The sequence below is a fragment of the Olea europaea genome, chromosome 13 (genome assembly GCF_002742605.1).
Source record: "Olea europaea var. sylvestris chromosome 13, O_europaea_v1, whole genome shotgun sequence".
In the NCBI taxonomy this organism is placed as follows: Eukaryota; Viridiplantae; Streptophyta; class Magnoliopsida; order Lamiales; family Oleaceae; genus Olea; species Olea europaea.
The window spans coordinates 19,243,855-19,300,171 of record NC_036249.1 but is presented as its reverse complement, the minus strand read 5'-3'; the positions used below and the strand labels follow the sequence as shown (position 1 = coordinate 19,300,171).

Sequence of the window (56,317 nt, the reverse complement as noted above, 5' to 3'; positions counted from 1 at the left end):
GAATTTTAAAACCTTACATCCTTGCACCGAATGGAGTGAGCCATTGTAGGGCTCAGGTTTGACTAATCAAATAGTCATTCCTTGTTAAAAAAATGAAAAATACCATATTAAAACTAACATGATTTGTTGTAGTCGCTAAATAATAATCTTCTAATAAATCTAATAATGAACCATTTGAGTACTGGGGGAAAAATCACATGGTCAAATGCTTTGGCCATTTAAACAAATCCCCAATAAATATATAATTACTCCATTCGAATGTCTTAAAATGGACTCACGATTGTTAAGGCTAAAATTTCACACCAATTAAGAGTATGTCCGGGAAAGAATTTTTTTTTTAATTTTTTTTCTTAAATAAATTTTCAACCACACATTCTATGAAATTCATAAATTTTAGTTATTTTTTGACCATACGACCCAAAAATCTCTCCTAAAAAATGCTAAATATGAAAATATTAACAAAGCTTGTGCCACTCCTTTTAATAATTTTGAACTTTTTATCAAAACCCATTAAATTCAAACAAATAAGCGAATTAATATAAAACTCAAAGGTGTTAGCGTCAACTTTCTGTTTTATCCAAAGGTGCCCCTACCTTCTAAACAAGTCAAGTGACCATCCTTTTGTTAGGATTTTCTACTTGGCCTTCTTTACCTACAATACCTAAGCTGCCCAATTCTTGCATATCATATATTCAGAACCATTGACAATTTTTGACCCCACAAGATATCTGCTCGAGAAAGAAATGACAAATAGTTAATGTTGTTCCATGATGGTCATGTCGCGATGTTAAAAGCTGTTAGGGATAAGTAGAGGAACATGTCAAGGTCGTTAAACGGCCTAACTTAGATTTTTGTAGTTTAGGAAGTTTAGGGTGAATTTGATTTTCCATTTTTAAGTTGTTTTCAGTCTTCAATTTTGTAAGATACCCAAAACTTGTTTGATCTGATATTTACATTTTATGTCACGATGTTAAAAGTTGTTAGGGATAAGTAGAGGAACATGTCAAGGTCGTTAAACGGCCTAACTTAGATTTTTGTAGTTTAGGAAGTTTAGGGTGAATTTGATTTTCCATTTTTAATTTGTTTTCAGTTTTCAATTTTGTAAAATACCCAAAACTTGTTTGATCTGATATTTACATTTTTGAAAACAAGGTTAAAATTATAACATAAAATTCAAAATATAGGAAATAAGTGTTTAAATAAAATTTTTTATTTACATATTCTAAAAATAAATATTTAAGATTCTAAAAGTAAAACTCAAAATTTTTTTTGATAATGAATTTTAAAAAAAAAAAAATTTGACATAATTAAATATAGAATTCTTAAAAAAATAAAATTCCAAAAAATTCTTAAAGAATAAAATTTAAAAAAAAAAAGGAAAAAATAAAAATAGTTCAATATCTTAATGGTTATTTACGTAATTTTTTTAAAAATATATTTTGAACATCACTATATTTATGTGATTATGTGGTAGAGTTTAATTCAATCCTCGTATATAGGTGTAAAATTTCACCTGTACAGTCCATGGTTGATCCTAAATTCGCCAAAATTATAAATGTAAAAAATTCATTTGTATTCTCTAACCATTCACCCCCACCCCACCCCACCCCACCCCAAAAAAATAAAAAAATAACCAAATTATATTTCAAAAAGTAATCATTAATCTTGTTATAGTTTCATTTTTGTTTTATTTTAATTGCACTATTCCGTCCGTACCGTTATCGAACCTAACATAATTTGTCATCTGATTAGTGAAATATTTTACCAAAATTCACATATTCACGTGGTTTTTCACTTTGAGAAATCATTCTTTTAAAGAAAAATAAATAAATAAAACATGAGAAAAGAAAATTTTTAGCAAATTGAGTCTATATGTCAAAATAAACCTAACGTCACAGATTCCGCCAATTTTTGTAACAGCTATAAATGAGTAGGTCATAAGTGACGTAAATTTTGCATAAGAAAAACTCGGATTAGAAAAATCAAACATCGGTTTGATTTTTATGTAAACAACTTAAAAGATTGCAAGCCGGTAAAATAAAGAAAACCCGGTTGATTCACCTCAAACTATTTTTCGAGCTTTATGTTTTTCGAATAAATAGTAGACCTGATTTTTATAACATAAAAAATAGAATAGAGAAAATTGCACCCCATGTCGCTTTGTGGTTTTGTATTTTCAAAAATGAAACTTTTAATAATCTTTGCAAAACTATTATTTTCGGACTTTTTATTCCTTGACAATTTTTATCTCATATATGTCTATAATTAATGATGTGATTAAGGAGGGAAAAAAATTGTACAAAATAATATATAAACATCCCATCAAACCTACCTAAACAACACGGCATCCTCCACTTTCTAAACCTAACCCAAAAAACAACATTTGTTTGAGCCACATTATATTTTTAAAAATTCATTTTTAAATAGTGTATTAATAGGAAATGTGTAATTAAAAAATAAAGAAAAGTTTTGAATTTGCGTGTAATATAATAATTGAAAAATGTGTCGTTGAAATAATTTCAAATCACCGTTTAAAAATGTATTTATTTGAAAAAATGTGGCTCAAACATAGCCTCAAACTAATTCCATACGATTGAAAGAAACCTCTCGAACCCTCCCCAAGAATTTGTAAGAGAAATCCCACTTTCAACATTTTTTGGAGATCTTTTTCTTCCCAACAATCAAGATTTTCATTTTTCTAGGTTTTGGTTCTCTCTATGATTCCTCCATCTATGATTTTTTTTTCTTTTGTTTTTCTTTTTTTTTTTTTTGCTCGGAAAAAAATATTTTTTGTTGTTTATGGATTTTCTTGGAATGTTTGGTTACTAGAAAATGTGATGTACAAGAAATGAATAAATAAATTCAATATTTAAGAATTCTTTGTCAAATTTTAGGATGATCAGAGATATATGGATAGTTTTAAAAAAAATTTATTTGCCATTCTCTTTTTCTTTGGGCGTCTGAGAAAATTCAAAAATTTTGTGTCGGGAATTGATTTTGAAATTTGTATTTCGATAATTTATTTGTATTCAACAAGAATAGAAGATTGTTTTAAAAAAAAAAAAAAAAATGATTGAAGCTGCCAACTATTTTTTTGTCCGTTAGTCCATTTTTCGCTTCCTATGTGAAATTTAATTTTGTTTATTTTTTGATTTCGTGAGTGTGAAGTGGGTTTAATGTAATGCAAAATACATTCTATGTTAATGTAAAAATACTATCTTATTGAGTGTGAAGTAGGTTTATTTTTCGCCGCCATTCTATGTTAATGTAAAATACTTGGATTTTGTTGCAGGTCCGAGTTTGGGTCCTTATTAGTGGAGATTCATCTTTCTAGAGATTTGAGCTTAAAGTTCGTAATTATTCTTTCTTTATTTTTGAATTTATATTAGTTTGCATGCTAAAATTTATAACTTCTTAACGACGCAAAGATTTAGATATTGAATATGTAAATGGAACATTGCTTAAATTCACACATTGAGACTATTAATTTGTTTCATGAACTTTAATTGTTGATTTCATGTGATTGCCAATAATGTCCTTGAATTTATATTTACCATGGAAAGCCAATATGAATGTGAAATGTAGATGTCAATTCAGATAGTTATGGAACAATCTGTCGAGATAAACTGTCATTCTCGACAATTGGTCTCTAAAATTCTCGATAATTGACTTACTCATATTCATAGTTGATATTGTAGGTCAAATTTTGTTCAGATTCTCTACTACGTGTGATTTTAGGATATCTTAACCTTATGATTTGAAACTTGGTTGTTTCGTATGCAAGTGTCAACCCAGAAGGTACATGTCCAGACAGTCACAAAGTTCCCTATGCTAGTGGTGTAATAGAGGCTGATGGTAAGTTTCATAATGGAAAAGTTATATATTATCAAATTCTTATGTTATACGTTAAACATGTTTAGTTGAAAACTAATGTTTATTTTTTGATGTTATACTTTAATCCCTTGTTTGAGCCTCATTTTTTGTTATAAAACTATATTTTCAAATAGTATATTGATGTGAAATGTGTGAAAATAAATAAGAAAAAGTTTTGAATTTGTGTGATAGTATTTTATTGAAAATGTGTGACTAAAATAATGTCAAAACACTGTTTAAGAATGCACTTTCTCAAATAATGGGGCTCAAACAAGAGCTAAATGTTGGTAGAATTTGTCATTTTCTTCCATTATAAAATTTTGGTAACTAATACGATTCAAACCATTTTTGCATAGTAGTACAGACTGAAGTACCATTGGTATCGAATGAACTCATTCCAAGTGATGATGTCGTTAACACAAAGAAGTGATCGACACCCGTTTGGGTGCCTATTGCATCGATCGGAACTCCATTCACAAGGGGGAGTAGAAAGAGAGACAATAAATATTAAATCAAACAACATATTGGATATGTTCCATGAGTTAATTAGGAGAAAGTCACATATTCTCAAGAAAGGTATGACTATTGTTTTAAGCAGTTAATGACGTGATATTACTTTTGACTGTGTTTCTTACACAACGGAAAATTATAGTGATAGTATTTTTGTGTAGTTTTCTACTTCATATTTGTTTCACAAGTCCTAGTAGTGATGCGCTTTCTTTTATTTTGATATAACATTCACTTAATATTTGTGTGCTTCTAGGGAAAATTTGATGGTAGCAAAGCTACATTTGTTAATTTTGCAACTAATTTATGCTTGAGTTATCGGCTATATTTATTTTCTCTACTTTTTGCCAAAAATTCACGTGGTAACGTATGTACATAGTGGTGCATCCGATTATCCGTTACGCTAGAATTTTTAGTCTAACTTACTATTTTGTATCAACTGTCGAGAATCACTCAAACAATTTGTCAAAATTGACAGTTAAATCGTCGACAAGTAACGAAATATTTTGTTTAACAAACTACTTTGCCTATAATATTATTTCTACACGACTAATGCATATAACTATTTATATCTAATTAATTGCTTGCTCATACTCATTCCTGACAAATAATTAAAAAAAGCATACTTTTATGAAGGAGCAATACTAAGATACTTTAAGATTCATATTTTCTGTAAACATCTTCATGTTAAGGGGATAAAGATACACCTAGACCTTAAACTATCACCCCAAATGTCACTCAAGCAATTAATTAAGTTGTGTATTGGTTGTTGTATACTAAATGATCAAAGTTGCTTCCCTTCCATACATTGCTTATAAATAACATGGCATGGCTTACTTTCATTTCTACTTAAATACTGCCTCCAGCTTTGTAACACTTTAATGTTCAAACAAATACAATTTCTTCCGCTCAATAAATTATTTTTAAGTACATGGGTTCATCCACAGGAAGTAGTGGACCATTAGACATCAATAAATCTCCTCCAACGAACAAAGAAATTGATGGTGTGTTCGACTACGTGATTTAGTATACAGATGACTCCGAGACGATGAGTTGTTGCCCAACGTTCCATCACCTGAGATTATTGTCATAAACTTGGGCGATTCGGAAGAATATAGTGGGTATGAATATTCAAGTGTCAACGACGATTGAAGTGTGACCTCAATATTTAGGTTATCGACCATATTTATGTTTTCTATTTTCTGCCATGGATTCACATGTTAATGTATATACTTAATGTTGTGCATTCGATTATCCGTCATATTCAATTTTTTTGTGTAATTCACTACTTTGCATTGAACTGTCAAGAGTTATTGAGACAATCTATCGGGATCGACATTGAACTGTCGGCAGCTAGTGAAATATTTTTTCTAGCTAACTACCTTGCCCATAATGGTGTTTCTACATAACTAATACCTAAAACGATAATGACACAAAACTGATAATATAATACAAAATGTTTAACGTCATCATTCTGTGATGTAAAATATAACTTCAACCTTGGAACATCATTCTTATTTACGTGCTTTATGTTCGAACAAGGTTCGAATATGTGGCTCGATTATGGCCAACTCTCTCTCTCACCGATTGCATTTCTTGATGCATAGGCTAAACTCGTATTATTACTTATGCTTGAAAAATTGAGATAGAAATGATAAGCATTCTGTGCAATAAATATGTCGGCATTTAATACCATGATAGTGGCACCTTCGAATATTTAAATCCAAACAATAGCAAACAAGTGAAATTGACAGTTAAAATGTGAATCCCGACATTTCGAAATGTTGAATTCCACTTATTGTTTCAACTATTTAACAGCTAGAATTGATGGGAAGCATTTAATGAATGTGGTTGGAAGACATTCTTCATAACATTTAGTATTGATACCTTTATTCAAAAACATTTCAATAACCAAACCGAAATGAGAAACAATAATTTGAAATTTTCAAATACATATGATCATATTATATTTAACAATTCAAAAATAATAAGTTATAAAATAAAAACATAAACAATGTGTAAATATTAACCTCTCAAAATGGAAGATGACTCCACTAATAATTTCTTCTTGTTGTTGGAATGGAGAAAATGTGAAGAAAATTAGGATTTTTTGTATATGGGAATTGATTTATACATTCACATGAATTTGTTATTGTTGTTGCTTTTTCTTAACAATTGATATTACTCTATATAATAAACTTATATTCAATGGTTTCTAACATATAATTCAAAACATCACACCATGACATTAATGAACATTAAACGTTCCGAAAAAAGGAATATCTAAGGATGATTTGGATATTTCAAACCCAAAAAGCATTCCAACCGTCCCGTTTAAATAGGATGAGTTTCTTTATCTTTGTCTCAAATCTATAGTCCTGTTTCTTTATTTTGAATGTTTTATTTTATTTGCTTACTAATATACCACTATTTAATATGCTTAGTTATAATCAATTTTACCACTTTAATCTTGAAAGTGTACAAAAATAAGGATGCATATTTCTTAAAACAATAAAAAATACATTTCCCACTTCTTGAAAACATGGATATAAAAAACATTCACATACAACTCTCGTTTCTTCTTCTTTTAATTGTGGTTCTCCAACTTCTTCACTTTCTTCAGTGCCTGACTCCACAAAATATGCTTTTAAGTTCTTCACACACAGACACTGACCCCCTAATTATTTGCATATGTGATTCTCTGCAAATGTAATTCTCTAAAATCTGTCTAAACCATGAGTACAAAATCTAAAAATCATCCACATTCTATCGAAAATACTAGCACAGCAATTTTCGGAAATGATCTTGACTCGAAAAAAACAGTGAGGCCATTACTTGATTTGAATGCTTAGCCGACTAAAGATGGTTATATTTTTGCTTCTCAAGAGTATCAATGTGTTGTCTCTCGGATGATAAAAATCTATCTACCCAAACTCTACGAAGACCAAATTGATGCTCATGCTGATAAAGTCGATGTTGATACCAAGAGACGATCGAGGCTCATTGCATAACGTTGTGATGTCACAAATTTTTTTTTAACAATTTAGTGACAAGGATTAATTTGGTTCAATGCCAATGTTTACAGCAATTTAATCTAGGTGTTATTGCCATGAATCTAGATTATATTTAAAGCATCTTAACCTGGTTCCCATTTTTTATAGTAAATTGATTTCTGTTTTGGAGTAAGTTTTTTACATCAATTTGCAACAAGTTTTTTACACATGGATGGTCTTGACAACATGGTCTAGAATAAAACATATAATTCTCTCTCTTGTATATTGATTTATGAATGGGAAACTATTAACACAGATCTGCAAAGTTACCCGATTGAATTAAGAGCTGCCTACTACAACTTCGGACTTAAACTAAAAGGAATTCGGTAGTTGCCCATTTCTAATCAATTATTGTTTGTTCATATGTGGAATCTTATAATTGTTACCCCTAAATTTTTCATCACCTCAATCATGCATGATTGCAATATCAAAAACACATTGTTCAAATCTTCAAGTGGAAAGTTCTCAAAAGCATTCTCCACTGCTGAAACAAAATCTTCAATTGTAGTTGGAGCCTCTTGATGTTGGAGTGAATCAATGGCTCTAAAGAAAAAACCCAAGGTCTAAGATATTCATATCGTGACTGTTTGGAGGTTGACAACATAAACAAATATCAAATCCATCCTTTCTCGCTGCTTATATGAAATTAATATCATTAACATCCAAATGTGGCTTTGCATTATCTTGTTTAATGAAGATGGTCATAGAACTTGAACATGGCCATTTTTGTTTGATTGCGGGCAAAAAATTTTCAATTATACATGATTGGATGACATCTTTAGTTACCGACACAGTAGGCTATGACTCCAAAGTCTAGGTTACACGATTTCTACTATTTCGTTTCGCTGGTTCCTTAGACACAAATGGCCAATTCCAATTTTTCCGTTGAATTCTTCATTTGTAGTAGCATCAAATCGTGGACGAGCAGCGGCAACCAAAAAAATTATCTTTGTAACAAATCTTTTCCTTTTACATGTGTGAAAGGGCTCCGTTTCATCCAGATGGAGATAATGCTTTTGTGATGTCTTAGACATATAAAACCATTTTTCATCAATATGAACTTGATTATGCATGTTAACAAAAGTAGGTGTAGATGTTAAGCTACCTTCATCTACCATTGATAGGCAAATTTTTTACCTTGCTCTCTTGTTCTCGTCCGACAAATATGGTTTCACCGAATTTGAATGTGGCCAAATATGTCCTTCTTTAGCTCTCCTATGTATGGTTGATTTTGACATATCCAAAGCCTTCAATAAAGATCTTATATTTGTTTGAAGACAGAAAGGGATATCCTTCATTTGTTCGAAATCTATTTCAACTCTCTTTTGACATCTCCTAATGAATAGCTTAGAAGAAAAATCTGGTACATCACTATTTGTACTACTAAAATATTTTCCTTCATGCCAAATTCTAGAAACTGATCTAGTAGATATAAAAAAGGAGTTGGCTACTTTCGAAATTGTTCCTTTTGCTAACTTTCCATCTTTTCTTTCATGGAGTAGCATATCAAAAATAGCTCTCTTTTTTATCTCATAAGAAGTTTTTCTTCTTATTTGGATGATACATATTGTTAGCCACTATGTCGGTAGTGCATAGAGAGTTAACGTCTTCTGGGAATTGATGCAAATCAAACTAAAAATTTTGTGGAAAATGTGAATATTTATCATTTGGTAAAGGTACGTTTTCTGGTGAAAAATTCAAATCAATGGAAATAGTTCTTGATGTGCTACTCATTTTTTACTTGTGATTAAATCCATCTACTTATCTCTATGTATAATGCGCAATCAAAAAATTTGAAAAACAAAATTGGTGTTTTCAGTATAAAATTTTTGTGGATAAATTGGCGGACTTGCAAAATGAAAATTTGTTTTGATCAAAATTTTAAATTCTGGATTTGGTGGCTAGTAAAGATTTGATCGGAATTATGGTTTATGTGGCGGTAAGCATTAAATTTTTTTATCTAAAGTTTAAATTCTGGTTTTAATTTAATTTAATTCAAAAGTTCATAATGAATCTCATCAAAATAACTTACTATTTTCAACAATAATTTACTACTGGTTGTTAAAAATTAAATAGGAGCATACTAGAAAAGTTTTTGGCAAAAATTAATTTTTCAATAATAATAAATAAGATTTCTCGATCCGTGTGAAAAATAAAACCAGCCTATATAATTGAGACGGATGGAGTAACGTTTTTTAACATCATTTGCTAAAATAATAACTTTTGGCGTATATATAAGGGTTGTTTGAGCCCTTTTTTTATTAAAAATTTATTTAGAAATAATGTTATGATAAAGGATGTGTGACTAAAAAATAAGAAATTTTTTTGAATTTGTATGTAATATTATTTTATTAAAAATATATATGATTAAAATAGTGTTAAAATATTGTTGAAAAAAATATTTTGATGAAACAAATGAGTTTCAAACAATACTTAAATTTCATGACATCTATAAAAATGTACCTAAAAAATATAACCCCATCATAGAGACGTGCTAGATGTCCAGGCGCCTCAAACGACCCCCCAATAGGAGGGCGCCAAAGAGGCGCCTGGACGTCCAGTTTTATTCTCATATCTCTTCCTTTCGACAGGCCAGTCTGCCATTGTCTTTTGACAGCCAAATTCTAGCAAGCATTTTTGTCAACTCTGACACCAATTCATTCTATTATTAATTTTCAAAATCATCAAGATTCTTCTACGTGTCCCCATTTGTATAAACTTCTTTGAAATATAAATCAGATAGTGACACCCCATTACCCAAGTATAGTTGCCGTTTCAAATCTATAGTAATTGGCTTTTATTTCTTTTTCTTTTTCATTTCTTTGCTTATTTCCTCTGGGCCCAGTTTGTGGAAACCAATTCGTCCTTCTAATTTGAATTTTGAATTTTCACACACCCATTTTTTCAATCCCATCTCTCTTTTACGGTAAGCAATGCAAACCCATTTAATTTTTGTGCATGAATTTCATTTTTTTTTGGATTTTTTTTTCTTTGTTGGGATGTTGATATATAGATCTGAATTATTTGGATCTGATATTTTCCCCCCTCTTTTTTGGAATTTGATTGTGGGTCTTTTTTTGTAGGTGTGTGAGGGAGAAGAAAAAATTTTTATTTCTTTTTCTTTTTCATTTCTTTGCTTATTTCCTCTGGGCCCAGTTTGTGGAAACCAATTCGTCCTTCTAATTTGAATTTTGAATTTTCACACACCCATTTTTTCAATCCCATCTCTCTTTTACGGTAAGCAATGCAAACCCATTTAATTTTTGTGTATGAATTTCATTTTTTTTTTGGATTTTTTTTTTCTTTGTTGGGATGTTGATATATAGATCTGAATTATTTGGATCTGATATTTTCCCCCCTCTTTTTTGGAATTTGATTGTGGGTCTTTTTTTGTAGGTGTGTGAGGGAGAAGAAAAAATAGAAATAAAATAATTGTAGAGGGAAATGGCGAATAGAATTGATCAAGAGTATGATTATCTTTTCAAGATCGTGTTGATTGGGGATTCGGGTGTTGGGAAATCCAATATTTTGTCCAGATTTACCAGAAATGAGTTCTGTTTGGAGTCTAAATCCACCATTGGAGTTGAGTTTGCCACCAAAACTCTTCAGGTCTATTTTAATTTTTCGCTTATTTTCTGTTTAATCTTCTCGATAACACACATGGATTTGAGATATTTGAGTGGGTAAGTATTTTGTGGATTAACCCGTTAAGTGATTACTTTGATTTTGACATTTTATTGTTTTATTTTTTTTGTAAGTTGAGTGATGTATTGATGAAGAATTTTAGATTCTTGATTAGTTTCAGATTGTGAATGAATTGACTAATTATGATTATGGCTAATGATAAATAATTTGATGTAGTTATTCTTCTAATGATTATAAAACAGTGATCATTAGCTTATTTCACTGAGATCATTAAGCCCATGTTTAGTGTTGTTAAAAACCATATTTTTAGTAGATTTTGGTAAAAGTCGATGAAATTTGTCCTTGAAAAGTCGTGGGTCCCATATAATACATTGCTAAAATCAACTGTTGACTTTGACTTAAATTTAATCCACGCCAATCAATTCTTAATTTGGTTATGTGATTCACAATGAAGCCAGCCAAACGTTTCAACATGTATTATGGATTAACTTTGTCTATGCTTCGTTTTATGCTATACCTGTAATATCCTCGGCCATGTTCTTCCTAATGTTCTTGTGTGAAAAAAGAGAGAAAAAAGTCTTGGAGATGTGGTTATTAAAGTTGCATTGCTTGCCGCTTAAGCGTTTCATATACTGTTTAGCAAACAATAGTCCATCATTTATAATTTACGACAACTCGAACTCGTTTCAGATTTTGAATCTTCATCACTCAATTATTTATTTCTGTTTTGGAAAAATGCTTGTAAAACTATTTGATGTGTTCCATCTAGTGATTTTGGATATAGTATATTGTGTAGTAACTTACCAATTTACATGGCGCAGATAGAAGGAAAGACGGTGAAGGCCCAAATATGGGACACGGCAGGGCAGGAGAGGTACCGAGCCATTACAAGTGCCTACTACAGAGGGGCTGTTGGGGCACTCCTTGTTTATGACATAACCAAGAGACAAACCTTTGACAACATCCAAAGGTGGCTCCGGGAATTGAGAGAGCACGCAGACTCTAACATTGTCATCATGATGGCCGGAAACAAATCCGATCTTAACCATCTAAGAGCCGTTGCAGATCATGATGGTCAAACTTTGGCTGAGACGGAAGGACTCTCGTTCCTTGAAACGTCGGCACTTGAAGCATATAATGTCGATAAAGCTTTCCAGTCTATTTTGACAGAAATATACCAAATCATCAGCAAGAAGGCACTGGCAGCCCAGGAAGCAGCGGCTGCTACTGCACTCCCCGGTCAGGGTACCACAATCAACGTCGGCGAGTATGGAAATACCAAGAGGGGTGGCTGCTGTTCAACTTGAATTTAGTTCTCCAAGAAGGATCTCAAAATTGGTAGCAAATTTCATTTTCTTCTAATTATTATTATTTTTTTTCCGTCTTCTGGGGCAAGAGAGTCTTGTGAATACTTTCTTACTACATTGCGACAGGAAAAGGATATGTTTACTGGTTTAGGAAGTGTAGTATCTATTTTGGATTGTGATTTCTGGTTTTATCATTTTTCTTGTAATAAAAAGACACATTACATTTTTTTTTCTTGCCTTAACTCAGATTTAATTAATTCTTGCCTTTTCTTGTTAATTTCAAAATTAGGATTGTCAAATTCGAATTTGTGGTGAGTGGCATTTTCTTTTATGCTATGCTATTCTTGAGTATTGTTGATTTGTTATTATCATGAAGTGATAAGTAGCGTATAGCTGATTCCAAATTTATCGACAAATGTTAATTTGGTGATATTTATAGTATCAATTCCAACTTTCTATTGGGTCTTTAGAAGTTTTTGGCTTTTTAAAAACCCATAATAATCGAACATTTTTTCTCATTATTATCTCTCCTTATAATTCGAGACTGGATGGTTTTAAGTGCTGCTTAATGATTACTATATGTTGAATATAATCATACTCGTTTAATGATTGAGAATTCATACACTTTATTTGTGAGAGTTTGAGACTTATGTACATGCTTGGTATGAATTTGCGCCTTGAGGGTGGAAGAAGAGAATTTCTCGCGTGCAATGAATCGCCTAAGGCATTCATAGACTCGGCAAATTTTTATCCACTTGTATTTAATCTTAGACTGTGTTTGATAACTCCCTTTTCCATGGAAAAGGGAATGTAAATTCTATTTTCCTTTCATTTGCCTTGTTTGAGAGGTAACATTTTCTAGGCAATAGAATTTCCATTTTTCATGACACGTGACTTGTTTTCCATCAAATTGGGAAATTCATTTTCTTGTTGTGCCACAAAAATTGACAATTTCTAGACAATTCAATTATCTGAAATTCGTTTTCTTTCTACCCAAATTCCATTTTTACAATCAAACAGGCTCTTAGATATTTCATGGATTCAAATCCGTGTGTGTGTATGTATCCACACACAAGAAATTCTAAAAATACATTTCAAAACAATTAAAAATATAGAAAATTCAAGAAAAATAAAAATACTTCAAACTCTTAGAGTGTGCATGATTGACAATTTTTCCAAGAAAAATATTTTTCAACTTTTGGTCACAATCATATTTTTATCAAGTACAAAGAAAATATTTTTTCAGATGAAGTATTTTTTATTTTCTAAGTAATTTATTCACTCTTTTTCTCTCTTATCTACCTACCAATAAAAAATAAATAAGTCTAATATTTTCTAGATTGAAAAGTAAATCAATCAAATACATTTAATTAATAATTTTATTTATAAAAATGAGTTCTAGACAATTGAATTGTATAAAATTTATTTTCTTTAAATGCAAATTTCATACTCGTAATCAAACGCACCCTTAATGATTATTACATAGTCAAATTTTAAAAAAATATATTTAAAAGAATACAAATAAAAATTCTCAATCCAACTCATTAATTTTATTTTTTATTTCATATCTTTTGCAGGCTAAATTTATTATTATTTTTATTTTACTTATGTAAAAAAAAATATATATATATATATTGTTAAATTTACCAACTTTAAAATGTATATATTAGTTGATAATATATTAATATAGAATTATTCTTTTTTATGGAATAATCATATTTTATAGAATAAAATGTCATAAAATAATTTTTCAAAATTTCAAACAAAATGTGCTTTCTAGTTTTCTATTTTGAAAAATAATTTTTCAAAATGATAAACTAAACGCATTTTTAATAATCTTTAAATAGATCCTCAAAACAGGAAATTGAAAATGAACTCAAAACTAAAAATTAAAATACAAACCAAACAAGCCCTAAACGGGACCTTGACTTTTCCTGTACTAAGAGTTCTCAAATAGTTGTAAGCCTTATGTTTGTATTTCATTTCCATTTACTTGAATTTTTCTTTTCAAAGTCCATTTTAACCAATCATTTTGTAAAATTCAAGAGTACTCCAAAGTAACTTTTTACCGATGGACCCCATTTAAGCATTTGTTCCCAACCCTAAGAATAGTGTCCCTATGGGGTTACCGTGCAAATGGTTCCTAACCTTTAAATATTTGATGCAAAGATTACTAAGCCCGTCAATTGCATTCTATTTTTCTTTCTTCTATTTTCAACTATACAATCTTTCATAAAATAATATTATACGTAAATCGAAAATTTTTCTTTCCTTTTCAACTACTCAATTTTTAAAAAAACACTATTCCACCAATTTTTATTTCCAAAAAATGGAGCCCAAATGGGGATAGTACCTTTCACTTCATAAGCAAAATTGGCCATTTTAGATGGTTTCCATTCAATTAACTGTTAAAAAGGTCAAACTTTTGATAAAAATAATAAAATATCCTTACTTTTTTAGTTAAATAAATATAATAAACGAAAAGAGAAAATTAAAAAAAAAATGTGACAATTAAAAAAGACAACTTTAAAAATATGCGAAAGTCCAGTGTAATGCTTTAAAAATAGCGTTAGAAACAACTAAAAAATACCTCTCCACAGTAGGAAAAACGACAAATGGATTCAAGATTCAAGTAAGCACCACACTATTAGACAGTTTAAAAAATAACAAATAAACAATTTTTTCACCAATCAAATCTTGCCAACTCGAATGATGTCAAAGATGATGTACACTTTTAATGTACAAATGACTTTTCCCTAGATTCTGCATAGGTAATATATTTCACAGGAAACTATCTTTCATCCATGCATTAATCTATTTAGTAATCAGCCAAATTACTCTACTTGCACGTACTTTTTGATACCGATAAAAAAAAAAAAGAAAAAAAAAAAGAGAGAGAGACATTCTCTTCATCCCAAAATCGATGGAGAAAAAATTGCACCTAGTCAAAGCTGATTATTTGGTTTACCCTTTCCAAAGGAAACTACAAATGGACTAGTTGGAAAATCTTCAGCAGAACATTCGACGATAAGAGTGATGGGCTATTGGTTTCAGTAAATTAAAAGGCAGATGAACAATCCGGTAAGTGCTAATACCACAAGATTAACTGCGCAGAGACGACTGAGTGTGCACTCACTGTAATTCCATACTGAAATAGAAAAAAGCAAGAGAGAAAATAACCTAATTTTGAGTAACCTTCATAGCACTAATATTTTTGTGATCAAAGCACCACAAGTTAAAAGAGTGTTTATAATAATGATTTAGAAAAAAAAAATTACAAATTTAGGAAGGCGAGATGTGACCTGACATCCAACTTATGAAAGTTGAACGAAACATTGCCCTTGTTTGATCCCCATTCTTTGGTAAAAATGCATTTTTCAACAGTATTTTGACATCATTTCAACCTCATATTTTTCAATAAAATACTATTACACCCAAATATAAAACTTTTACTTATTTTTTAGCCACACATTTCACATCAATACACCATTCAAAAATTCATTCTATCCCCTCAAAATGGGACTCAAACAAGGGCATTAACCAGTAATAGCAATTACTTCTTTTTCTTTTGATTTTTGGGAGGCCGGAGAACACTCCAATCCATCTTCTCACGCTTGTGTTGATTTTGTGAACTACCATTTCCACTTGGAGATGATTGTTGGTCACCTTGAAAAATTTTCGGAGATTTATTCGGATATGGCGCTTCAGAGGAAACAGGTCGTTCCCTCTTAAGATCTTCACTTGCAACACCACCCAAGCTATCTGGCTCCAAGATGGGTGAGCCACCTCGCAAGTTCCCGTTTTCTCTGTCATAATGGAAAATCAAATTTATTCAAGAACATGTCAACGAAACTTGGTTCGATCCGAAGTTAGCAATAATGAGCATGTTTAACTAAGTTTAAAAGATTTATAAGTTAGAATAATGGTTTATGTGCATCAACCATAACAACTTGATTAATGCTCTCCCCTATGTGCAGGAAATCAGTGCCGTGGTGTGATTGATGAGTTCAAAATCAAGACTGTAGATGTTGCCAGGTGGAAGAATGAAAAGACAAGTGTAAGGGAAAGTGTAAGTGGAGCAAGGTTTTATAGGTTATAATTAAACAAGTCTTATAACGAATATTTTTTATTCATCAAAATTGGATGTACATTTGATTATTTTGACACTAAGAAGAGAGTTAAATTCAAAATAAGTAAATTCTTTCACTTAAAATAAAGATAAGCAATTTGATTGTAAGATTTATTTTATTGATCGAAATTGGAAATATTTTTGATCAATTGACACTAAGATGGGAGTTACATTCAAAATAAATAGTTTCTTTTCATTTTAAATAAAGAAAAAAGTAACTTATCAAAACATGTTTAAAATAATAATAATAATAATAATTAAAAATGACGTTTACTCATTTTTGAGCTTAGCCACACATGTTCCAATTCATTCTCTCAAGACAAGCTTAATATGCAATAATGGTCTAGCACTAGTTGTAATAATCCATAAATAATTTCAGTGCACTATATGAAGTTCGAAAAGGAAGTCTCAAAAGTAGGTGGTTATGAAACTCCCGAACAAAGACATTCAGTTATTCGAGCAAAATATAATGAAACAAAAAACCGGGCTACTTTAGCAACCGAGATTCATGAGCATCAATTCATTAAAAATATGAGGTCACTGTTAATGGGAAAGCTAAAGCATATGAAAATATATTTTTGCTAAATTTCCACCGAAGATAAAGATCATGTGCTAAATTGAGGGAACCAAGAATTGTCAGTAAACTAAAATGACAATTTATAGGGTCGGAACGCAAACCTGGTCAACTCTGTTTCTCTTTGTCTTACAGAACATGTAGCAGAGGTTTCTGGTTGAGTGGGGTCAACTGCTTCCTCGTTGAGTTTCTATCAAAATAAGTTTCGATGTGAGATAACTAAATTCAAAAGATCATGTGATATGAAAAGACTTTCAAGAACTGCAGGTCATTCAAAACCCTTATACTCACATCAATGGAAGGATTAAAACTTAAAAATGACATGCGATATCTTGTTGCGGAGGGAAGGGGATCACCTTCGAATATAACAACGCTGCATGTCAAAACAATTGAAATAAATACAGAAAATCTCAAGGGGAAAAAACCTATTATAATTATTTTATTTTTCAGCAGATAAGATGTTCAACAACTGACAAAATTGCAGCAGCATATCAAACATGATAATAAGGGTCCTCTGAAAAAAAAAAAAAAAAAAAAAAAAAAAAAAACATACATAAGATATAACATAAAATTGCATCAAAATTCATAATCATGAGCAGGACAAAGGATTAACATATCGATATCGTACATACCTTCAGGTTCTTCAAAGTACTAGAAATCTCCCGCTTGGCCATTATGAATTCCGAAAGTTAATTCAATCAACTTAATGTTCCAAACAGTCTATCTCCGCCATACCGGAATGAAGGGCGGAGCTCTGCTTAGGGTTTTTAAAAGATGGCTACACAAAAAAAAAAAAAAAAAAAAAAAAACATACATAAGATATAACATAAAATTGCATCAAAATTCATAATCATGAGCAGGACAAAGGATTAACATATCGATATCGTACATACCTTCAGGTTCTTCAAAGTACTAGAAATCTCCCGCTTGGCCATTATGAATTCCGAAAGTTAATTCAATCAACTTAATGTTCCAAACAGTCTATCTCCGCCATACCGGAATGAAGGGCGGAGCTCTGCTTAGGGTTTTTAAAAGATGGCTACAGTGGCCAATTTGGAATGAGGGCAAAATATCCCCAATTCATACATTTCATTCAACTTTACTTTTATTTTTGAACAGTAGATTTTTAAAAGTAAAATGACTATTATACCTTTATAATACAATTAATAAAAATATGCCTAAAAATAAAAAAAAAAGAAACCACACATCATAAAAAATTGAATAATGCTATTTGCAGTCACTCACTGCGACAGTCGCTCTATGTGACATACACATAACAGGTGATTATTTGATGCATTAATGAATAAAAAACTACCACATTAATACATCAAATAATCATTGTCATGTGTATGACACGTAGGACGACTACCGCAGTGAACTATTGCAAATAGCATTACTCTAAAAAAATTGGAAGCTCAACCATAATTTTTCCTTTTTAAAATATATATATATATGTCATAAATAATAAGTTATTAGTCAATAACAATTATATCCATGCAATCCTTATTTTTATTATCATTGTATTCCTAATTTTTTTTTTTTTATAAATATTTGACTTTAGTTCTCAATATAATACACACAAATTTATTGACCTATCTTTTTTTTTCCTCATTTTTTCTCTTTTCATAACACATTAGCAGCTCAATTTTTCAAAGTCTAGTGAATGTAGTAATTTTTTTATAAGTATAATTATCTCTCATGTGTATCAAAATTAATTAAATAACATGTGAATTGTTTATATATACATATTATGTTATTAGTTTCTATCAATTTTGCGGAATTTTACAACCTTTTGTATCAATTTGTGTCAATTATTACATTTGCCAGCCAATCATTATGTTTAGCGAAATCAATTCTTAAATATCAAATCTAGAGAATTCAATTTAGACTGTAAATCCTTCATTTACAAGCTTGTGTTTTGTTTGTACAAATTTTTTGTCACAATTTACATTAATTTTCAATTTTTTTATAAGCATGTGAATTGATTTCTGCCCTAGCAATCATGATGTCAAAATTGCTTATATCAACGTAAGAGTATGTATATGATAATGAATTAGGAACTTTTTATTACTACTTCACGTCTGTGTAGAGTCAAATTTGTGGTTACTATTACACGTCCACGTTTCATCAATTCAAGTTTGTTTTAATTTTTTTCTTCTCTAAGTTTACAAAACATATTCGTTTATAATGGTTTGAATCCTCTTTTTTGTCTTTAGCTTGATTAAATATTTTTAGATATTCTTTTAAAATAGCACAACATTATAATTAATATTCTAAAAGAATATCAATCGTATATCTGTCTATTATAAATAATTTGTTGTTGTTCCTAATTAATACAATATTATAATTAATTTTTCAACAAAATATCACTTGCTCCCGAAAAGTATAAATTATAATTTTCAATATTCAAAAGAATATTGATATATTACTCTTGAAAAAGCAATTATTAAAATACAAGTTTCGAATAGTATATAATTTTGAATTAGAATTTATCCTTGTAGGATAACACATAACTCATGTCATGTCGATATTGATTAATTTGACTCTTGACTAATTATTATGTGAGTATACAATGTTTAATCATATTCTTTGAAAATTAATTGTATTCTCTTTATATTATTATGCAGTTACTCAAATGGTAAGTATAGGAATTTTGAGATGAATTATCAAGATATCTGTTTAGTTGATAAGGCAATTATATATACTATTATTCAAGACCCAAAAAAAAAAACTCTGCCGAGATTACCAGTGCAAGGACGTTGCCATAGTTTATACAGGAGCATGATTGGCAGCTTATTGTATTTGATTGCAAGATATCCTAACATAGGCTTCAATTTTGACGTCTGTGCAAGATATCAAGCCAAGCAAATTGAGTCTTAGTTGACAGCTTGTAAACAAGTGATTAGATATGTCAATAGCATTTCCATCTTTAGCTTATGGTACACTAAAGAGATAAATCCTCATCTTGCAGGATATACAGATGTCGATTGGATTAGAAACATAAATGGTAGAAAAGCATAGAGGTTGTTTCTACATAAGTAATAACCTTATACATTGGCTAAGTTCAAAAAAAAAACCAAAAAAAAAAAAAAAAAAAAAAAACACCCTATACACTCCCATATGGCATATATTATACATTATAAAAATGTTTTAATCAAATATTATCACGAATCCAAAAAAAAATTTGGCCCAAAAAGTTTTAAATTCTAGCATGATTGACTTGAAAATTCAGGAGCCATAATGATACACCGAATAATTAACAATTTGCATGGACATCCACTAAAGAACCAGAAGATTCTTTTACTGAATGATTATCCATGTGATGCTTATTCATGAGAAAAGTTGTTCATTCGACATTCCATTACAAGGTCAATGTAAAATATTTTACTTTCTTGAAAATAATCCATGGAGATATATACAAGCCGATACACCCACCATATGGATCATTCGTTATTAGGTTAATTTCACAAACGATCACTGAACTTACGCGAAAATTACAAAACAATCACTGGAGTTTAAAACTTTCGAAAACAGTCACTTAAGTTTTGGGCGATTTCACTAATGGTCACTGAAAGTACCAAAATGAATCTAATTCAAACCTAAGGACCAAAACATGTGACCATACAAATTTTTGAGGACCTCAGGTGTAAACTTTCGGCTACCTTAAACCCACCCCCAACAAAATTGGTTTAATTTGATGATTGGGTTCGTTTCTGGATTAATTGGTGCAATTGAACTGTTACCCATGGTTGTATAATGTTGTTGGAGACTTGATTGGGACCAATTTGTGATTCAATGATGTGGGCAGGAGGAATTGAAGGAGGCAAATCTCATTTCGTTTGATGTGCAAGACTGCCTGGTTCGATTCAACCTTGTTGGTTCGAAATTGGCGGTGACTTATAGGTTCATTGGATGCGCCATGAAGAGACCTTCCTAGGGGTGGTGGTCCGCGATCGTGGGTAGCATCCTTGGCGCCGAAAATTGGGCTGAATGGTCCGAGTTCGTTATTGTAATTTCTGGCCCTTTTTGGTAGCATGGGCAGCCTTCTTTGATCGAAAATTTCAGAAAAATTTGATGGAGTTTCGACTATTGGTTGGGTGAGTTGGAAAGAGTGAAGTCTTCAAGGTGGTATGTTGGTCCGACAGTAAGGTGGTCGGAGTTTGGAGTTGTGGTGGTCCATAGGTGGTAGCTCAAAATCCTCAAAATTCACAACCTTCGTTCCGCCAGCAGGAAGTTTGCACTTGACATCCTCAAAATTTTGGATGCTCACGTGTTACGGTCCTTAAGTTTGAATTAGAATCATTTTGTTACCTTCAATGACCATTTGTGCAAGTTTTAAAAACTTCAATGACCATCAATGAAATCGCCCGAAACTTAAGTGACCGTTTCTGAAAGTTTTTAACTTCAATGACCGTTTTGTTATTTTCCCATAAGTTCAGTGACCGTTTGTGAAATTAACTATTTCTTTATTTTATTATATTAATCAATTCTTCTAGTAAATGATCACATGTGTGCTTACTTTCCACTCGAAATATAGCTTTTGGTAAACAAATTACTCATATTATTAAATTACAAACTCAATTTTCTCATTATTCAATCAGGACAAATCGTCTTAATAATGTTAATGAGTTTAGATTACAAGCATTCGATGATTACTATTTGCCAGTTGAGATTGTTATCGACCATTTGGTTGCACGTGTCCATACACAAAACGATTTCGTGGAATTGTCTTATATGAACCAATGATTTGACAAACAATTAGATGTTTATCGTAATACAGAAAGAATATCCCTTGTTCGCTCTTTCATGGCATCCCTTCTTACGGGGAGCTAGCTTGTGTAGATTATACTGATGGCGGAGGGATGAATTTGATTGATATAAAAGATAGATCTTGGTCCAAAATAATATTGGAGGTTAGGCATCATTGTCAACTGCAATTAGAGCAGTCCCTTGATTATTAATACCGTGCATAAATCTTTATCTAATTGATATATATGATTTTTTTTATTCGCCATATATTATAAGGTATCTTGAACTTTTAACGGATGATTTATTTAGTATACGTTTTGTAGGTTGTCATTTTGATAAAATGAATTTTTCTAACTTTGGAAGGATAAAAGAAAGAGGTTGGCCCAACTTAAATGAGATAAATTACATTCCGAAAAATAATGTAAAATATCTTGGAATGAACAACTCTATTTGACTTTGATTTCCATAGCAATCAATGTGAGCAAGAAACTGAAAAATATTCATTTGCAAAAAATTGCAAATCAATTGCCTGAGATAACCATTAACACAAAAAGTAATAAAGTTATATACACTAGAAAAAGTTTTAGCAAAAATTGATGTTCTTGATGGATAGTTCGATATAGCAAATGAATATCAAATATGCTAGAAATGTAATCGACTAGTTTGTTTAAAGGACTCTGTACCGCATAAAAAAAGTACAAGAGAAAAATTAATGAAAAACTTTAGAAAAAAGTAATATTAGAAAAGATTGATCAATAAAATATTAAAAATATGGATCTTGAAGAACCAAAAAGGTCTAGAAATAATGAGATTTCGATAAATTATGCCTTATCTCATAATTTACGAGGACGAAATAATATTATTATAGACAATATTTTAGCTTTTATTGTTGCCTTGATATTATACAAGATGAGGATCCTAAATCACAATCTGTTAAAGACTGTTTACATAGAAATGATTGGTCAAAATAAAAAGAAACCATACGGGCGGAATTGAATTCCCTAGTTAACGAAAAGTATTTGGACATATAGTTCGAACACCTAAAAATATAATCTATGTCAGGTAAAAGTGGGTTTTTATACGAACGTGAAATATAAATAGTGAAATTACAATATATAAAGCCCGACTTGTATCTCAAGGTTTTTCACAAAGACCTGAAAATTGATTACGATGAAACATATTCTCCCATGATGGACAATATTACTTTCAAAATTTTAATTGTTTAACTGTATTACAATAGCCTAATATGCACGCTATGAATGCAGTAACAACCTATTTGTATGGTTCAATTAATTATAACATCTATATGAAAGTCCAAATGACTAAAAGTGCTAAGAACAAATGATTTATGCCCAAAAACTAAGTTTCAATTAAATTGTAAAGATCATTATATGGATTGAAATAATCCGGATGCACGTAGTATAATCACTTTAGAGAATATTTGTTAAAATTTTTTAATAAAAATAACGATGTATGTCCACATGCTTTCATAAAGAAAACAAATATTGAATTTTTCAATGCTCACTCATACTGTTTGACAAATTATTTCAACGAGGTCTTCAAATGTACATACCCATTGAGAGACGCATTCATATTCTCACTGCATTCACTTGTTGACATTCCTGCACCAAAAAGTGCTTTTCAAATAGCAAGAAACCCAATGGCCTCTATTATCGTACAGTTTGACAACCAATCATTATCATGTATGTCATACGTATCGAGCTCTCCGACCTTTTTTAAAAATTTCAACAATTTGAGAATCATACAAATCAAACCTTTAATATTCCCATGGGGAGCTTGGACATGTACGCACTACAGCCATTTGTTGAACAGCAACATAAATGTATTTGTATTTTAATTCGACACCAAACCACAACCAAACAATGTTGATTGTCTGTGATGATTAACTCCTACAAATGTGCAAATGGCATGTCATACTTATTAGTTAGATACGTAGTATCAAAGGTAATAATATCGTCGAACTCTTTATATGCTTGCCTACACCTATTATCTGCCCTAAATATTCTTTAGCCTTGACTCTTCATCCAAATCCATACTTAAGTAAAATTTGATCGCCTTGCTTGCTTGTTCGAAAAGTAGGATTGTATTGCTACGGCATCTTCTTTTCCAAGTTTTAGCCGCTTTACTTGTTCAAAATAGTTTTGACAATCATTTTTCTACGCAAGTCATATTCTTATACCCACCCGCTTTAATAACTGTAGAGTTGTAGCTTTTGTGCAACAGAATCCCAACCATATTGTTCACTTCAAGCTATCGTCTAACATGTTTTCTCTATTGACCTCCGAAAATAGCCAACATTTGTCGTTAGAAGATAATGTACACGTGAACGTGTTTTATAGTATGTCTACTGTAAATATGAATGTCTGTGGAAGAAGATAGAGATGGGGGAGTGAGATATCACGTCCCCTTTTTCATTCATAGATCCATCCTTTTAAATGATACAAAAATTGTCTATCTATAGTGATCAGGCCGACGAAGTCACCGTTAGATCCGAACCACGTGGCTTGATCTGACGACCTTTGATGTCACATCAACTCTACTTCATATTAATTATATTGACAAACTCTTGATAAGAGGTCAGCTGATTACGCCCAAAGTATAACGTGATAATTATAGTACAACTTTGGGGTGTCGTATCCATAGGGAAATAAAAAATAATTCAAAGATCCCGAAGGTGATGGTTCTCTCAAAATTTGTAATGATGATATGGTTTGAATTAAATAAAGTTTACATAGTAAAATTAAATCAATGTATATGAAAGTGAAGCGTCAAAATTCCCCCAACCGGTTTGTGTCATTCAACATCATCAATTCATGTGTTTTCACTCAATTAAAGACATTAAATGTAACTGTTTAATCAAAAGATATAATGTTAAGCTCAAATTCAATTCTATGGTAATTCTAGAAATCAAATTTCCTAAAAATAAATCTGCACAATTAATTATTGAAATCAGATTAAAAAATGACCATTTACATAGGCATAAGCCAGTAGAGAATCACACCAATAATTTTAAGTGATTGAAATTTCAATTCAACAAATATTTTGAATATTCGATAGAAAAAGCGTAACCGAGTCTATGGAAATTCTAATAAATGTTAAACTAATGTCAAAACTCATTCAAAACATGAAAATCTGATTCTAAAACTGTTTAACAATGAAAAACTCAATTACATGAATTAAAGGATGTCAAAACTCATTCAAAACATGAAAATCTGATTCTAAAACTGTTTAACAATGAAAATCTCAATTACATGAATTAAAGGATGTAGGTGTACACACAATAGACTTGTTTAGGCATCAATAGTGGATTTATGAGATCTCGCGTACGCAAGGCCTGCAAGCCTATGTATACGCATAGTATAAATTCTTGTTCGTCGGATAGCTTTTGTTATTTTGTATATATCTTCCTCTCCCGATGTCTGATTGAGATTATTTAAGTTACATTGGAAAGCTAACTCAAAGGACTACAACTTTTTTTTAGATGTCATCTTCCAATTCGATCATATGACATGTCAAAAATGGGTCCTAATATAAGGCTAAAAATTGATAAGTAACTTCTTCGACTAGGAATTGATGTGTGATCGTACTTTGACGATATTTCATCCCTTTGACCTTTTTCCTCATCTGCTTGACATATAACACTTTCAAATCTTCATCATAAGGTTAAGCACAAGTGTAGAGTATTTGCACTTTAGTCCCTGAACTTTTACTTTCCTCCATTTTGATCTTTTTTCACTCTTTTCTCCTAATTTTCGCCATATTCATTCATTTGTAGCCTAAATCAAAATATAAGGGTACTTAGACCTTAGTGCATTAGGCATCAATAAATCATGCAAATGAAAGTATAAATGAATGAATTACTTAACAATTTATGATATTATCATCAGCCACCCTACTAATCTGGGCCGACTCATCTGACACTTAATAAATGGGCACGTCATCAATCAACTCTGGAAACGTGCCTGCTAAACCTGTCAAGGGCCTCAAATATTCCAAAAGAGTTCAGCGACAAGAGATGAGCAAAAGTAGGAACACCTGGACTGTTCTTAATGTAACGACCTCGGCATTCAATCGCGACTACTCTAGATGTTACATCTTGGATGACTTGGATGATTGGCATGTATAAATACAAGGGGTCCATGTGTCCATTCTGTATGACTAGCAACAATAGTCCCCTAAATCTATGTATGACTAGTAATAATAGTCTCCCAAGTCTAATTGTTTGAGTATTCGTATGAGAATTTTAGACTTGCAAAATATATATACGTCAATAGCCATTAGAACTGAGGCTAAGGCTCATGTGCCTTGCACAACTAAATGGCCTTTCCTAAAAAGTGTGTACATGGAGAGCCGAAGTTATAAATGCTGAAATTGTTAGATGTAAAATTCGAGGTTGTTTGTACCGTTGCCGAAGTGGTTAAAATTTCAACCGAAGTGGTATGTTGTGTGAGATGGTTTGGGTAGTTTGAACATCTCCTGTCATTTATTTCCACAGATTGTTATGCTGCTGTTTGACCTTCTTAAAGAGTGTGTTGTCACATTTTTTCAGTGCATTCTATTGAGCACGTGTTTTGATCTGGATCATGAAGCTGAAACGTCAGATCATCGAATGGTCTATATGTGACCCGAGTTTGGACGGTCCAAATCTTTGAGATCCAACGGTTGAAAATGCATACGTTTGCCTAAAAAAGGCTCATTTTGCTTGAACATTCATTTGCTTGCATAAATCATACTGACTTGTGTCTCTGAGATATGATTGAAAATTACATTTGTGCTTGGTGGATTTTGAGGGGAGGTGGTGCATGGGACTGCTTGGTTTCGGACGATGCCATGTGCAAATTGGATGATTCTTAGGTGTAATGCTTTGGATGCTTGGACCGTGAAAATGAAAATGCAGCCTCAGCCCAATTTTCTTTGAACGCTTTGGAAACGGTGCTGAAGTGCAGAGGGTCGCCCATTGACTTGAATAAATTATGTTGTAATAGAGTACGAATCCCATCCTAAGTGCCTCGAGTGGCACTACGTGGATCCCCAGGGGTTGGCACCAACGTACCTCCCCTGAGCAGATAGGCTGCCTCCTCTGCCAGAGCGTACTAGGCATAGTCTATTGTAGTCATAGCTTTGAGTTTCAACATGGTCCGGTAGACTTCATAATTTTAAATGTTGTTATATATGACAGACCTCCCTCAAAAGGGAGAGGTCCAGTGAATTATGCCTTTGATATAGTAATTGTGCTTTGTTATTATTATTCATTATTATTATTATTTTGGCAAGTGTTTTGTTATGCTTTGTTAGTGGCTGATTGTTCTCGATTGTAACGTGTTTGTAGTAATGAATAAAATTTCTAGCTTTTTATGCAAATCTGTGTTTGAATTGAGCTCTAAATCGTTATTGAGCTGTAGCTGGGAGTGCCTTGGAAGGGTCGTGCCCTTACTGTAGTCCCCTATTTTTTCTATTTTTGTATGGGCAACTTGTGCCTTTTCACGGAGGTGGTCCTTATAGGATCCAACCATTAGTTTTATTTTACTCTTGGGGTTGATTTTTACTTCTGAGGTGGACCACTTCGAGTTTTAGCTCCTCTCGTCGAGGTGCGCCTCTTAGGCCGACCTTCATCGATATTTTCTTTTGATCTCATATTTTAAAGTGCCTCTAAGGGCCGATGCCTCTTGGGTTAATTTCTTTTATTCCTTCAAAGGAATTGCCTCGAAAAGTGCTATGCATTTTGTTGAGGACTTTGAGAGCGTCTTTTACGTAGCGTGGACTAGACCTACCCACTATTCATATATTAGACAGGTAAGGGGCCTATTTTGCCCTTTCAATTACCCATAGATGGCATCTCACTGTTGACTTAGGGTTGACTTCATTCTCGATGTTTTGATTATAACAAACAAGATTAATTTTTGTTTCTAACAAATTCTTTTGAGTGATGATAGTTCAATGTTTAAATCAATCAAGTATTATTCGGAATTCAAATGAAGATCAAAGTGGAAGCTAAGCATTCGAGTCAAAACATTCGAGACAAAAGCTCAAAAGATAAATGTAAAAAAAGATCAAAATCAAGAGCATGAGAGACGACATCAAAGAAAGATCAAAACGACAAGTTTAAAAGGCAGGCTTTGGAGCAAAGTCTTGATTTCTTAGGCAAAATGTAAAGATACTAATGCTTTAATATTTGGCAATGAATAGTTAAGCTAAAAATCTTGATATGCATTAAAAATAATTTTTGTGCATCAAAAGTCATTCGAATGCAATGTTTTGATCAAACATAAAAATGACATTTAAAAATGATATTTGGATTTTAAAGACTTTTTTATCATGAAAATTTAAATATTTCTCAAAAGTCCATGTACTTCAAAACTTTCAAATCGGAACAAATTGGGCCAAAACGTAAAAAAGATCGCACTGTCGGGACGGTCAATCGCCTAGAGAGACGGTCGATCGGCCATGAGAGGCGGTCGATCGGACTCCCTCAATGGTTTGGAATTTTACTGTATAAACAACTATATTCGGACAAGAGGTGATCGATCGGATGAGTCATCCGCAAATACATATTTTTTAACGTTTTGGACTCTATAAATACCCCCACTTCTTACATTCATTTCATCACTTCCAAGAGCATTAAATTGAGATACTTTAAGCTTTAACTTTTGTTCTCTACTCTTTATTTATCTCTATCAATTCATTCACTTTTGAAAAACTTTTGATTGAGTTTACTTTTAAAAATAATTTCATTTATCAAATTTTTTCAAACCTAACACTTGAGTTTTACTCATGGCTATTCATTAAAGTGTTTGCCTATTTCTCTCCTTTGTACTCAATTTTGAATATATTATCATCGTGATAGAACATTTCTTTTGTAAAATTTATTTTGGTTGAATAGTGGGTCGTGTTGAGATTCACGAAAGCTCAACGGTTGTAAAAGCATCAGTGCTTCTTGATTGTAAGTCACCAAAAGTGTTGTAAGGGTTGGATTACACTACAAGTCAATCAATATAGTGAAAAAGAACTTGCTCATGATGGAGAGTTTGGTAACGGGAAACGTAGATCATTACATTGAATTGAATCTCCATATCATATCGTTTGACTTTTCTTCCCTTTTACTTATCTTTGCTTTTATTTATTACTTGTGATTTCATCTTAGTGTTTGTTCTTTTTTCAAAATTAAAAACATTTGATTAATTGCTACATTCAAGGAAACATTAGTTGTATACTTATAATTATTTTTAAAAAAATTTGCTATAACCAATTCACCTCCCCTTTTGGTTAGTTAGTCTTGCGATTTTAGTCACACTTTCCCAAAATACAATATGAAAAACGCCTATCATACTAGGTCATCTGTGTGTAAAATGACATGTATGCCAGTTCTAGTAAAAATGATGTCGTGAAATATGATGGCCAAACGTCACACGCAAGCTATCAGTGATCATAATAATCTCTCAAATTCAGACATAGATATTCACATAATGGAGATCTAAAAGTGAAATAACTTAATAAAAATTTTTACAAACGTATATCGTGGACTTTGTCTGAAGTCCTAAAGTAGGCTAAATTTTTATAAAAGAGGTGAAGTTATGTGTCGAAGCGGTCTACTTCGAATGTATTATGAAAGGAGTCGAGGTCCCTATTTTTCGAAGCTTTTGAGCTTGTTATGTACATATTTTCTAATGTAAGGGGGTTGATCATGTCTTCTGGCCAACGTCTTGAAACTTGTGACTGCATATCTTTCGATTTATCGAAGTTGAGCTGGCGACTCGTGCATTGTCTTTCTTCCTAGTTAGTCGAAGGGGATCTGCGTATTTTGGTGGTGGTCCCTTGTAGGGTCTCTTCCCTTATCATTTTCTACACTTGGCAGTTCTGTCGATGTGGTTTCATCTTCACATCTTCTTTGAACGAGCTTCTTTTACAAGCACGTGGTTTAGTTTGAGGCCATATATAGGGTGGGGCTATGCCCTTTTTAACTTATTCTGACCCTCTTCTTTGGATGGGGCTGAAGTCTTTAGTCCGTCAACATGAGGGTAGGTCGACCTTCACTTTTTGAGCCAAAGTTTTCATAGGTAATATAATTCTATGAGTCTTATGCTTGAGTTGTTTTGACTGGAGAAGGAGCATATTGCACTTTTTCGTCACCGCTATTGAAAGGTCAGTTCTCATTGGCTGATGTCATACGGCCTGTCATGACAATTATATGCCTTAACGCCTCTTTCTGCAAGAGGAGTTAGTTTGAGATGACCAAAATTGGCACTCATCCTTTCAGGCGAGGCCTTTTGTCTTTCTTATAGGGATAGTTGGAGAGACTTTCGTCCCCCGACTACATCTTTCGGATGGGATGGGGAAGACAACAAATCATTTTTCTATGGGGCTTGTGCCATTGGTTCACTGATCTGCTGTGAAAGTTGGCTCATGTTTGCTGGGATCATGGAGCTCAGCCTGGTAGTTATGACTTAGCGCCTTTTTCTATAAGAGGACTTTGCTTGGAATGGCCGATTTTGAAGGGGACATCTTCCCCTTTTTCGTCATGTGGTCAATCTTGGTTGGCTCGCATCCGAGCTAGTGTAGCTCATCATTTACGCCTATTCTTAGGCGGGGGATGCATGTATCTATGGGTGAGCTCAACTGCAGTTCCCGATTGAAGTTGTTTATGCTGATTTCCCACTGATAGAGGGTTGAACAAATGTGGCTGGCTCAAGGCGATAAGAGAGAGTCTGGCTTGAGCGGGCGAAATACGAGGCCGACTCTGTATGTTTTTTGTAGGACCAAGCCTGTCAAAGACACTGACCAAGCCCTGCTGTATTCTGACGAAACGACAATCTTCCCAATTACTTGGTCGGTGACGTAGTCGGCAATCGTGTTCACATCCTCTTTTTTTTTCCTAGCGAAACGACCTCCTCGTACTGTGAGGAGTTAGCCAATTGACCTTGCATATGCTCTAATAGCTCTTGCATTGCAACGTTTTGCCAGGAGATGATTCTTACATTTGCGATGAGGGAGGACAATTCTCTGGCGAGCCTTGCTGCTAGCCTAGGCCCGCTCCTTGAGCCATTTCTTCGATGGCAAATTACAGGGGTAGCTGGCAGCGGCTTTTGGATTATTGGGGCACTTTGCGAGGACGCTTCCTCGCCACCGCTTTCTTTATTATGTCTAGGTGTGATTTCTTCTTTTGTCGAACTCATGGCTGTCCCTTCTCGACAGATAACCTCTTTTTGGCTTTGTTTCTGGGGTTGTTTTCCTTTACTCAATGATTTAGCAGAGTTTCGTTTGAGTCGCCTCTTTCAACACCTCAATTGTGCATGTATTGCTCCTTTTCAAGAACGTCACCTTTTGTTTAAAGGCCTTACCCTACGGGTTGTTCGTAGTTTAGCTATTCTAGGATTCCCACAAATGCCGCCACAATCAATTCTCAAATGTAGCGATACAACCTGGACTTCGAAGAACTTGTTTTATGATTGTGAAGGAGATGGATTGTGTTAATTCTCCATATTCTACGTGCATTTGTAGATGTAGTCATACTGACTTTACAACCTGTCTGAATGGTAGCTAGCTACTTCAAAGAACGACTTATAATACTGCTTCTTCAATCTTCACGATTACATGGCAATGCAACATATCCAACAAATCCATCATTTTTCAAATTTCTTTTCTCATTTAGAAAACCTATGTCCAGTGCATATCTTTTATAAAAAAAATTCAAACATTTCTTCTTTATCGTTGAACTTCATATCCACCTTAAGCACAATCACACCATCTACTCTTACAATGTCATCTTCCACTAAGTTCATATTATCCAAAATGTTCTCATTATCGGATTCTAACAAAATTTCGTCATCCACTTCTTCCAAAATTCCTTTTGCTGCGATAGAAAATCGATTATAAAGTTAAAACTAATATACAAATCTAATTTCCAATTGATACAAGATAATCATTTACTATTAACACTAACAACTTTAAGTTAGCTCCATGTTAATAGTTGCTAACACTATGAATGAAGATGGGAAGTACCTTTGTCTGCCATCTCTTTGATTAAATGAAGATGGGTGTCTCTCATCTCTTCGATTGAGTGAAGATGGGTCCAAAAGAAGTGTACTTTCAGAATGAACCCGCGTTAGCATCCAATAAGTTTCAATGTGGGCTTTTTGGATTTTTGCTGTGTGGATATTTCACGGTTAGGAAGTCTGCACTGGAGCTAGCGATCGAGTATTTGGGCGGTAGAAAGGTTTCTCAAATTTGGGGGTGAAATAAATTCAAAGTAAATGAAATGATAAAATTCAATTTTGTGGATTCGATTTCATAACATTTTCTTTTCTATTTTTTTAAGCTACTTCCACATAATTTGGTCATGCAGAGTGTTAGCAACAAAATACGAGTAGCATATTTTTTTATCAAGTACCAATGTGTAATGAATAATTTTGCGTATTAAAATATTCAAATCAACCTATCCAGCCTTGGACATTCATGCCAATATTTCAAGGATTAAATTAGTTGTACACACTTGATGTATATTAAATTTGACATTCTATGTGTTGTCAAATTAGTGTTATTGATTGTTTAAATTATTGTGTAAAAAGTTGTCACCTCACAATAATGCCACTTGTTAACAAAATTGTACATGTAATATGATTGTTCGTTCAATCCTATTAGCCAGCGTTCTAAAAAACTCATTTAAGCGACCTCTAGGTGTAGCTTAAGCATGAAGCTCGGGTAAAATAATCGCTTCGCGCCTAGCAGGTGTTTTTTTTTTTTTTTTGTCAATTCCTAAGTTGCTGATTTTTTTTTTCATTTTATTCTTCCCTCTTCCCTAGTCACGCTTTGTTAATATCTTATTAATTATTATTATTTTATTAAAAAATATTTTATTTGACTTTAATTTCAAGTTTTAAAAGACCTCGTGTACAAAAGTAAAAAATGACTTTATCCAATAAAGGGCTAGATAAGAAATAAGCTATGTTGCTATCTATATTATGTAATTATAATCTTAAGACTCATTATTTTTTCTTGAAAACTTCGAAAGCATGTAAGAAATTTCTGTAAATTTATAAAGTAGGATTTGTCTAATTGAAAATTAAAATAATAAAAAAATAGTTTAATTTTTGCATTTTGAAAACTTGAAAAATGTGTAATTGTTTGAATTACTAAGTAAATATAGTATTTTATAATTTTGGATGTTTGACCTTCGTTATTTTAATTATTCCCATTTGATTCTCATTTTTGTCAAAATATATTTTTCTTTATATTCTTTTTAATTACACATTTTTCATTAAAATAATATTAAACGTAAATAAAAAATTTTTCTTTATTTTTCATCAATTTACTATTTTAAATTTCATTTTTCCATAAAAATGAGTATCAAATACTCTATAAGTGATACCTTTTCTCTACGTCTAGTCACGATTTCGATTTTTAGGCCCCGTTTGGTAGGGATTTTTTGTCCCAAAAAATTAATTTTTTGACCGTTATTTTACTATTCAAGCCGTAATTTTTGACTTTTTCTCTCACGTGTGGACCCCACTTTTCTTCTAATGATCAAAAAATGAATTCTCAAAATCCCTACCAAACGGGCCCTTAGAACTCTTCTAATGAATTGTATACGTCAATCCTGTTTTGGGAAACCCGACTTGAATTGACCCGATAATCTCAAAATCATAGATATATACAGTATATACACTGTCACTCATAAACCCTTTTCACTCACTTCAGCTTCTTACACTCTAATTTCGTCTTCCGTTGACAATGGCGCCATTGGCCGCGCCGGCCCACCTCCTTCCCCTCACCTGCTCCCCCTCCCTCTTCCGTCGTCGTAACTCCACCACCACCAACCGCATCGCTTCCAATATCATTATCCAATCCAATCTGCAACCACTCTCCACCTCCTCCCAAAACCCTAAATCCTCGAAGTCTCCGCCTCCGCCTTCTAATTTCTTCAACCCCTTCGTCTCCGTCCCCAAATCTCTCGCCCTGACTGCTGCTTCTGGAGTCCTCTTCCACCTGGCATTTCGATACTCCAGCGGAAACTCTAACTTCAATTCCGGAAATGGCGGCGGAGGAGGTCGAGGTGGAGGTGGAGGTGGAGGTGGAGGCGGAGGCGGTGGAGGAAATGGAGGGCAATATGGTAACTTTTGGTCCCGTATATTCTCGCCGGTGGCAACTGCGAAGGACGACGAACCCCAACAAGAATGGGATAATCATGGATTACCGGCCAACATTGTGGTCCAGCTCAACAAGCTTAGTGGGTTTAAGAAATATAAGGTGTCTGATATATTGTTCCTGGACAGACGCCGTGGGTCCTCTGTGGGGACTGAGGACTCCTTCTTTGAGATGGTTTCTCTCCGGCCGGGTGGGATATACACCAAGGCTCAGCTCCAGAAGGAGCTAGAAACTCTAGCTACATGTGGAATGTTTGAGAAAGTCGACTTGGAGACTAAAACGAACCCGGATGGTACTATTAACATAACCATTCCATTCCAAGAATCCACATGGCAATCTGCAGATAGATTCAGGTGCATTAATGTAGGTCTGATGCCGCAGTCAAAGCCTATTGAAATGGACCCTGACATGACTGATAAGGAGAGATTAGATTATTACAGGAGTCAGGAGAAAGATTACAGGAGGAGGATTGAGCGGGCAAGGCCATGTTTGCTGCCATTGCCTGTGCAGAGGGAAATCTTGCAAATGTTGAGGGAGCAGGGGAAGGTGAGCGCAAGATTACTGCAGAGGATTAGGGACAGAGTGCAGCAGTGGTACCACGAGAACGGGTATGCCTGTGCCCAGGTTGTGAATTTCGGGAATTTGAATACTAAGGAAGTGGTTTGTGAAGTCGTGGAAGGGGATATCACACAACTTGTCATTCAGTTCCTGGATAAGCTTGGTAATGTGTGTGAAGGGAACACTCAGATGCCTGTAATAAAGAGGGAAATGCCAAAACAGGTTAGCGTCAATTGATTTTGCATTTCCCATCAATTTTTTTTCAAACTACTGCGCTGTCTACTATTCTTGCTGGCATTCTAAGCTATTAATTATAATAGAATCATTTAAGGAGTTTTGTTGTAGTGACCCAATAAATTATCACGTGTATGTGAAAATTTTACAATGTCTGTTCTCGATGGGCTTACTGAATTGTTATTGATAAGCAAGATTTATCATTTTTACATGCTAATGGAATACACAAAAGGATGTTCTCTGTACTGATTTTACTTTAAGAATTCAATGTATCCATAACTGGATATTCTTCTAGATTTTGATGTTTGATTGCTTTTGTATCAATTGTTTATTGTGATTGCTGATGAATTGGTATAAATGTTAAGTTATGGAGCCTAATAATTATTGTTGTGGGGAGTTAGTACTCTGAACAATACTGGTTAGGTCACTGTGGGGGTTGGAAGTGGGGGAAGGAAGCCCCCTCCCTGTAATTTCCTACCCCGGACCAAAATTTCAGTTAGTTCGTGTCATTGTAAATTTCGTCTTAGGATTTTGAGTTCTTGTAAATTTTGGCTTTGCCCTAATTTTTGTTATAAAAAGGGTATCATCATTAGGCTTTTAAATATCCATCATAAAAGAGAGAGAGAGGTGGATCTGAGAATTTTTTTTTTTTTTTTTTTGTAAACTTCTTTTCATCATAGTGAGTTACTGTAACATTGGAAGAGAACGTGGTCTCATAATAAGGCAAATCTCTAGAAATCTTGTATGTCTTTATTTATTTGTGCTAATTGATAGCTCTCGACAGAATAGAATTCACGTTTCTAATTTTCTATAATAAAAAATGTCGATCCTGTTAAAATGTCTATGACTATGCTTTTCTTTCCAGGGTAGGTTTGAGCGTAATGTACACTTCATTTAGTTTGGAAATTTGGCTATTATTTAGTGATGCAGCACCAATAGAATTATTGAATAGAGAGCGAAAAAACCAAATGATAGGAAGAAGAAATTAGGGGAAGAGATGACAGAGGGGGAAACAATAGAAGAAGGAGAAGAATAATGGAGAAGAGAGGAGAAATTCGCCACAAGCCACCAATAATTTTATCCAATCATCAACTGAAAAATTATAATACAAAATAGGTTTAAATAGTAAAGTAAACCCTACGAGATTGGGCTCGAGCCCATACAAGTCCAATTCTCTAAATAATAGTCCAAGATAATAAATAAAGCTTAACTAGAAAATAAAATAAATAAATATCGGATGTCCCCATCAACTCTCTCGGGATGGGAGAAAACTCGACCCTATCGAGTAGATATATTACGATAGGCTGCAGTCAATCTCCCAACCATAAGTTAAGTGGCTGGGCAAGCGTCTTTCGACGTCTGTAGAAATGTGTTAGTGAAGGTCTGAAATTGGTGTCCTTACCAACACCCCTGAGTGGACAGGAGGCGATCCGGGCCAAGGAAGATCCTGTTGACTCCGATAAAGCTCCAATAAATCTGGATCCAATTCCTGTAGTGTCTCTCTGGAGATCCATGTACAGTTAGAATCTGGTTGAGCAACCCAACGAACAAGGAAGCGCTGAGTCTCTCCATCATTAGTTAACACAGTTTCTTAATAAAAAATAGCATCGATTTTATCTTTGTTTGCAATGAGAGGTGGTAGTGAGTTATAAGTGGCCAAAGAATCAGGTTCAAGGTCCACAAAAGGAGGTAACAGAGAATCATTTGAGGGAATGAAATGACCTTTATAAATTACTATGTCCTCAACATTGAAAGTAGAATGGTAACCAAGGTGTGGTGGAATGTCAACAACATATGCATTTGGACCAATCTACTTTAAAATTTTAAAAGGATTAGCACTACGAGTTTGCAATTTGGAGGCGGGTCCATGTCGACGCTGCTTTGGCCTAATGCGGACCATAATGTAATTCCCAATATTAAACTCAACATGTCGTTTATGTAAATCAGCTTGGAGTTTATATTTTGCATTACTGGCTTCAAGTTGTTTATTGATCTCAATATGCAAATCAAGAAGATGTTGTGCAAATGCTTCGGCTGACACTGACACTCTAGTCTGTGGGGACATCAGAATGAGATCTAACGTTTTCCTAGGCTTATACCCATGAATAACTTCAAATGGACTCATACCTAATGAACGATTTATGGAATTGTTATACACAATTTGGGCTATAGGAAGGATCAAGTCCCAATTATGAAAATTTTCCCGGACTAGACATCGTAACAAATTACCAAGACTACGATTAACTACTTCAGTTTGACCGTCAGTCTGAGGGTGGTAGGCCGTAGAAAACTTCAATTTGGTACTCATCTTTTGCCACAAAGTTCTCCAAAAATGGCTAGCGAAACGAACATCTCTATTGGACACAATGGTTTTGGGAAGCCCATACAATTTGACAATCTCATTAAAGAACAACATGGTAACCTTAGACGCATCTGATGTCTTGCGATAGGGGATAAAATGAGCCATTTTTGAGAAACGATCGACAACCACAAAAATAGAATCATGTTTCTTTGGGGTGCGTGGAAATTCTAACACAAAATTCATACTAACATCTTGCTAAGGACAATTGGGGATGGGAAGAGGAGTGTATAGGCCAATTGACAAGTGTTACATGTACTAACAATCTTAGCCACATATTTCTTTAAAGTAGGCCAATAGAATTGGCGTTCAATTTCCTCTATAGTCTTATAATGCCCAAAGTGATCGGCTAAACCTCCTGTATGAATTTCCCACACTATGAAATCTCGCACTGAAGTTCGAGGGATGCACAATTTATTGGCTCTAAAGAGAAAACCCTCCTCAAGTCGGAAGCCACCTGTGGTATCTGATTGTCCCTTTTGCAAATCAAGAAAGATATCTTTAAAATCGGGACATGCCTCATAATCCTCCTTAAGCCTTTCAAAACCAATGACCATGACACTCATGATCGACAAAAGGGAGACACGACGACTTAATGCATCAGCTGCTTAGTTCTCCACTCCCTTCTTGTGTCTTAAAACAAATGAATAGGCCTGCAAATATTCAATCTAACGACCATGCCTAGAGCTTAATCTTTTCTAAGAGTTGAGGTAACGGAGGGCTTCATGGTCCAAATAAAGGACAAACTCCTGGACCACCGCATACAGTTCCTTATCATAAGTCGAGTACCGTTGTTTGGCCTCATTTAACTTCTTACGGAAGTAGGCAACAGGATGACGATCCTGACTCAAGAGTCCGCCTATACCTAACTCGGAGGCATCACATTCAACCTCAAAGACTTTGGAAAAGTCGGGAAGACGTATGACAGGAGCTTCCGTCATTCGCTTCTTGACCAATTTAAAGGCCTTATCCGCTTCTTGTGTCCAATGAAACTCTCCTTTCTTCATGCACTCCGTAATAGGCGCCATAATAGTGCTAAACCCCTTGATAAAGCAACGGTAAAATGTAGCTAACCTGTGAAAGCTCCTGACGTCATGAATAGTATTAGGTTGTGAGCCATTCAAGAATCGCTTAAAGTTTGGCAGGGTCAGCAGATATCCCTGTCGACGAGACAATGAACCCCAGGAAAACGATTGTATCGGTGAAGAAAGAGCACTTCTTGACGTTAGCATACATATTAGTTGCACGTAGGCTAGAGCAAACTTGTGTAAGATGGTCACGGTGTTGCTCTTTAGTCTTACTATAGATGAGAATATCATCGAAGTAGACAACAAGAAACTTATCCATGAAAGGTCGAAGAGTCTGTGTCATTACCTGTATAAAGGTACTTAGCGCGTTGCTTAACCCAAAAGGCATGACCAGCCATTCATAAAGACCATCTTTCGTTTTAAAAGCAGTCTTCCACTCATTACTTGGGCTAATTCTAATCTGATGGTATCCACTCTTCAGATGAATCTTCGAAAAGATTGTAGCACCAACCATCATATCTAGCACATCATCAAGTCTAGAAATGGGAAAACGATATTTCACCGTGATCCTATTGATAGCCCGGCTATCCACACACATTCTCCAAAAACTATCCTTTTTAGATGTCAATAGGGCGGGGACAGCACACGTACTTAAACTCTCACGAATGAATCATTTGTAAAGGAGGTCATCCACTTGCCTTTGGAGTTCAGCGTGCTCGGTAGGGTTCATCCTATAATGAGGCAAATTTGGAAGGGATGTCCCTGGGATGAAATTTATGGCATGTTGAATGTCCCTTAGAGGAGGTAGATGATTAGGTAGGTCCTCCGGAAAGACATCTCGAAACTCTTGAAGGAACGACTGGACTTCAGCAGGGCTCTTAATTGTGGAGTTAGATGAAACCTCTATGACTACCAAAGCGAACACAATTGAGTCACCAACAAGTGTACGCGCAAACTCCGTATGACTAATGATATGCAATCCCTTTCGTTCCACACTCTTCTTCGTTCCCTGTGAGCCAACAGGCTTTGGGGGCAGTGGGTTAAGGTGAATCTTCTTTCCATTAAACACGAAGGAGCAGGGATTGGACCAACTATAGATGGTTACATCTAGGTCAAATAATCAAGGTCGTTCCAAGATGATATGCCCGACATTCATTGAAATGACGTCACACCATATATGGTCCTTATACTCGAGGAACTGGATAGGGACTAAACAACGTTCCTTGACAGCTATAGAAGAGATATCAACCCAAGAGACGTTGTATGATTGAGGGTGAAAAACTAGCTTCAACCCTAGACGGGATACAGTAGCCATTGAAACCGCATTAATGCAGTTGCCACTATCCACGATAACTTTACAGTCCTTGTTATTGATCTTGATGTAAGTGTGGAAGATGGCATGATGACGCCAATCATCGACATCCCTAGGCGGGGTAAGAGTGCAACGAATGACACCGACTTTAGGCGTATGTGGGATAAGGGGACTAGCCTGAATACAACCTAAGAAGGTATCCCCACTATCCTCCAAGTCATCAAACTCTTCTAATTTAGGTTCATAAACCTGGTCCTCTAATGGCTCGTCAACTATACATTCACGCTCTTCCATAACTAGGGCTCGGCTAGGAGACTTAGAAGAAATGTGAGCAAAACACTTACAGTTGAAGCATTGCAAACGGGAGGACGCCCTTGAAACCTCATAACCTTTATCTTTATTATCCGATGCAGGGGTAGCATTAGAAGGAGGAGGCCCTAGAATAGACTTAGGGGATGGAGTGGATGCGGAAGAGGTTGCAGTGCGAGTATCACTACGAGTTCTATACGGTGTCTTAGTCATTAACTCATAATTCGAACGAAAGAGTAGGCGTGGTCAAGAGTGGGGACGCTTCTAAGGAAGAGTGGTGACGCCTCTAAGGACAAGCTCACACCTAAGATCATCTCTTAGGCCTTGCTTAAACCTACTCAAAGTCATGACCTCATCCTCAACGACTTGATATCTCATTTGAAACTCATCAAATTGCGCGACGTATTCGGTCATAGGTTGATTGCCTTGTGCAAGTGCGTTCCATTGGTCCAGCAAGCTACCCGTGTAAGATTGAGGTAAATATTTTTCTTGAAGTCGACGCTTCATTTCATCCCAACTCCCAATAGGGGGAGCATGACGCCTCTCCAGGAGATGCTCAACACTTTCCCAAAAGAGTTGAACAGTGCCAATTAATTTCAAACTGGCAAATTATACCCTCCGATCCTCTGGAACCCCATGCCAGGTAAAGAAGCGATCCATATCTCTAACCCATTGATTGAATACACAATGATCTAGACAACCATCGAATGTGGGGGCATCTAACTTAATGTTTCGAAAGAGGCGCTCCTCGTGGTGAGGGAGAGATTGTGTACCATGACGGTGATATTTCTGCTCTTGTCCACGAGCCTAATTTCCTTCCCTACGATCATATCTGGCTTGATATCGACCACTTTGTGGACGACAATGAGGTCTGTTAATGGAAGCTTCAGAGTTTTTAGCTTCAGTCAAATATGGGGTTGGATCAAGAGTGTTTAACTTAGTGGCTAGGGCTCTACTCTCCTCACGAGTAGCGGCTACCTCAGTTTGGAAAGCCGTTAATTGATTTTGTAATTGTACCAACTGTTGGGTGAGGACCTCAATTTGGGACGGATCTATGGCAAGGGCACTAGAATTAGAGGGAGTAATGCGACCACTGCGCAAATGCATATAAAGTAACGCTTCGCCAATTGAAGTGCACTACTGAGATCAACAAACAACGAGTACCAACAGGGAAAATAGCAATTTGAGTTATTTTTTTTATTTTTTTATTATATTATTATTATTTTTATTTTTTTAAAACTTAAAATATAGGATTATGTACGTCTGAACGTGGCAAGCTAATAGTGCTGATGCATATAAAATGAAAAAGCAAAGGTACAAATGATAGGCCTAGTGACGTGGGGTAAATGGGTGAACAATGGGAGTTAGTTCGCGAATTCCGATCAAGTAGGTTTAAGGTTAAGATTATCAAAGTATTAGCTACACAAAGAATTAATTGATACAATTCTAAATAAAGCGGTAGTGTCAACTAAAAATAGATAGGAGCAGTAACTCCCTGAGTTCAGTTGGTTTGAGTTGCTACGTGTGGAGTTCAGTCTAGCTTGTGTCTTATGCTCCAGTGTCAAATGTCTCCACTTTCTGAAACTACTCCTAAGCTCTGAACAATTGAGTGAGGCGACAAGACCAATCCAAGCGTCGACTCTAGCTGCTCTCGAATCTGGTGGTGGCTAGGGGTGTTTTTGAAGATGATGCCTCAGCAATTTAAAAACTGGTCCTTCTTGTCTTCAGTGGCTGTGGTGGGATTTGTGTGTATGTGAAGGCAAGGTAGTGCAGTGGTTACAGAATTGGGCCTGCCTCCAGATTAAGTTGACGGTGCTGGTGGCGGGCGGTGGATGGCAGTTGGCGTGGTGGTGAGTGGCATTCGGCGACGGAAGTTGAGTTTTAGGAAGGCTATGGCTGGTGGCTGGTGGCTTGTGGCGTCAACTGTAACGGAGGTTGAAACAGATGCAGAGGAGGCGATGTCTGGTAATTTTGGGAGGTGGGTTTGGGGATTGGTGGGACCAAATGGGGGATTGAAGGAGTTTGGGCTGGGGTTGTGATTTGGCAGTAGAGATGAGTTTGGACTGTGGCGACCGCTGTAGTTGACGATTGGGATTGACGATGTAATAGCGATGACCAAGCCGGCGACTTGGGTGTTTGGGCGGCGAGTAGCAATAGATTAGGGCTGGTGGATCGATGAGTGGTGGTGGCTTGTTGAGGCGACCACTGCAAGTGATAGTGATCCGAATGTTTGGTCGGCGACGTTGGGTCAACGGCGACTGGAAGGATGATCGGTGATAATAGTAGGAGAGATGGTTTGGTTCAGGTGGAAGTTAGGTGGTTGACTGATGGCAAATAGTAACGAGGTTGAAGACGGTGACTGGTATGTAGTGAAGTGGGCTGATTGTTGTGATTTGGGCCGGTAATGGGCTAGGTTGAATTGGGTTCAGTGATAATGAGATTGGGTAGTTGGATTAAGTGATAAATCTGTAGGTATTTGGGCTTGGGCTTGGGCTGTATGATTTATAATGGAGTTAGGGTTAGAGTGATAAAATTTATGGAGCAGCACAGTGGTAGCAGCAGCACCCAAAATTTTATTTTATTTTTTTTAAGAAACTACAGAAAAATCTAAAAAACTGAAATTTCGGGTGTGAACAGTACTCGTAAATAGTGATTTATTATTTATTATTTTTTTGAATTACAAGAAAAGAAAACTGGAAAATCAAAATCTGCTGCTATTACATGAAATTCTTCTCACTCGTGCTGTTCTGACAAATTTTAGGAAGAAATTTTGGATTATAAGAAAGAAATTACCCAAGGTTCGGTTCTGATACCAAATTTGATGCAGCACCAATAGAACTATTGAATAGAGAGCGAGAAAACCAAATAATAGGAAGAAGAAATTAGGGGAAGGGATGACAGAAGGGGGAAACAGTAGAAGAAGGAGAAGAAAAATGGAGGAGAAGGAGAAGAATAATGGAGGAGAGGAGAAATTCGCCATAAGCCACCAATAATTTTATTCAATCATCAACTGAAAAATTACAATGGAAAATAGGTTTAAATAGTAAAGCAAACCCTACGAGATTGGGCCCGAGCCCATACAAGTCCAATTCTCTATATAATAGTCCAAGATAATAAATAAAGCTTAATTAGAAAATAAAATAAATAAATATGGATGTCCTCATCATTTAGTTTCTAACTTCTGGAGTTATTGAGTTTCAAAATTTGTATGATTATGTGGGTATTTGACTAGGTTTATCAAGTTATCATGATAATGTCCTCTTATTGTTATATTGGTTAATAGCTTCGCCAAGGACAAGTATTTAATATCGAGGCTGGGAAGCAAGCATTGAGAAATATAAATTCTCTAGCTCTATTCTCTAATATTGAGGTAAATCCACGTCCAGACGAGAAGAATGAGGGAGGTATTATTGTTGAAATCAAGCTCAAGGAGCTAGAACAGAAGTCGGCTGAAGTTAGTACTGAATGGAGCATTGTTCCAGGACGTGGGGGTCGTCCTACTCTGGTAAATAACATAAACATTGTATCTCTGGATTTGAGTGAGGTCATTATATTTGGTTGTCAACATTTTTTGTTTTTGTGTACTGTACAGGCTTCAATCCAGCCAGGTGGAACTGTCTCTTTTGAGCATAGGAATATAAAAGGGTTAAATAGGTCCATTCTTGGTTCAGTGACCACCAGCAACTTCCTCAATCCCCAGGTGATTTAATCCTCATCTTGATATAGTATTGTAATAGTAATATGTGGTTGTTCATAACTTCTTTTGACAAAATATATCTGCAGGATGATCTTGCTTTTAAACTGGAGTATGTCCATCCGTATATAGATGGTGTATACAATCCTCGCAACCGTACCTTTCGTGCTAGCTGCTTCAACAGTAGAAAGCTGAGTCCGGTCTTCACTGGTGGGCCTGGAATAGATGAAGTTCCCCCTATATGGGTTGACAGAGCTGGAGTAAAAGCCAACATTACAGAGGTAGGTCACCACAATGATCTGGTCATTATGGATTTAGCTGGAAGCTGTTGTTTATAATATGTGGTCGGCAACTGCTTTAGCAACCTTGAGAACTAGGGAATTCAGGAAAGATTGGTTTTAAGTTGCTATTTTTGTTAATCAATGTGACCTTTTTCTTTTCTAGATTTTTCAAGTTACAACTGTCTAAAGTGAGAAATAATGTGTTCATTAATGAGTCAGTGGGTTATTAGGAAACTTAAGTATAGTTGACAAATGTATTTCCTGCAGAATTTCACTCGTCAAAGCAAATTTACTTATGGGGTTGTGATGGAGGAGATAACGACCCGTGATGAAAGCAGTCACATTTCTGCAAATGGTCAAAGAGTGTTGCCGAATGGAGGAGTTAGTGCTGATGGACCACCAACAACACTTAGTGGCACTGGCGTCGACCGTATGGCATTTTTACAGGCCAATATTACACGTGACAACACAAAATTTGTGAATGGGGCTATAGTTGGTGAGAGAAATGTGTTCCAGGTATGGTTGTATTAGCATGCAAGTACCATTTCTATTCTCTGATCCAGTTGCATGGCTAAGTTGCCCTTAAATCAAGTGGTTTTATTCATACTCCCTTGCACAAGGGATTACCTTGTACGCTGTCTTGCATTTAAAGGGTATGATGGCTTAAACAATATCCTCTCCTCCCCCCGATGGTAAATAATACAATGAGTTTTGCTTCTGTAACAGGGAGGCTGACTGCCTCCCTGACAGGAGCCCCACAAATGGGGGGTGGGACCTGCAAAAAAAGGGACCCTCCCCCCCTATTTGTTGGGTTCGGTCAGGGGGCGGTCAGCCCCCCTGTTGCTGTAGCAAGACTCATACAATATTAGATTTTTCAGAATGTCTCCTAATTGAATGACTTTGATCTCTAAGTTTATGCTTTTATGTTTTTCTGTCTGTATCTAGTTTCCATTCGAATGTCAGGGAGATACTATGATATTGTATACTCCCACTTAACATCTAGGGAGAGCTTGAAGTTTCAGCTGACCAAAATATGATTGAGTTTTGTCATTCTATAAATTTTGAGTGCAGCTTGACCAAGGACTTGGCGTTGGAAGCAAGTTCCCATTCTTTAACCGCCACCAGTTAACGGTGACCCAGTTTTTCCAATTGAAGCAAGTAGAGGAAGCTGCCGGAAAGCCTCCTCCACCTGTGTTAGTCCTTCATGGCCATTATGGTGGTTGTGTAGGAGATCTTCCCAGCTATGATGCTTTTACTTTGGGGGGACCTTATTCTGTCCGGGGTTACAACATGGGAGAGTTGGGAGCTGCAAGAAATATACTTGAGGTATGCACTCATGACAGAAAATAGCGGATAGCCTCGTGCTGCGAGCGCGCACACATGCTATAAGATGGTGAACGTACATAATATTTTTTGAGCCTCATTTTCCTATGAAATTTGAGCTTAGTTTATATATGTGAAAATTTTACGCGATGGTATTTTGTGGCATTGTTTAATCAAGAATTAATAACAGGAATCGAGATTTTTCCCACCTTAATACCTTATCGTGTTCTCTGATCCACTGATTCTAATGCTATCTGCAGTTGGCTGCTGAGCTACGGATTCCTGTGAGAAATACACATGCTTATGTATTTGCAGAACATGGAAATGATCTTGGGAGTTCGAAGGATGTCAAAGGAAACCCTACAGAGGTTTACCGAAGAATGGGTCAAGGTTCTTCATATGGCGTAGGAGTCAAGCTAGGTTTAGTACGAGCAGAGTATGCTGTCGACAATAACTCTGGGACAGGTGCAATATTCTTCCGATTTGGGGAGAGATTCTGAGAAGGGCTAATTTAATTCCTGATTTTTAATTAGCTGCCGATCGGACATTTACAAGTTTTGAATCGCCTCCACCGGGTTTTCCAAAATTTTCAACGAGGTTTTTGTGTTTTTTTGGTTTTATTAGTGTGGCTAGACTTCGCATTTTATGAATGATCGAAGAATAACATGCATTTTTATTTTGTTTCCCTGATATGATGAACCTGGAGTAGTTTGTATTGTGAAAAGAATCGAGTGGTACAAAGATTATGGAAAAAAGTTATTTTTAAGAAATTCTTGCAGATATGGAGTCTTAGACGCCATTGATTGATTGGGTTTATCTTGCTGTAAATATCAATTCCATTAAGATGTTGGCACTATGGATGGATGGTCGGTAAGTAGATATTGATGCATAATGGACTGGCCGTAGTCGGATATCGAAGAGATGGTCAGTTGTTGATGCCAATGCTGATACTCATTAGTTGTGTATTGGATTCGTAACTAGAAAGTTTCATAAAAGAGTTGGAGCGAGAGGAAAGCAAGAAGAATTATAATGAAATGAGCAAAAATGATTCTGGTTGCTTTGGTTTAAGAATCAAGCAGGATTTGGAATCTCAATGTTAGTAAAGAAAGATATTAAAGGATTGGCCATGGCCAATGGTAAGAGTCTATTTGGTAGTAATTATGGCAATTGATTTTTTGATCGTAAGAGAGAAAAATGGGAGTCACCTATGAGTGAAGAAGTAAAAAATGATGGTTGACTTAAGGAAGTAACGATAAAATAAATTATCTTTTGGGGTGAAAAATCAGAACCAAACGGGGGCTAAGTTTCATCCTACTCTACTCTTCAGTAGAAGACGAGTCAAGAATAGATAGTTGTAATTGAAAAAGGTTATCTCCTAGATCATAAAATATTGTCACAACGAAATTGAATTATTATTATTATTATTATTATATTTTATTTTATTTTTTGCCCTTTAAAATCTTGAATAGAAAACTAAAAGCTTTGAAAAATTCTATTGATTACGCAAGGGAATTTTGTTTTTTTTAAAGTCCTTGTGTTCTTGAAGAGAGAGGACCAATTCTTGAAAGTTCCACATGTTACAAAGTGCTTAAGATGTATATTTTATCAAGCATTCGCTCACTTGAGTGACTGAGATTTCTACTATCACTTCTATAGATTACCTAGACAATATAAATTGTTGTCCCCCTTTTTAATTCAAAGAAAATTGGATCCGTATAGTATACATTGCACATTGAAAAAGTCTGTTGGTGTCTTGTTACATTCTTTCAATTAACAACTTAAACATTTATAGGATATATTTTTTGTATATTTTTATTTACATGAGTCATGAACAATATATCACTATGCTTACAACTTCAAAATTATTATCCACAATAATAACGAGAGACCGGTACAACCAATGTGACGAAATACATAAAGACGTTCAATCGTCAATCCAACAATTGGATGTTTTGTTTTCAACCTTCGACCTAATTGTAGTTTTTTTCTTGGTTTTTCTTATCTTGACATTTCATTACTTGGCTACTCGGGCAATTCGACCCAATTCATGGTTTCTGTTAAAAAAAAAAAAAAAAAAAAAAAAAATGATTTTTTTTTTAAAAAAAAAAAAAAAAAAAAAAAAAAATAGGGGGTGTGAAAAGAGAAAAAATCCCTTGAACTAAATAAACGAAAGGAAGATAATTTAAATAATAAAATGAAGAAGATAATATTAAAAAAATCATTAAGTTCTTCAAAAACACTGCAGCCGTTGATTTGGGGATTGGGGATGTGCAATGCTTGTCATGATTTTTCTCATTTTATTTAATTATATCTTAAACTTCTGAATTTTTGGGAGAATTGGAGCAAATGGTCCCCAACCTATACGACCTTTAAATCTTGGTGCAAACATCCTTCACCTTTTGAATGGCCAGCCAACTTTTGGATAGAAAGACTAAAATGACATTACTTTTAATTAAATAATAAAATAAATAGAATAAGTGAAATAGAAATACTAAAAAAAATATGAGAAAGAAAAACCAACTCATCATACGCACCAATCCATCAATAAGAGCATTTTCAGTGCAACCATTAATTGCTTTAAAAATTGTACCGTAAGCAAAATATGATATATTAAAAAATACATTTTAAGAGCATGTTTGGGAGTGATTTTGAGAATTAATTTTTTGATCGTTAGGAGAAAAGTGGAGTCTACCTGTAAAAGAAGAAGTCAAATATGACGGTTGAAATAGTGAAATAACGGTCAAAAAATCAATTTTTTGGACCAAAAAATCACTCCCAAACAAGCTGTTAATTCAAGATGATTGGAGTTCTGTGATTCAAGATGATTGGAGTTCTGTGAAGATGATAACGTAGAGAAAAAGTAGATAGGGTAATTTATATCAAAAGTTTGTCCTAATTTAGCGGTCAATGGAATGGAAACCATTCAAAAAGATCAATTGAGCAAATTAAGTAAAACGTCAAAGATGTTTGCGCCAAGATTTGAAGGTTGCGAACCATTTGCACATAAACCTCATAGGTTGCACCAATTTCCCGAATTTTAATTATATTTGTTTGACTTCTCATTGAGCTTATCACATTACGTTATCTAAATTGGTGTCGTAGCACCACTGGTACTAAATAACATTATTTTAAGAGTGAGAGTGAGTTTGGAAACAAATATGAAACTATAGTCAAAGGTTGTGTTGAAACGTGCAATTTAGTCAATATATTTTTATAAACAGAAATCGTTCTTCATTAAGGAATGATAAAATTACTGATCATTGACCCGCCCCACACATTGCCCTGTCCTCCCCCCAACCCCTCCCCGAATTGACGAAGATGGTGACGAGGAACATAGTCCGGTCCCAAATTTTCTGATTTTGTCTCGAATATTTTCATTTTATTTTTATATTTTTCAATTTGAATCGTATTTAAAAATATAAACAAATAAATAAATGAGATTTCTTTAATTTCTGCCCCACCACTTTCTGGCCCCGTATTGAAATTTCCCGACGAGACAGGGATGACAATGACTCTCTTTGTTGCCATCCTTACTTTGGCCCCATTTGACAATGATTTTGATAATTGATTTTGTGATCGTTAGAAAAAAAGTGGGGGCCACCTGTAAAAGAAGAAGTCAAATTTTACAGTTAAAATAGTAAAATAACGGTCAAAATATCAATTTTTTGGGGTGAAGAATCACTTCCAAACAAGCTCTTTATTATATGTACCTTCCATATTAGTGATTTGTACGGAAAGATGGGTACTAGATTCACGACACAGAGAGATGAATATGGTTCTTTCTTGTCGTACTTTTATAGCTTGGTTCACTTTGTTTTGGATGAGAACTAGACACAATCCGAGAAAAATTCGAAGACAAGAACAAAAGACAAAGAAATGAAGAAAAATAATAAAATGAACTCGAGTACAAAAGAAAAGTCTATTGAAAATATTATCATCGATTAGACAATTGTATATACAATGACAAAATCGAATAGAACAAGTATTGATTGATTTTTGATTTAGGATTGTTTTTATGTTTCACGAGAATATATAAAGAATAAATGGATTTTCTTGTTTTACTTTCATACTTTCTTCTTTAGCGACAAAGTGTAATTGAATCGAAATTCCATTTTATAGTAAACATTAGAATTAGTAAAGCGACAAAGCTATTTGAACAGACGATAGATGATGATATGACATCATTTTAACGAATTGTATTTTTTTTGGTCAAAGGTGTGAAATTTTGCCACATGTAATTTCGGTAAATCTAGTGGTACATGTAGCATTTCTCTTGATTGAATTTAATTGAAATTGAATCCAACCAACTAGTCAAGTCTCTTTTAGGTGGTGCCTTTAAAAAGATCAAAACCTCTGTGTTTCCATAACAAAAGAATAGTAGAATACCTAGAAAATACATACATGGATGCACGTGGGGATAGGAGTGGGTGCTGTTTCGTTTGATTTGATTCCGATGGAAATTAAATCGAATCTAAGTGAGTACCAATGATAATTTTACGAATGGAACCATTGGTTCTATATTCAAATATAGAATCGGAATTGAACTAACAAGTATCGATTCAGTCTTGTTTGGTCCGATTCTTAATATTGAAAATGAAAAAAAAATAAAGGCAACGAACAAAAACCGACTCCAAAACTTAAGATCAACTAATTAAGGCGAAAAAAATTATAAACTATTAAATACAACATAAACAGTGAAATCTCGATCGAAAATTAATTCTTAAGAAAACCCATAAAACAATAGTATGATTATCTTTAGTACCTGTTTGATGACCAGTATTCATGAAAAACAGTGTGCTTGAATAGTGATTTTTAGGAGAATGTAAGGTTAAAAAATGGAGCAAAACTTTGGGTTTGTATGTAGAATATTTTATTGTGTGAATGTGTGGTTGAAAATGAATATATAAAAAAAGAGTTTTTAAATAATGATTGTTAGACGAGGCTTTGTAATTCTCAAAGATCTTTACTTTGAAAACAACAAGAAATTTGAATTTTCATGAATATTGAACTAAATATATATTTTTCCTCTTGGGTTGCATTAAATCTATAATTTGTAAAGTATTTAGAAAATTATTTAGACTTAAATTTCGATTAATAATGATACTTGTATAAAAGGAGTTACATAAAATGGTTTACACACGGATGGGTTGTTAGAGAGTGGGAAATGAATTTTTTTTTTTTTTTTGGGGACAAAATCTTGATATAATCATATTTCATAATATCATGTGTATGTAAACTATTATATAGATGTAATACAACTGTATTTTGATTACTCACTTAAGGAAAGAAGGAACCTATGAAAGATGAAATTTTAACATGAGATACTTTTGAAATTAGTGTTCAAAGATCTTATTCATGTTGATGTAAGAAAAAAGTGAAATTTGGAAGAATCGAATTCACTATTTATTCTAAAGGTAGTATTGAGAATTAGAACGAAATCAATTGATTCTTGATGCATGATCCCAAAGTCGATTCATTTAATAGAAGAACTGAAATCGAATAGACTAAATCTATTTGGTTTTGGTCCGGTTCTAAAAAAAATAAAAATAAAAAAATGCTCACCCCTTCATAGAGGGCTCCCAACAAAGATCGGGTTTAACCTTGCAAGTAAAAATAGAAGCTCCCCAGCAAAGATTAGGTTTAACCTTACAATAAAATAATTTTATACGAAAATTAAATTTTTTTCCCAGCTTTTTAACCATATATTCTCCAAAGTCACTATTACAAAAGATTATTTTTCAACAAAATAGGCTAAAAGCATCACTAATATCTAACTTCAAAATCTTATATGCACTCATCATACCAATATGTTGCTACAAGTTCACTACCTTCAAGTACATGTTCACATTGATGAATTATGTTGGACGAACACTTCAAATAGTACAACATTTCCATGTTCGACACTCATTGAATACTTTATCATAATCATTTTTCTTTTATTAAAAATATTACATATTTTTAATTCAAAATTATTAGAAATAATAAAAAAGTACTCATATTTAAAAGATTTCAACAAGAAAAATTAGTATCAAGTATAAAACTAAATTTATACTATATAAATGAATAATTTTAAAGAATTTAATCAATGTGTCAATGACTTGTCGTGTCGATGCTTTTGTTGAAACATCAAGTGTTAACGTATCCGATAAGTAATGTGTCAAATACACGTTCGTGTCAGTACATCATAGTTTATGAACAAAAGTATATGACTCAGTAGTATATAAAGGTACAAGGTTGAAGGTAAAAGGAGAAATCTAAATAGAAAAATCTCACATTGTATAAAGGAATAACTAGACTCGAACCAAAGATGTTTTGGGATTTCCTACTCCATGGACGCACCTGAGTATGGCCTCCCATTATTTTATTCATAAAATAATATTAGATCACATTGTGTATAGGAATAATCAGACTCGAACCAAAGATGTATTGGGATTTCCTCCTTCGTGGACGCACCTGAGTATGGCCCTTCATCATTTTACATTATAATTTTTCTTTCTTATTTTCAGTCATACGATTTTTTATAAAATAATATTACACGTAAATAAAAAAATTTTCCTTTTTTTTTTTCAACCACACATTCTCAAAAAAAATACTATTCCAAAAATTATAATACCAAATAATAAGAGCCAAACGGGGGCAGAGTATGTCCATATAACCAGGCAAAAAGGTAGAAAAGGAGGAGTATTTCACATTGCACCGAGCTACCCGGGTACAAATGAAATTTCCCATTTCACACTAGTCCAAAATCAATCATCGCACTGCTGGCCAAAAAGTGCAAGAACAGAAGAATCTGCTAATTCGGACAAATCCCAGGAAGTACCATGTCTAAATTTTAATAGAGGGAATATTAAGACCAAATCCCCATTGAATGTCTTGAGAGGGGGGATGAGATGAAACAATTTGTAATAAAAAACCCACAACAAATTCCAAGAATCAGAGGCAGCAGCACCAAAATTCCTAAAGGCAATATTCATGGCTTTAATAAGGGACAACAACGTGATATTGTGACGAATATACGTGCAAAAAGTAACAAGATTTACACAAACAATTCAACTAGCAAAAACTCAGTGCAATAACTGGTACAAGAATAGGCACAAACTTAAAAGAACTGAACATACACTCAGCAATATGAGAAAATTTTCAAATATGATAATTGAAAAAAACGATCTCTCATCATGGCATCATTTACACAGTCACGTCGTAATATAAACTACCTCGAATTTTTATCATGTTTACACCCTCATCAGGAACGTTCGACCTTTAAGCCTCAGCTTACTAGACTCTGCGTATAAACTTAGAACTACAAAATGTACAGTTTTTAATATACGAAACTTCTTTATTTGCAAGTAGGGCCAAACTTTTGATCAATTGGATTTGAAAAGAAATTTAAATTGAGTTTTTCCTTTTCATAATAAACAAAAGTTCCAATACAATTTCTGGCATATTCTTCTGTAAACATGTTCCAATTTGTCTATGTCCTACTTTTCTGAAAGATTACGTGTTGGTGCTTCTTAGCAGTCTTGTTAAGTATATCAGTTCCTTGGAGTGAGAAGAAGGACTTCAGTGGTTCAACATAAGTTGATACAAGTAAGGGCATGTGAAAAGACAAAGCCAAATTAATAACAAGGTAACAATTGCTTACCCCCGGCAGCAACAAGTTTCTCTACTCAAGCTACAATATGCTTCCCATATGTGTACTTCTTCAGCGAAACTTTTATTCTTGACAAGATCAGTTCACGCAGCTGATCACTACAAGTTTCAAGTACTTTCTGTACAAAGTAATTAGCAAATTGATCTTTCATCATAGCCTGGAAGCAAAAAAAGGGCAAAATAGAAAGAACATAAGTCATCATGTAGGTAAGAATATAACTTGGGAAAAGCATCAATAATTTCCTGAATTTTACAGTGAAAAATACAGAATGTGTGAGAAAGAGGTGCAGGGAGCCAGGCGCCATGGCGCCCAAAGTGTGGAAAATGGTCCAGTGATGCCGGCGCCATGGCGCCCATAGTTCTGATCCATCTTGGCGCCATGGCGCCCGACTCAGCTATTTAAATAGCTGATTTTTCCCCTTCATTGTAACCCACGATTTTAAGAGAGAAAAATAGAGAGGGCTTGGATAGAATTTTACAAGTAAGAGTTTGTTCTTCTTGAGTATAAATTCAAAGCCATTTTTCTTTTCTTTGGGATTAACTTGAGGCTTGTTCAAGTAATCCAATACATTGTTCTTCCAATATACATTGAAAATCATTTCTTCCCCATTTCTTGTTCTTGAAGTGGTTTGGGATTTTTCACTTTGCCAACTTAGTTCGATCTTTGGGCTATCTTTGGGAGGTGTTTTCCCAACAATTTGGTATCAGAGCTTCTTCCTAAATCAAGGTGGTTAAGCTTCGATTTTGTGGTGAGTTGCTTGAACTTTTTTGTGCACAAGGTGTTTGTGAAAATTCCCAAGTGAACTTTTGTGGTTTATTTTCGATAAACAAGTGAATAAATCATGTCTACCAGAGGAATGGTGAAGATTGGGAAGTATGAGATAGAGAAATTCAATGGGAAGAATGATTTTTCATATTGGAGAATGCAAATGAAAAATTTGTTGATTTCTTAAAAGTTGCACAAGGCATTGGCAGGAAAGGAGAAGAAGCACGTTGATATGTCGGACGAGGATTGGGAAGAGCTAGATCTTGAGGCACGAGTGTCTATCATTCTTTGCCTTGAAAGAGATGTTGCTTTCTTGGTTGATAGTGAGGTAACGGCGACGGAGGTGTGGACAAAGTTGGAGGCGAACTTCATGACGAAGACTCTAACAAATCGGATCTATTTGAAGTCCAAATTGTATACTTGCAAGATGGATGAAGGTACACCAATTCGGGAGTACGTCAACAAGTTTGATAGGATCATATCGGACTTGAAGGACATTGATGTGGATGTAGATGATGAGGATCTAGCACTTCTACTACTTCTTTCATTGCCAAAGTCTTACGAGAACCTAATACAAACATTGATACTTGTGGGTGATAAACTTGTGATGGAGGACACTAGAACGTCACTTCTAGCGGATGATCTTCGAAAGATTGCAACTAGTGGAATGTCTACCATTGGTAACAAGGAGCAAGCTCAAGGATTGTTTGTAAGGGGTAGAAGCAATGTGCGACCAAAGGGCAAGGGAGAAAAATCTAGGTCGAGTTCTAGACCTCTTGTGGAAAGGTCTTGTTTCAAATGTGGCGAGCTTGGGCATTTCAAGGCAAATTGTCCAAACAAAAAGGGTTGAAAGAAGAACAATAAGAACAACAACAGTGGGAAGGTGCAAGTCAAGCAAGAGGTAAGCTATGCCTCGGAAGGAGGGGAAAGCAATGAGTGCTACACCATCTCTTGTGATGAAGAGACCTCCGGTAAGTGGATTCTTGACTCTGGATGCTCTTACCATATGTGTCCAAATAGGAAGTGGTTTACTACCTATAGAAGCACTAATGGTGGAATCGTGTTGATGGGTAATAACCATTCTTGTAAAACGGTGGGGCTCGGTTCAATTAGAATCAAGATGCATGATGGAGTGGTTAGAACATTGATGGATGTTAGACATGTTCCTGATTTGCGAAAGAACCTTATCTCTGTTGGTGCCTTAGACTCCGGTGGTTGCAAGATTGTAACATGGACTGGAGTAAAGAAGGTTGTTCGTGGTTCTTTGATTGTGATGAAGGGTATTCGTGAAGGCAATCTCTATGCTCTTCAGGGTACTACAGTTACTGAAGATGTAGCAGTTGGAACAAGTGGAAGTGGTGGAGACCCATGTGAGTGCACTCAGTTATGGCATAGGAGGCTTGGGCATATGTCTGAAAAGGGGCTAGATTTGCTAGTCACGAAAGGCTTGCTAAAGAACTTGAAGAAGCTTTGCATGGACTTTTACGAGCATTGCGTGTACGGTAAAGTACACCGAGTTCAGTTCCAGCCAAGCAAACATAGAAGCAGAGGCATTCTTGACTATGCGCACACGGATGTATGGGGCCCGGCTTCTATCACTTCCAAAGGTGGTTCCAGGTATTTTGTTACATTTGTTGATGATTATTCTAGATATGCTTGAATTTATTTTTTGAAGCATAAGAATGAGGTATTCGACACCTTCAAGAAGTGGAAAGCAATGGTTGAAAATAGAATAGGAAAGAAATTGAAGACACTGAGATCTGATAACGGTACTGAGTATACAGATGGTGCTTTCAAGGAGTTCTGTGGTAAGGAAGGCATTGTGAGACACTAGACAGTAAGAAATACACTGCAACAGAATGGGGTCGCGGAAAGACTGAATCGCACATTTCGAGAGAAATCGATGTGTATGCGATCCTATGCTGGTTTGGGCAGAGAATGGTGGGCAGAGTCGGTTGCAAATGCTTGCTATATTGTGAACCGGTCTCCACATTCAAGGTTAGATTGAGATGTACCTTATAGGGTACTGATAGGAGAACATGCAGATTATGAGAAACTCAGAACATTCGGATGCACAGCCTACTATCATGTCAACGAGGGAAAGCTTGATGCGAGGGCCAAGAAGGCTATATTATTGGGGTATGCGGCAGGTGTTAAAGGCTATCGCCTTTGGTGTTTAGAGGATTCTAAGTTCATAATCAGCAGAGATGTTACTTTTGATGAGAACTCCATGGTAGCTTCGTTGAAAGCTACAGTGCCCGGTGGTGATGATGTTGAGACTACAATGTCTCAAGTTGTTGACATAGAACCTAGAGATCAACCTGATTCTAGGCATGTTCAAGAGGAGCATCAAACAGACACTCAAGATGAGAGTGATGATGCACTTGAACAAGAGGCGGTTCAGCAAGAGAATGTACAGGCACAGCAACAACAGCAGCTTGCAGATAACTTGGCTTCCTCTAGGCCACGCCGTACTTACAAGCAAGTTCTAAAGTTGGGGTCAGACGAGCCTTTGAGGCACTATGGGCAGACAAATTTGGTTGAGTATGCACTCTCGGTGGAGGATGATGAGCCTACCACTTTCAAGGAAGCTATTTTAAACAACAATAGCGAGAGTTGGTTGGCGGCAATGGAAGAAGAGATGGAATCACTTTACAAGAACCAAACATGGGAGGTTGTCCCATTACCCATAGGTAAGAAAGCTACTGGTTACAAGTGGTTGTATAAAAGGAAGGAGGATCCTACCAAACTCGGTGGTACAAGATTCAAAGCGAGGTTAGTGGCTAAGGGGTTTGCACAAAGAGAGG

At 34.7% G+C, this 56,317-nt stretch overlaps 3 protein-coding genes and 1 pseudogene across 4 annotated transcripts; 2 read left to right on the top strand and 2 right to left on the bottom strand.

Annotated features, from left to right (window-relative positions):
• The first annotated feature begins 10,096 nt into the window (after positions 1-10,096).
• Positions 10,097-12,646, top strand: LOC111407806 (ras-related protein Rab2BV-like). Of its 2 annotated transcripts, none has more exons than XM_023037484.1 (3): positions 10,097-10,359; positions 10,830-11,042; positions 11,900-12,646. In XM_023037484.1, the coding sequence occupies exons 2-3, from the start codon at positions 10,878-10,880 to the stop codon at positions 12,383-12,385; spliced, it is 651 nt and encodes a 216-aa protein (XP_022893252.1). In that variant the 5' UTR covers positions 10,097-10,359; positions 10,830-10,877; the 3' UTR covers positions 12,386-12,646. The 2 variants fall into 2 exon arrangements, with proteins under 2 accessions (XP_022893252.1, XP_022893251.1); XM_023037483.1 differs by lacking the exon at positions 10,097-10,359 and adding an exon at positions 10,551-10,670.
• Positions 12,647-15,913: 3,267 nt separating this feature from the next.
• LOC111407804 lies at positions 15,914-17,609 on the bottom strand. Its single transcript, XM_023037482.1, has 3 exons — positions 17,380-17,609; positions 17,193-17,278; positions 15,914-16,191 (listed from the first exon to the last, which is right to left on the bottom strand). Exons 1-3 carry the CDS (start codon positions 17,410-17,412, stop codon positions 15,939-15,941), a joined length of 372 nt encoding a protein of 123 aa, XP_022893250.1. The 5' UTR covers positions 17,413-17,609; the 3' UTR covers positions 15,914-15,938.
• A 15,909-nt stretch (positions 17,610-33,518) lies between these two features.
• LOC111407803 (protein TOC75-3, chloroplastic-like) lies at positions 33,519-45,874 on the top strand. Its single transcript, XM_023037481.1, has 7 exons — positions 33,519-34,776; positions 43,080-43,301; positions 43,389-43,496; positions 43,580-43,771; positions 44,039-44,287; positions 44,843-45,097; positions 45,355-45,874. The coding sequence occupies exons 1-7, from the start codon at positions 33,583-33,585 to the stop codon at positions 45,592-45,594; spliced, it is 2,460 nt and encodes an 819-aa protein (XP_022893249.1). The 5' UTR covers positions 33,519-33,582; the 3' UTR covers positions 45,595-45,874.
• A 6,139-nt stretch (positions 45,875-52,013) lies between these two features.
• Positions 52,014-56,317, bottom strand: part of LOC111407802 — a 7,733-nt pseudogene continuing 3,429 nt past the window's right edge.

Bases quoted from the DNA above. Each gene is read 5' to 3' on its own strand.
- LOC111407806 (XM_023037484.1), top strand. From the start codon at position 10,878: ATGGCGAATAGAATTGATCAAGAGTATGATTATCTTTTCAAGATCGTG. The intron at 11,043-11,899 runs GTCTATTTTAAT...TACATGGCGCAG, and splicing joins TTGCCACCAAAACTCTTCAG to ATAGAAGGAAAGACGGTGAA.
- LOC111407804 (XM_023037482.1), bottom strand. From the start codon at position 17,412: ATGTCATTTTTAAGTTTTAATCCTTCCATTGAT. The intron at 17,279-17,379 runs GTGAGTATAAGG...TTATTTTGATAG, and splicing joins GTTTTAATCCTTCCATTGAT to AAACTCAACGAGGAAGCAGT. The intron at 16,192-17,192 runs GTTTGCGTTCCG...CCATTATGACAG, and splicing joins AGAGAAACAGAGTTGACCAG to AGAAAACGGGAACTTGCGAG.
- LOC111407803 (XM_023037481.1), top strand. From the start codon at position 33,583: ATGGCGCCATTGGCCGCGCCGGCCCACCTCCTTCCCCTCACCTGCTCC. The intron at 43,497-43,579 runs GTGATTTAATCC...ATATATCTGCAG, and splicing joins GCAACTTCCTCAATCCCCAG to GATGATCTTGCTTTTAAACT. The intron at 43,772-44,038 runs GTAGGTCACCAC...TATTTCCTGCAG, and splicing joins TAAAAGCCAACATTACAGAG to AATTTCACTCGTCAAAGCAA.